General features: G+C 33.5%; 1 protein-coding gene across 1 annotated transcript; it reads left to right on the forward strand.

Annotated features, from left to right (window-relative positions):
• Positions 1 to 25,748: 25,748 nt before the first annotated feature.
• Positions 25,749 to 28,101, forward strand: LOC131046052 (protein NRT1/ PTR FAMILY 5.2-like). The gene is made up of 4 exons (XM_059208526.1): positions 25,749 to 25,857; positions 25,938 to 26,155; positions 26,233 to 26,792; positions 27,213 to 28,101. Exons 1-4 carry the CDS (start codon positions 25,749 to 25,751, stop codon positions 28,099 to 28,101), a joined length of 1,776 nt encoding a protein of 591 aa, XP_059064509.1.
• Positions 28,102 to 72,089: the final 43,988 nt, after the last annotated feature.

Consider the following 72,089-nt stretch of genomic DNA (forward strand, 5'->3'; position numbering starts at 1 on the left):
TTCTATGTGAAGATATGTTTTGGGGGTAAGAAACTATGAATGATTTTCTATGTGAAGATATGCATTCTTGATAGTTGATCTTATATCCTAATCTATTTGATAATCTATTGATAAAAGATTCATGATCTGAAAGATAGATTGTCCAAGTGTCAAGTGATAGTACTATGTTCCTATAATGTCTGGTTCTAAACTCACAACTTACATTCTAGCTATCGTACTTTAAAGGAAAATAGATGGTTTAATTTGTTCACAAAGCAACTAAATGTTACAATAACTTTGTATAAACTACATGCTCATTCCTCATATTTGCGAGCATTATCCTACAAATCAAAACAACACCCAAATATAGATCACACTTCCTAATGCATAACCCAACTCACTTATACACACATAAACATGTCATTTATGAATATAATAAGTTTATATGAATATATTTATTAATTTAGTGATTTGTTTGGTAAGTCTTCTTTGAATTATAAATGTAAACTTTTTCTATTACGAATTTAAAATATTTATTTGAAGTTATAGAGTCTTAGAAATTTATAATTGAAGGAAAATTTAGCAATACTTGTATGGGTTTTTCTAAACTTGTTGATTTTTCAATTATTGATTTGCATTCATATTTTCTCATTATATTAGGCACTCTTAACTTATCACTATGAACTATTTGTAAAAACTTTGACTAAAGTCAAAAGCCATCACTATTTTATTTCAAATATCCTCAACCTAACAAATTTAACAAATATTAAATATCAAAATCTAAGTAAAATAGTCACTAAAATCAAGACAAAATTGCACATTAATGCAACAAATCATCGTCATAAATACGTTTCATTTAGATTCTCAAATTTAATTGTTTCAATTTCTAATCAATAATTCAATTAAAATTTCAATTTAGAAATTTTTTCATAATGATACTAAAATTAAAAAATGTTAATAGATATTTAATTTTATTTTTTGTCATGTAATTTGATCTGCTATGAATGACAAAATATAGGTCTTGAAGTTTAATAAGGCAATTATAACTAAAATATTTTACCAAATTCCTTCCACAGCAAATAGTGTCTATATATCTTGCTTGTTGTAAGAAAGAAGCAACAAACAAGAAAGCTATAACACATCTAGTAGGAGTAATATTTACATGGCACAATGAATGCAAACAGGATATAATATGTACATTAAGTATACAAGAAGTACATCAATACTACATTAAGTATACAATATGTACATTGGGCATACAATGTATACAATACCAGTACAATTGAGCATTACGGTCAACATTAATCTATGTGTGACATATTATCTCAAATAGATAAAGACCAATATAAAAAAACATATGTAACATAAAGAAATGAAACATGTAAAAAACAATTAGAGATGTATGTTAAAGTTCCATTACAAATAATATAAATTACTATGGGTTTTACATGTTGCACTTTACCCAGGTGCAAGCGCTAGTTATTTTTCATAGCAATGATCTACAATTAAATAGTTTGGATTTTTCATTCTTTTTAGATCAAAATTTGATTTCTGATGAATTCATTAAAAATCTATCAATTTCACAGATGCATTGACATAATCCAATTTTCAGAAGTGAAAGGAAATTATAAGAAGCTCTCAAACCCTGAAACATAAATATACAGCTTACTTTGAAAGAATTAAGCTAAGCTGAATTATGGAAAGTGATCAACAAAATTTGACACTAGACGGCTCTGTGGATGTGAGGGGAAAACCCGCAGTTATAGCGAAGACTGGAGGGTGGAGAGCTTGTTATCTCATCATTGTAATGGGGTTCTGCGGCATCACTTTTTGTTCAGTATTCCTTGTTCTCTTACTAACTTTTCTCACTTTATTTCGGCTACAGGCTATGAAACTGTGGAAAGAATGGCGTTTGCGGCCATTTGGGCAAATTTATTTGTCTATCTCACAAAAAAATTGCACGAAGGCACCGTGTCCTCCTCGAGGAAGGTCACAAATTTGATTGGCACTTTGTGGCTTACACCTTTACTTGGAGCATACGTTGCTGATACAAACCTCGGCCGCTTCCGCACATTTGCAGTCTTTTCAATTATTTATATCGTGGTAAGTATTGTACAGTATGAAATTATTGTTATCAGATTGAGATTCCCAATGTGAAGTGACAATGAGTTTGGCCCAGGGAATGGCGATAATCATTTCAGCAGTTATGTTGAAGTCTTTGAGGCCGCCTGAATGCCCATTAGGTGAAGGCTGCTAAAGGGCCACGTCTCTGGAGATTGGGATTTTCTACTTTGCTTTGTATCTGCTCACTGTGGGCAGAGTAGGAACCAGACCAAATATCTCCACTTTCGGTGCAGATAGGTTTCATGATTTTGATCCCAAGGAAAAGTTGCAGAAGGCCTCGTCTTTCAATTGATGGATTTTAGTTTTGTTCGGTGGTAGTCTGTTTGGACAGACATTTCTTGTGTATGTGGAAGATCATATCGGTTGGGGAGTGGCTTTTGGAATTATCATCACAGGGCTTATAGTATCCTATGTGGTGTTCATGGTAGGAACTCCAATTTACAGATACAAAGCTGTCTCAGGTAGCCCGTTGCAGCGAATGGCCAAAGTAATTGTTAGGACGATTCAGAACTGAAAAATCCAGGTTCCTTTAGATGGATCGGCTCTTCATGAAGTAGATTCAAAGGATTACCTTACTCAAGGCTGATATCCTATCGCTCACACAAAATTTCATGAAGTAGATTCAAAGGAGTAACTTACTCAAGGCCGATATCCTATGGCTCACACAAAATTTCTAAGGTTAGAAACTAATCACTAATCAGAAAAACTAATCAGATTTTAACTATTCATATTCTAAATTAATGTTGTTTTTAGATTAAATTATGTGCATGTTTTTCTAAAACCATTTAGGATCTTTATTATTCTGATCAGAATGGTTTTGAGGATCTTTATTATTCTGATCAGAGAACTATGGTAATGATTAGTTGACCATTACCGTTTACCAATTGGATTAAAATATGGACAAGATTTTATTAATGTTTCAGATCACATCATCAAAATGATAAAAAACTGAAAGGAATCAAATCATCAAAATGATAAAAAAATGAAAGGAATCAAAAACTTATGATAAAAGAACACACCCACAATTTAATTCAGAAACAGCAATGATCAACTAATCATTAGCAGAATTTTCTCTCCCAGGCTAAATGCTATATAAATTCTTGACTAATATGTCTCTTAACTAGCTCACACAAAACTAACCTATCTGTGAATGGCAGTATTTTGGACAAAGCAGCGGTCCGAAGTAACCCAAGATTGAAGCCGTGCACCGTGACAGACGTGGAGGAAACAAAGCTTATAATAAGAGTCCTCCCAATTTGGGTGACGGCTATTTTTCCCAGTACACTACTAACCCAGTCTATCACACTCTTTGTGAAGCAGGCCACCACACTGGATAGGCATATGGGGTCTCGTTTTGAAATTCCAGCAGCTAGTATTGTAGCTTTTCTGAAAAATATCTATTCAGATATCCCTAGTAATCTATGATCACTTGCTAATCCGTATCTTCCATAGATTCACAGGAAATCCACGAGGCATCACTATATTACAAAGAATGGGGGTTGGTTTGATACTTTATAGTGTCACCATATTTGGTGACAGAATTTATCTGCAAATGTATCTTGATCCACAACTTGGGAATGGTTGGAATAAGACTTTATTGTCTGGAATGGAATTATGATATATGGCATTGCAATACACTATAAAAATTGATTGTAAAATAAATCATTTCGATTCATCAACTCTTCGCCATCTAGGTTGGTTTGTTTGCTTTTAATGAAACAGGATACAAAAATTATTGGTACCTAGCATTGATTTATAATACCAGTGGTTTTTAGCTGGGCATTAATTGGGAGTTGTAGAGTTAATTATTATTATTTATTATTTATATTCAATTGTAAGATATTGTTTAAATATATACATATTATGTTTTTTCTAATGAAGTTTTAATAAACGAGTTTTTTTTATTTTTGATCAATCAAAATATAGTTTTGTATTAATAATATAAGATGAAAATCACATTGACATCCAGATCTAAGATAAAAACAATTGAAACTTCAACACTCTATATCTACCCTACCAACTAGCTACCTTCCATCTCCTACCTGTAACCTAGCCACTACATTAACCTATAGCATCTATCGACTTAAAGAGAATCTAAAATAGGTCTTTGGACATTACTAGCAATATATGTGGCCCATTGCAAAAAAAAAAAAACACTTGCAACTTTGTTTTTACTTTTTCTTCTTCCAAACCTCCCCATCCCAAAAGTCTATAGCTGCAAAAATAATCTGCTTCCTAATAGGTGCTTGTTTTGTGCATACCTGCTCGACGTACTCTCTCTCAAAGTCTTTAAATACAACTTCATGAACTTTCACCTAATCTTTGCCTTGAATCACCTTTTATCAATGGAGCTCCCAATCCTCCATGGGATGAATGGTCACAGGGGAGGATTATACTCCACAAGATGCACCCATTCTCTATCTAGTTCTGCAAAATCTCTCCCAGGAACTACAAGCTCTAGAATTTCTTCCATACCCTAGCACTATTCACACTGAAAAATCGCCATCATAATGCATCTCGTTTCCTTTTTACTACCAAAATCGAAACACTAAGACATATACATTGATACAATATCCACATTTCTACAATAACGAAACTTGGATTTGATATAATCTTCTCCCAAAATCATTTTAATAATTTGAGATAACATTGGATTATCAAAAAAAAAGAAAATTAAGCATACGGAGATTAGAGATTTTACCTAGAAAGGCCAGTTCTTGTTTTTGATTAAAGGAAAATAGGTTTGTTTTTTATTAAAGGAAAATAGGTTTTGAAGGGACTTGAAACCCTTTACATCAAAGCCATCTAGTCAAAGAAAACATATGCTAAGCAATCACAAAAGCCCAGTTGTTGTTTCTTTGTACAAAAGAAGAAATTTTCCTCCATCCAATTTCATTTCTCTAGAACTTCCATAATCTTAAGTGGATATGTTTTTCTATTTTCAATACTTTGAGCTCCCACAATCTTTAGTGAAAATGTTATGCAATTTCTTATGCTCAAATATTTGATCATGCTCACACATTTTAGATGCCTGTGGATGTGGAGATGCAATCAATATCAATTACTCTTCATTACCTTCAGCTTGTAGTCCGTCCTTTTCCACCCAGATTCTAATACCTCAAAAATCATTCCACCGAAAGCCATCATTACTATCATTAAATGTGCAACCCCAATTCGATAGCATATTTAAAACCCTATTACTGTTTGACCTTACATGCGAGATTTTAAAATCTTCACAAGTAATTCAATTTACTTCTAATTAATTTGATATATTTATTAATAATTTGATATATTTATTAATTTTCCAATTTTGTGTTTCTCCTTTTGTAATGGCATGAATGATAATCTACGAGAGGCCAGAGTGATTGCTACAAGTGATGCCTTAATTTGAACTTCATTATTTGTTCCCTTTGATAGTTTTTGAGCTCCAATCGTTTGTATATTCCTATTATCATCCCTAGCTATGCAACTTACCCTTGAGGGGCCTAGATAACCCTACCAAGCTCTGTTGAAATTGACTCTCACCCACCCAAGTTCAGGTTTTGACCAGTCCACAATTTCATTTGATTTTGAAGATGGATTAGCCTTTCAAGCTCTATAGAAGTTGACCTACACCCACCCACGCCGAGGTTTTGACCAATCCACAATTTTATTTGATTATAAATATTGATTAGCTCATGAAGCCCATTAACAAGTGAGAGATATTATTTTATTTTAATTGGTTATATAATATTTGTGAATAAAATTAAAGTAAGAATAGATTTGAATATTTATGTTTAGTTTTATTAATAAATAAGAAATAGAAAAATATTCATTTATATTTGAATAAGTGGTTATTTAGTGGTTAGTAATGAGTTGAAGGGATAAAATTTAGAGATTGAATCATATGTTATTCACATCTAAACTTTGAATTAAATGTTATTGATGTACTACATGATATTACATTAATTTTAGTCAAAAAAAAATTTATTCATAAGCATGGATTTAACGGCCACAACTCTTTTCAAGGAAATGTTTGAAAATGACACTTATGTGCAAATCATCAAAATCACTCATTTGTCACTTTTTGTTAGACTTGAACAAAATCCTTCAAAATTGTATTAACTTAAAACAAAAATCATAATCTATTTTATATTCATATGTTTATTCCAATTTAAAAATATTAAATCTAAGTATTTTGTAGTTTAAATTTAAACTAAAAATTCACAAAAACACATAAGTGATGAGGATTAATTATAATAGAATAACTTATTTTGAAACTCTTAAATATGTAATGCTACTTACCCACAATTTTTAGATTTTTATGAAAAAAAAATTATCAATGAAACTCAGCCAATAAAAATTGCACCCTTGCATTGATATAACAAGAGCTGCAGAGCAGCGAAGTTCCTGCCAGAGGCTGGAAAAACAGTTATGTTATTGTTATGTGATGTGTTTGTGTATAATTGGTATTCTGTGATATGTTTGTGTACAATTGACATCTTTGTAAGTCAAAGCACTGCACCTTGACCTGCATGACTTTGTATAATAGAAATAGCATATTGTGTTATTCTGCCTGCCAATAAATAATCAACATGCATTAGTTGTAGATGTCTGGTGTAGCGGGATTGCATAAGAAATTTCAATATAAGATTATGGATGAGAACCACTTCGGAGGCATTAATAACTATGCAGATATTGAAATTTTATGCTTGGGAAACTAAATACATGTAGAGGTTACTCTATACGAGGAAATATGAAAGTAGCCGGATCTGATGTATTTATATATTAGAGCTATTGTTATATATGTTTTCTGGGTAACTCCAAAAGTCCTTTGAGAACCAACACATCTGCTTCCATTAATAATTTATGCACTAGCTCTGTCTATAGTATCGCTCGACAAAATTGCAAGCTTTTTGGAGACGGAAGAGCTTCAATGTACAGCAATAAAAAGAACAGAAAAGAGGCCAAACAAAGAAATAATTGACATTTGCGCCAATCAAATAATTTCAAAGAACAATTTTAATTGATTGCAAAAATCAAATATCATTTTTAATGCATACTAAATTGTAATTTATCTTTAGTATTATTTTTACTAATTTTTTTTCTAGCCGCTGCAAGAGCAAGAGAATCCTAAACTTTCTTTGTAGCACCTTCTCAGAAATTTTAGCAATTTTACCTTATACCATGAAACCCCACTTTCTGCTTGCCAGAGGTATTCGGCTAGGGTTTTGACCCACGAGTACACGCGAGTTTTCGAAAAACCCGCAGAGTTTTTCATCTAACTTCTATGGATGGGACCATCACCACAATTTCCATACTCCCAAGAAACTTAATTTTGAAACTGCAATTTAGAAAAAATTCCACTTCTTATTATTAACCCATTTGACGACGGTTGTGATGATTTGACTAATGAAAAGCTAAAAACTATATTTGAAGACATTGATTTATTTGAAAGTTTGCATGGTAGGGTGGCGTAAGAGATTGCAGCCACAGAAATGCTTCAGGTTTGGAATGTTGGCTCAACACCTGAAATTACAGTTCAGTCCCACACAATGTTTTTGTCCATTTTCTGAGCCTTGAGGAAACAGAGAGCACATCAAATTATTCGGCAATTATAGATGATAATATTGAAAAATGAAGAGTTATTTACAAGCTCAACGCATGGATCACAACAATGTGTGAAAATAACTACAACATAAGTATTGGATCTACATTCCAATTCTCTATCTAAAACATTTTATTGCATAACTGATAACTATAACATTGAAAACATTTTATTGCATAACTGATAACTATAACATTGAAAAATGAAGAGTTATTCACAAGCTCGACCCATGGATTACAACACTGCGTGGAAAATAACTGCAACATATATATTGGATCTACATTTCAATTCTCTATCTAAAACATTTTATTGCAGAACTGATAACAATAATATTGAAAAATGAAGAGTTATTCACAAGCTCAACCCATGGATTACAACACTGTGTGGAAAATAAGTACAACATAAGTATTGGATCTACATTCCAATTCTCTATCTAAAACATTTTAGTGCAGAACTGGTAAGGCCCTCTTCAAAATCATCATATATCCAACAGGTAAATTACTACTCAGAATTCATAGTTTTTCATGGCTCCAAGTCCTGTCCAATTGAAGATGTTTTTCTTGTTATCCAAGTCTAGTCCAATTGAAGATGTCTTTCTTGTTATTATTAACCCATTTGACAATGGCTGTGATGATTTGACCAATGAAAAAGATAAAATCTATATTTAAAGACATTGATTTATTTGAAAGTTTGCATACTAGGGTGGTGTAAGAGATTGCACCCATAGAAATGCTTCAGGTTTGAAATATTGACTCAACACCTGAAATTACAGTTTAGTCCTGCACAATGTTTTTGTCCAATTTCAGGAAGGTTCTGTTCTCGCTTCAGATGATGAACGAAGGATCGGACTTCAGAACTTATTGAAGGATGATAGTCAGTAAGGCTTCAGAACAGCGAGAACCAATCTGAACCTGCCCTGTCACAACTATGGATAGTAGGGCTCAGCACATTTTATATTCCTTCAAGCTCTCTGCTTTATAAATTAACGCTACAAACATGAAAACATGAAATAAGTTTGTATTATATCTAGATTTTCTAGTTTGTACCTACATCAAAGAGGTAAAAAATGTAGATTGGCAGGCCTCTTACAAAAAAATGAAAATTATTTGCAAACTAAACCATAAGAAAACAATAAACCTTAAGTATAGTGATGAATTGATTAGTAAGATTTAAAATCGAACAACAGTGAGAAAATGAGTATCATTATCACAAGATTTTCTAACCTATGGCTGCAAAAAAGAGGAAAAATATTTCAAATTGTTCATATCTCTAATAACATGGGGGAAAATAATATGCCAAACAGGGGCCCCAAAAAATGACAAATATTCAAAGATAAAAGAAACTATTACAAAAATAATTGGTCTGGCTTTGGAACTGCCTGCTACTATAGATTCTTTATATTCTTCACATTCTCTCGATTGAATTTTGAATCTTTTTGCTCTGCAATAATATCGTAAAGTTGGCTCTTATCAGAGTCAGACATAAATAAATGAATCCAAGATATATCTTAATAACATTTACGAAACCCTACAATTTCTATGAGCTGGCCACAATAAATTAACTGTGGGCAGTTTAATAGAAATTACTGGAGAACTGGTTAGATTTTGATTACATAGAACTGCCTGTGGCATTCGTTACGTGTAACGTGCAGATTTATTCAGGGGAGCTTGGAGTGCATGTACACCGTCCAGTATGAAAAAAGCTCAATAGCAAATATGGGTTTTAGAAGGATGAGATTTTGAATAGAGAATTGATTAATCCCAAAAAGGTAGGCTAGCGAGTTTATGTTGAAATAGGGGGAATCCACACTGGTGGTCTAGATGGAACTGGAAGGTGGAGGGTGTTCGCATAGGGGAGAATATTGGTGATAGTTGCAGAATTTGGATTTACGCCTACCAATTGCATTTTCTTGTAGATTTCTTAAGCCTTCTATACACCAGATTTTGTACATGTCGTGCAATCGTTAGGCATTTTGTCAAACAGTTCACATGCATTGTCTATGCCTACACATCTGATGGGTAAAATACAAGAGCCAGGAAAATAGCACACAGGTTTTTTTGAAGAATCATCCAACAAATTCCTATCATGAGAAAGGTTGCATTTGTCCAGGCAAGGGCAGGCAAGGAATGAAATGGGTTAAACTCACCATGGATACAGTGATAACATTCTTTTTGAAACCCAATGAACCAAACAAGCCATTCAAACAGAAGCCTGGAAGTTGCGAGTAGTAGTAAACTATCATAATGTAATTATTATTTCTGTCCTCTTATTTATGTGGTAAATACATTTTAATTTGTATATTTCTAGTTTCTACCCATATCTGCCTGAACCATTCCAATCTGAAGAATTAAAAGCACAGCCAAACAAATAGCTAAATGCTTGTTTTGTAGGAATTTGGGGACACAGTTTGGGACAACAAAAAAGCAAAGAAAAACAGGAATGAAGTAGACTATCAAGGAAGAGCAAAATGCATACCAAAGGTTCATAACCAAAATTGGATTGAAGTGCAGAGAGAGTTGTAGAGTTTGGATATTACTCATTGCAGCCTGCCAGGAACCGTGTTAACCCTCCCCCGCTTCCAACTTCTTTACGGAGCTGCTTATCTGTGGATGTGGCACAGACTACAGTTGGCAAACTCTTCAACCCCCACATCTAATCTGCATGAGAAAAATAGAACCCAATTGCCAACTGTTCGTTTATGCCATTTTTGCTCTGCAGCCTCCTGCACAAATGGTGATCACCAAAAACGAGTAACGTCAGACATCACTTTGGAAGTTGTGCATTCTCTCACGTTGGTAAGAGCAAATGAGTCTGCCAGCAATCTGCAACGCCTATCCTAGGCTGACAAAATATTTTGTATCCTAATGTCGGGTAAAAAATGTGCAGCTTGTACTAAAACATCTTAGAAAATAAATTTATGCAAACAATCTCCGTAGTTTGATTGGCTAAAAGAAAATGGATTAATCACGATTTATATGTTACTGCCTCCGCTATAGTTCCCTGACAGGAACTAAAAATATTACAGCAATTGCATTTTTCTATACCAACTTAGACTCAAAATGAGACTAGTTGTCCTTTCTTCATCCAATTACATGCTAAACATACTTATGAACCCTTAAAACATCATATATTAGTAGGTTGTATATTCTATTTATAAAAGATACATTCATATAAGCTAAATATATTGACTATACATCTAAAAAAGGTTCCCATTACTATTTCCTTAAGTAGCCATCCTATATATCCACATAAAAAATAAAATTTATCTTCAGACAAAAGTAGCTTACAGATTAACACCCCCGAGAGCCACCCTAATTGAAAACCGTTCGTTCTCCATTTGACGTTTATTTCCATGTCAAATTTGCTCCACACTCTGCAGCCACCAACTGCTCTTCCACTCTTTCACCAGCCTTCAAATTCTCTTTTACTCCATCATCACTGTTCAAATCTCTGCTGAACAATTTTCTTTGACATTTATCTTTAATGTATTTCCTTAATATAATGGATTCTTTTAAAATTCTTAAATACCCTTTACTATGAACATTTTCTAATCTTTTAATGAAATATTATATGTAGAGTTTTTCTTAATGCATTAGTCAAATATTACATGTTCATAACAAATCAAATATTTTTTTGATAAACTTGTATTATTAGTACTTGTCATTACACTAGTACTATTGCAATAGGTTGCATTGTTTTTTGTTAATTCATTATTATTCAATTGTTTCTCCATCGATTAAAACTATGAATTTTTTATGCATGATTTTTAACTTTCTAAATTATAAAAATTATTTTTCTCCAATCTAATTGCGTTGGAAAATTTACATCTTATTAGCGGATTTTTTGGGATCCACCATCTGAATGAATTTATTTAGGCAATATTTTAGGTACGTTAAAATAATATCTAACATATTTAAATTTTCTTATCAAATTTATTTTACACATTGACCAAACAATATTTAACGAATTCTAAAACTATTAAAATTTTATATAAATAAATAAACATATATATACAATAATATATAAGTAACGTTAAATATATTAAATTATTAAAATATAAGAAAATTAGAGATTAAGGTTTGAATAAATAATTTAATATTATACATATTATTGAAAAATCTTATTAACATAATTAATTTTAATCTAAATTATATTTATAACATAAATGAACTACAACATTATAAATGCTTATCATATAATATTAAATCTATATAATGCAATAATATAATATAAAAATATTGTATAAACGAGGAACCCCCAGACTAGCTTCAGCACGTTGGATACTCCTGGGGAGGACCCAATAAAATAATCAGGTGCCTTGGTATCCCTTTTTTTGTCTCTCCCTCTCTCAAGGATATGTGGATTTGGGTCAAAGAAAAGATTGACAAAAAACTTAATAAATGGGACAATAGGATTCTATCCCTGGCTGGTAGGATCCAAGTCTGCCAAAAAATCCTCTCCTCCTATAGTTTGTAATACTCCTCTGTGTGGATGTTCAGTAACTACCAAGTTTATGAGATCCAAAAATCTATCAGGTGCTTCCTTTGGTCTGATGGTAAGGGTAAAAGAAAGGCCCACGCGGTCAAATGGCTCTGGTGCCATATAGATAAGAAACTTGGTGGATTGGGACTTAAGGATCTCAGAACACAAGGAGTTTCCCTAGCTGCCAAGGGGATATTTCATGCCTTGGAAGGACAAGAACCCTGGAAGATCCTTGTAAGAAATAACATACAAAATCCATCTGGAAAGCCTGGGAGCATGTGCATAAACTTATTACCAACTCTAATATTGACTGTAATAATACTCTGCATGGGGAAAGCTCAATATGGTGGAATCTCTACCATAACTCTAAACCCCTCGCTTTAACCCAAGGTTGTTCTGCTAGGAATTGGTATAATAAAGGCATTAAATACCTCATGGACATCTTGGAACATGATAATCTCATCAGCTGGGAGGACCTTAGCAATAAGTTTAGCCTCCCTGCCTCACATAAGAGAACCTACAATATGATTAAAAACGCTTGTTCTTATCTAGATCTTCCTAGGAACATTGATGTAGACGCTCACAGATACCTCTCATTCTGATGGAAGGATGGCTCCCTCCTCTCCAAGGTCAAAGCCAAGTCTATCTACAAACTACTCACTCGTGATACCACAGTAATTGATCATATTAACTCCCTCTGTATGTTGACCTTAATACATCTGCCTGGTAGAAAACATTTGAGAAACTATGGAAGTCCCCCATCCCCCCTAAAATCAAATGCTTCAGGTGGCAACTAATGTTGGATAAACAGTCTATTAGGAATAACATTGCTGCCTTCGACCTATGCTCTGTATGTAGGAAGCCTGAGACTATGCGGCACATCTTTTTTGACTGCATTTTTGCCAGAGAGGTTTGGCTGATGTGTGGAATTTTCATTACTGAACATGTTTGTACTCTTGATATTATTGCTAGATTCATTCATGGCCTCAAGAAGGATGCTAACTTGTTTTGGCAAATTCTCTCTTCTTTCATACTTTCGTTTATTTGGAAGCTTAGAAATGAGGAAAAATTCCAAGGTACTGATAGGACTCTTACTGGGTTTTTTAAGAAACTCACACGTTATAAAATTGTTATGTAGGTATGTTTTTTGATGAATGTTGAGAGGAAGAAGTTGTTGCATTTCCTTAGGGATGGCCAGACAACCATGTTCATATATGAGATGAAGGATGGCTTTGAATGGGCTAGAATTGCAGAGAACTAGACTACATTCGATGAGGCTCTAAAGAAACTGATCAAGGAACTCAGGGACAACAGAGGTCCCTACTTTCATAAGCTCAAAATATTTACCCAAGTCCTAGAGCGGAAGAAGGTGGTGTGGATGGAAGGGCCACAAGGATGGACAACATGGATGGAAAACTAGGATGAGATTCTACAATAGGTGTCCAATAGCCTCTAGTTGATGTATATGGTTCACTGTATATACTCTCTCTCGTAACTCTTTTTTTTTGTAGGAGGTTGTCTTTGTTTAGTCGGATAATCCCATGGGTTAATGGCTAAGGCTTTGCCTCCCATCCTCGTTTTTGTATAAACTCTCCTTATTTTGGTCTCTCGATATTTAATATAAAAAAAAAAAAATCGTATAAACACTAATATATTAATTAATAATAATTTATTAATAATAATATTACACAAAATATATAATAATAAATCTATTATTAATAATGATATTAAAATAAATCATTAAATTATTAATTTTACTATTATAATTTAAATAAATGATTATAACTTAATTGATAATGCTTAATTATATTATAACATTAATCTTAATTCTTATTTATTATTATAACTCTAAAATAATTATAATAATGATTAGGATTAAAATTAGGTATCTTAATAAAAGTTAGTGTTATAATAAGGGTTAAGGTTAGGGTTAAAAATAAGGTCCAAATTATTTCTAAATTAAGATTAGATGTAGGCTTAGAGTTAAATTCAGAATTAGGGTTAAAAAAAATTTCAAAAACGATTAGGGTTGTATTTAATGTTAGATTTGGAGTTAGAATCAGGTTAAAAACTTGGACTAGTGTACAAATTATGTTAAGGTTAGAACTAAGGTTATTGTTAAGGTTTGAATTAGTTATGGATATTATTTTAATTTTATAACTATGTTATAATTATGGGCACTCTCTATTATATTATTGGAAGAATATATTATCTCAAATTATTATCCAACCTACCTCGAAACAAATTTTTTATTATTGCAATACTAAAAAGGCAAGTACTGGCCACTATGTGGCACTTGTTTTATATGATATCAATGAGTAGAGAAGTGGGGTTTTAGAATATTTCCAAATACTTGACATGCATATCTCTAGTGTCTCATATACATAGCTAGTAAATTATCATGTTGTTTGTTCAAAATGATAGTTTGCACATTTCAATCTTTAGACCCATCTTTTACAATATAATAACTTGAAGAATTGTTCTACACATATTTATGTATATGATCCTAAAATTCATTTAATATTATTTAAACTATAAACAAAATTACAAGTAGCTGGCAACTTAAACACTTCATATCTTGTGTAGATTATTAATTGCTCTAATTTTGTCATAAAATAATAATATATATTTAATTATTCTCATTTATTAATTGATCGATTAAAAGTATTCATATAAGCTAAGAATTGAGATAATTGTCTTAATTTAAAATAATTTTAAAGATTTATTAAGTACTAAAAATTTAGTATAAATCCTAACAATAGTTTTTTAAAAATAAACATTGCAATAAGGTGTTCAAAGGATCTATCAATTAAAGAGATAACAAATTTCTTAAACCATTCATAGTTAAAAATTAACCAAACATATTTCCTCAAGAAAAAATGTATAGAAGAAGAAAAACATAATATAAATTTAAGATACTTCTCAGCTTTATACTAAAGAATACTTGTTAACAGCTTGAGTACAATATTTTTATCTATAATCAATTTTCTTTGCCATCTTTTTTATTTTCTTAATTTTACTCCTGCTAAGAATAGCATTATACAACATATTTTTAATTAGTTTAAAGAGAGAACTATTTGAAGATGTTCCTTTTTTAATTTCAATTGAATAAAAATGGATAGTTTTTTGAAGAATCTATTAATATATGTAAATATTTTTTATACATTGTTCAACAAAGATAGATTTTTATTTTTCATTTTATATGTTGTATGTCCTCTCTATGTTTAAACTCCCCGTATAGATTGGAAATGATGTTTTCCATAATCACACCCTCACTAAGAACATTAATAGACATATATTTCCATCACCATTTATATAATTTGAGATTATAAATTAATTTAATTTTTTTAGTATGAAAAATGTTATATAGTGTAGATTTAACTATGTATTTATTCAATACAAGAATATGTTCAATTTTTTATTAAGTTTTACAATCACATGACCATTCATCTAAACTTTTTTTTATCATGTTCACTCCATTTTAAGCCATACAATGTTTTATTAACATAAAGGACATAGTTTTGTTCTATTTTTACATGTCTATCTCATAATAATATGTATATAGTTTACCTTTGCAATATGTCAATATGCATGATACCTTTTTCATGTTCTCCATTTACTCAAGAGACATCTATTCATCTAATGCACATAATGTTCTTTCTAAATATGTCCATCTATAGTGAAAATATTTTTCTTATAGCTAATGTTGATTAATAAGGTCCAAATATAAAAATTTTCATGTTTCACTATGAAAAGAATGTATTTTGAATAGTAGTTATGGAACATAATCTAAGAATAAAATTGATATGGGAGAGATGGAACATAATAGTAGTTATGGAGCACATAATTCTTCATTTCCTTGTTTGTTGCTTTTGGTTTGTGGTGTCTAGGATTTTTGTGACTATGCAAGGGGTGTTGATTTTCTTGGGGTTTGTGGGGTGCATTCTTGGTTCTTTGGGTGGCATTTTTGTGTTGTTATTGTGGCTGAAAGGGTTTTTCGTGTTGGTGTAGGGTGTGAGGATGAGGTTATGGGGGTTTGGTATTTTGATTGGGTTTTTTATGTGGTGAGTGGGGTTTGTGGCATGCATTTTTTTAAAGTAGAGGTTTTGTGACCCAGTGGTTTGTTTTCTCCTCAAGGACTTCACATGGCTTTGCATGTAGGCTCTTTATCAAGGCAAGACATCCCTTTCAAATATGTCATGCTAGGAGGTTTATCCTCTCCTAACATAGATGTTAATTCTTGTGTTAGAGTGATTAATACAATTATTAGAGAATATTCTTCTCAAAATAGAGGGCTTAAGCCTTCAAAGGTGAATGTTTGCATCACATGGAGTGAGCATAGGCCTATATTAATGATTCAACAAGATATTATGGAGGAGTATGTTAAATACTTGTCTAATCGTTCTTTTATTTAAAAATTTATGAGGATCTGAGTTTCACTACCATTTTGGAATGATAGGCTCAATGCACATGGAATCTAGATGACAAAATAGAGGTAATATTAAGTAGAAATAGTTCCTTTATAGTTATTTTCTTGTATATTTTAAATATAAATAAGGATTTTTAAGGAGGCCACATTTCTACAATCAATTTTGTTTATTTTTCAAGTTGTGGCATGTTTGGTTCAATTGTGTGAAGGAGCTCCCCTCAAGGGTATTATTTTTGTGGCCAAATTTTTTTGCCACATCTTTATTTTGATCAATTGAAATTTTTTTTAGAGTTCTCAAGATACCTAAGTGTTTATAGTGACCTTCATTTTTTACCAAAGTTCCCATTTTTTAAGCTACCATTGGATTTTACCTTGATTTTTTGTGCCCTCGGCGAAATTGACCCAAAACTTCAACTACTTAGATTTTGAATAGACTATAGTCAATTTTACAGTTTTGGGATGCTAAAAACATGATGGAAACCTCCATTTGAGCCTAATCTATACAAAAAAAATCAACCAAGGATGGATCCGTCAAGCGTGTGCATAGGAACTTGATAGGTCTTCTTTGATACCATGTAAGACTTGATGATACAACCATGAGAGCCAAGAATAATCTAAAATAAAAATACATCACAAATAAGAGATCAAGCAAATATAACATGCTTTATAACAAGTTGAGAATTCTACATTATTGCACATTCAATTGAATATTAGATATACAATTACAATGAATGAATGAATCCTTATAAAAGAATCAATGAAACCCTATATGCTAATGCTAATGCTAAAATTAAGAGAAAAATAGAGAAAAAGAGTGAGGAGGTAAATTAAGCTCAACTAAAGCTTGAACTAAAGCTACAAAAGAAAACTTTAGATAACAAAAGGCACCTAAGTTTGGCTTAAGTGAAAAGGTAATTAAAGGACCTAATAAAATAAATAATTAGATAAAGTTTCCTAATTAATACAACATATAAAAAATGTTAGTTTATTAGACTATCAAAACTTCTATGCAAACAACAACAAAAATATCTACACGAAGTAAAAGCCACTATCAGCAAAATTAACAAGAAACAAGTAATCACCTCCCAAATTTGAATAAATCTTTTGTAACATGAAAAAGGACATAAATATTGGCTTGATAAACATAGCTTTCCTAGACAAATAATTTCCATACCCTCAGCTTCAAGCCAAAGTGATTCAAACCCAATAGAAGGATCTTTAACCATACTCCATCCTTGAGAGACATAGTCACCAATTAGTTTCTTCGTCGGTTCCTTTTGTCCCATATCTCCCAAATGCTCATAGCCTTTTGTACTTGCATGCCCTATTACTATAAAATTGGGATCTCTTTTTAATTAAAATTTGCATCTATGCTATGAGCATCTTGTTTGACAAGTATATCCCACAACCCATAACCATATTTTTCATCTCCATATCCAATTTAGATGCGTCATATCCACTTCACTTAAAAAATAACTCTTTTTTCCTATGAAATGTGAATGAAAGCTTCACAACCAAACACCCACATGTGATTGTAACAAATTTCCTCTCTTAGCCTTTTTCGCTCTATAATTTCAAACTATAGCTAAGAATATGAAGTCCAATTTATTAAATATATAATTATCTTGACATCATTAACCCAAAACTATTTTCCCAAACCCACACATGACAGTGTGTAAACAATTATTTCCATAATTGACTTGTTCAAAATTTTTATCACATTGATTTATTATGGATAAATGCAACAATTTTAATATGATTCTCTTTAGGAAACTAGTCAAACTCTATGCAACAAAATTCACCACCATTATCCATTTTCAAAAAATCAATTTTATTTTTGCTTTAGTTTTTAACAAATCTTTTGAATTTTTTAAATTTGTCAAATACTTCCATTTTTTTGGCTTAACATATAAATCCAAACCTTTCTAGTGTAATCATCTAGAAAAATAATAAAATATTTGGACCCACCAATTTAAGTTTCTTATGTGGCATCAAAGACAAGTGAATGCACTAGCTCTAATAGTTGTGTTTTATGTTCTTTGGTAGAGAGGGTAATCCTTTTTTCCTTGTCATATATATAGTGCTCACATTTTTTCAAATCTACCAATTTTAGTGCCTAAAGATGATCCATTTGTTGCAAGGGCTCTCTTACTCATGTAATCAAGCCTCTTTTTCCAAACCTCTCTGCCACTGTTTGCAACAACCTTTTACAACTCCCACTTCAGTGTTGCTCTCTAGCATATACAAAGTACTTGATTTGCTACCCCTAACTATTACTAAGGCTCATTTTCTCACTTTCCATCTACTTGATTTAAAAGTAATTCTACATCCATGAGAGTCTAATTTCTAAATTGAAATATATTTTTCTTGAGTTAAGGAACATATATAACATCACAAAATAGCCAAATATTTCTATTTTTTAGTGTTAAAAAAATATCCCCTTTAATAATAATATCACGAGATCTATTATTACCATGATAATACTTTAAAAAATTGCCACTTTGAATTTTTTTGAAATAATCCCTACATGAAGTGGTAGGAATTTATGCTCCAGAATCTAGCATCCAAAACTCTATTGTATATTCTCCTATAGTTAAGATGACAACACTTGCATCTTCTTCATATACTACATTTGCCTCATTTTCTTTCAACTGACTTTTAGCCCTCTTGAATGGCCATAATTTATTTTTATGTTTCCTTACTTGCCACAATACTAGTAGCCACTATCTTTGCCTCTTGACTTTGTTCTCCTATGTGATTTTGATCTTCCTCTCTCTTGTGATCACCCCATATTCCAACTTCTCAAATATCTCTCAAGGAATTTCTTTGATTCTTCCTCCTCATATCCTCACTAAAAAGAGTCCCTACAACATCATAAATTTTTTATATACTTCTTTTCTTACTAGACATTGAACTATTGATATCCATCATAACTCCTTCCCAGCTATCATGTAGAGAGGACAATAAAGAAACAACCTCCATTTCATTGTCTAGGTTTATGCTAGAACATAAATTAATTGGCTAGTCAATGTGTTAAAGTCATTTCAATCATTTGACACATTACTTCCTTCATCTTGAAGTTGTAGTAAAAAAAATCCTTGATTTCATTGTCCAGGTTTCTGCTAACCTAAATTAATTGGTTAATCAATGTGTTAAATTCATTTAAATGATTTGACACATTACCCACTTCCTTCATCTTTAAGCTATACAATTTATTCATGAGAAAAATTGTGTTTGAAGTGCAAGCCATCTCATACATATTAGACAAATTTTCCCTCAATCCTTTCCTTGTGTTCCTTTGATGCAACATTGAACAACATATTTCTAGAAAGGGAAAGAATTATGATCATCATCGCTCCTTTTCCATTTCCTCCCACTCCTCATCTAGCTTGGTAGTTAGCCTCTTTGTCTTTCCTTCTAGCATTATTGCAAAATATTTTTCCACCAACAATGCTTCTAACTCTAGCTTCCACACTCTGAAGTTTTGGCCCAAGAATTTTTCAATTCTCCATTCATTTACTTCCATCGTTTTTCAATTTCTTTACAGCTCTCTTTGGCTCTAATACCAATTGTTGAGTTTAAAGAGCAGATTAAATAAATTAAATAACACGAAAACAATAGAATAAAAAATAGAAACAATAAGGAGATTGAAACAACATAGCTACATAATGCAAATGCTTTTACTTTCCATATATAAAGTCTCACAAAAGAGACAAAAAGAAATATTACCAAAACTATTGGACTTTGCATACTCAATATATAGATGCCTCTCCACATAATTAAAGACAATTATCTTTTATTAATTTTAATACTTAAACTATAATTTTTAAAATATTAATTATTATTACTTGTGTACATTTAATTTCTCTAAAACTCTATTTTCTTGTATGTGCGTGTACGCACGCATGCACACACAGACACATACATATATACATACATACATACATGACAAAAATTACCATGCTACTAAATGATAAATGAAATCACATCCAGTGGGACTGCATATGACAAACAGTGCTTGAATGTTTTTGTCTGAGCTTCAACACAAGCTCGGACAAAATACATTTCAATCACTTTAAAAAGATTGTCGACTTATTCGACATTAACAATTCATACTTTAAGCCCTGCCCCACATGACTTTCAAAGTTCGCCACGGATATACTCCAGATTTAAAATCTTATTCAACTGCAATATTACACGCGGTTTGTTTGTGCAAATATGGAGTACGTCTTGTTAAATAGAACGGACCGAAAATGTGATGTCAACAGAGGATTTGGTGACGGTGGAATATAATATACAACTGCTCAACTTGTAGTCAAATAAATTCATTCCATTGAAGTTTAAGGAGAATCAAAGATAGTTGAGTTGATTGAAGTACTTCTGAGTAATAAATGAGACCATTTCCATACATGTTGTCAAACGATGTTTGTCTAACTTATTCTCCGTGTTTTCTGGATTGTGGTGGGCTATATAACTACTGTTACTACATATTATATCTATTAAGTCTTTGCATTTAATAAATTAATTATAGGAAAGGAACAATTATAGGTAGAAAATAATTGATGCAGCGAGCGAGCTGAACATACAATATAGGTGACCTATTAGAAAGTGGTTGACACCAACTTTATAGCCACAACATTGAAAAAATCAAATTTCAATAAAATAGAGAATATGATACGATGGTTTCCAACTATTCTATTTCTCAAAGACTATTAATTTCGGTATGCACATGGCAAAATATAAAATTTATATATGTAGTGTTTTTCAGTGTAGTAGATTATATGATAATTTATTGAAATAAAATTGTAGTGTTTAAAATCAATGTTTATTCAGTACGAATGCATAATTTTAATAGTATTTTATTGAAATTTATTGTTTAAATAATATATTGATGTAATAATTATAAATAGTATTCATATTAGTGTAAGTATCATGTTTTAAAAAAAAAAAAAAATTCTTAGTTTAGTTAAAATGTAACTAAACATAAATTTTGAAATTTAAATTAATACAATTATAAAATAATAAATGTGCAAAATATTTACTGATATATTTTTATAATTAAAATCTTAGTAAAATAAATATTAAGTAAATGAAACTTCAATGTGTGATAACCTATCACATTAATGATTTGATATACATTATGTTAAGATAGAAGAAATGGAATAATTTTTCTAATGAATACACTTTTAAGGGACATAAAATTTTAATCTTACATACTCCCAAATTAAAGGATGTGAATTAAAATTTATTATAATTGATAATGTGATAGAGGTGCATGAAATTTTTATGAGAAATTATTAATATGTAAATGATTTTAAATGTCAAAACTTTGACTTTGATTAAAATAAGGATGAATAGACATATCAACTACATAAATAAATTTGTAAATATAAATACATTATTCTATGTGTATACCGACTTAAAATTAATGATAAAATAATAATTATTATATTTAAATATTTTATTAATTTTTAATAATATGATTATCTTAATTATTTTAAAAAATATAAGGAATTATTTATATTTGGAGAGTATTTAATTTTTTTAAAAAGATTTGAAGACAGATCATTGTTAATTACAAATACACCAAAAATTCTCTACTCTCCAACCATAAATCACTATTTATGTTTTTAAAAATAAGTTGATATAAATACTATTAGAAAATAATAATAGCTTTGAAGTATAGAAGATAATTATTTTAATCATTAATTTTTGTGTTATACACCAAGAATATGGATGCATTTATATCTATTCATTTGTAAGCCTATTCACTATTGTTTACATTAATATTGATGTTTTGAAGTTCAAAATTATTAAGCTATTAAATATTAAATATTTTTAAAAAAAATAAATGAATTTAAATCATATAGACATATAAAAACATTAAATGAATTTCTTCCAACCAATATTTTTTTTTAAATAAAAATAAAATTTACAAGTTGATATGGCATTTTTCACACTCTCATGTATTCTTCTTACCACATATACAATGGCACATTATATTTTCTTAAATAAATACCCAATATTTACAATGAATTTCTTCCAACCATGTATATTTTTTTTAAAACAAAAATAAAATTTAAAAGTTGATATGACATTTTTCACACTCTCATGTATTCTTATTACCACATATACAATGGTACATTATATTTGTTTAAATAAATACCCAATATTTACTTCATGTGATACATTATATTTGTCTAAATACATTCCCACATACCTAATACTTACTTCATTAAGAGTATCTAAACCTTTTTTTGGTATACAAATGGTACCTTTTTCTTATATTTGATGAATCTTATATGTGTAGGTGATTTATAGCTATTCATATAACCAAGTGTAAAAATTATATTCAAAATTTGACCAACTCTAGAATATATTATCCATATTGTGAGCTATATATATATATACAAACTAGTATTTAAATATATCCTATTACCATTGGACTTCATATAACATTCAAGGATAATTTATTAGCCGAATGTTTAAATTGATGTATTTAAAAGAATAAAATTTACTTTAGAATCAATATTAGTATATTTAAATATTTATTTATTTCTATAAATTTTTACAATGACCATAATGCTATCAATCCTTAATAATCAATAAAAACATGAGGAAATTAACATACAAAAGATTTTTCCTAGCAATATAAATTCCTTCTTATATATTTTAAAATATTATAAATCCTTATAATCAACATGAAAAGAGATTCATACAATGTTAATATGATGGAAATGAGATTGAAAAAGAAAGTGAGGGCTAAGGCAAAAAAATTCTAGTTGCATGCTCTATTATTTTTGTTGCAATTGATGGTGAAGTTGAAGATAAGGATGATGATTTTGTAGATGAGGATGATGAGCTCCACCTTGACATTCTTCTAGGTTCACATTGTTGTGCATGCCTCAAGTCTACTAATAGTTATAATGATAGCCTATATTGTTTCTCCGAGGAAGAGTTTAGTGTGGATGATGCTTTGGAGGATGCATTGGGTCTAGAGGCTCAAAGGATTAAGGGTAACATGGTGACTTCCTCCCCCTTTTTTTTGGGCTTGTGCAGGAATTTTTTGGCTGCCCCTCTGTTTGTTGTTCATGCATGTAGTAGTATTAAAGTCCCTATTGTTGGTGCCATGGCCAAATATCTCCTTACTAGTGTTATAACATGTACTTTTAGAGAGGGGGTAGATATCTTTGATTAGGTCAGTATTGTTGACCCTATTAATACACATAGGTGTGGATTCTCCAATGCAAGGGCTACTACTTCTTTAGACATTAGAAATAAGTAGTTAAAAAGTAAAAATGTAAATATGGGTTCTCTTGGGAATCTTGGTATAGAAGTTACTAGAACCCAACAAAATGGTAACAATACAAATCTTGATGTGGGTTTGGAAGTCCGTAGGTTTTTTGCCCTATCTACAATTTCTATGCAAGATGAGCCCTTTTCTTTTGTTGCTCCTATGGCTATTTCCTCTACTAGCTCTATTCCTCTCCCCATCCAAGAGATTGTTCTGGACAATCCCAATTACTTTATTGATGAGTCTTTGGGCTGGTTTGATAGTTCTCTTGTGGGAAAATTTTGTGATGATATCGAACATATTCACACTATTAGAAGATGGATCTCAAGAGTTTGGAATTTGAAAGGACTAGTCAATATAACTGCTATGATGGATTAGTATTTTTAAAATTTTATTTTTCTAGTTCTGAGGATTATATTAGGATCTTAAGTGAAGGACATTGGTTCTTGGGTTTAAATGGTCTCTATTTGTTCAATTGTTCCCCTGACTTCAACTCTCAGATTGACTATATGTTTCCCATTTGGATCTAGCTACCAAATCTTCCCTTGGTATTTCTTCTATTTATGCAGTTTTGTTCTCCCCCCTCTGAGTTGTTCCTTATTTTCTTTATGTTCTTTTGTTCTTGTGTTTAAGTTTTTGGGTCCTTTCAAAACCCTAATTTTTTTGTTTGTCCCTAGTAGCTATTGGCTTGCTCTCCAAGCCTTTCTTTCAATAGTTAGGTTTTTATCTATAATGGGTTGGGACCCTTCCTCAATTAACATATTTAGAAACATGAAAAAGGATTCTACTAAATCAAAGGGCAATTCTATGTAATTTAGTAGATCATGTACATTGGGTAGAGAACAAATATATGCATTTGAAAACAACTGACATCCTTAAACTCAACCAAAAGACATAAAAAAGTTAATATAGAAAATTAAATAGTAAGAACCAAATTCTCCCTTTTTTTACCATGATAACAATTCAAATTTGTGTATTGCAATATTAAACCCTTCGTCAAATTCCATAAAATAAAAAAAACATTATTCATTCATATTGATTTTTCTTAACTTCACAATTTCTTGATGAATAACTACATCATTTGATATTTTATTGTTGAATTATGAATTCTGTAATTATATCAAAGTAATCTAAAATAATGTTTCCAATTATTTCGTTTAATCCAAATTAATATCTAGAAAGATAATAATTCTTTAGAAAATAAACTAAATATTTAATATGTTAAGTGTAAATCACGTGGTTTCTTCCTATAGAATGCTGGTTAAGTGATGGTATTGTTGTTGTGACCACCAAAATTCGAATTTACATTTAGACCATTATTATCCAAAATTTAAACTCAACAACTTTATTTTTTTTAAATATAAATCACATGAATTAATACATATTACATATTGCTTCTCCTTGCTTCACTAATGACAAGGAAATCAAACATAATCATCAATGAAAAGATAATATAGTTCTCATTGTAACTCTTTCCCCTTGTGCATGTTGACTCATAAGCAAGTTGATCCTATTGTTTAAAGTCCTTTGCACTAATCGTTTCTATGATATTTTTTAAGCATTTTCTATGATATTTCTTAAGCATTATTCAAAACAATATATTTATTGAGGCTTAAATAAATAGAAAAAACCACTTGCTTTTTTTTTTAAAATTTGACCACGTGCAATTTCTGGGCTGTCCATAACAAACTACTTTCTTTTTCTACGGTAAGTGGCGCACAGTTACGATAGTCCGATTTTTAGAATGTAGTACAAGTGGTAAATAGATGTACAGGAAGAAAATTATAAGAAGCCCCCAAACCATGAAACATCAACATACAGCTTATTCTGAAAGAATTAAGCTCGGCTAAATTATGGCTAGTGATCAACTAGATTTGACACAAGACGGCTCTGTAGATGTGAGGGGAAAACCAGCAGTTAAAGCGAAGACTGGAGGGTGGAGAGCTTGTTATCTCATCATTGGTATGGGCTTTTGCAGCTTCACTTTGTGTCAACTATTCCTTATTCTCTTATTAACCTTTCTGACTTTATTTCGCCTACAGGCTATGAAGCTGTGGAAAGAATGGCGTTTGCGGGCATTTGGGCAAATTTAGTTGTTTATCTCACAAAAAAATTGCACGAAGGCACCGTGTCATCATCTAGGAATGTCACAAATTGGATTGGCACTTTGTGCCTTACACCTTTACTTGGAGCATATGTTGCTGATACATACTTGGGGCGTTTTCGCACATTTGCAGTCTTTTCAATTATTTATATCGTGGTAAGTATTGTACAGTATGAAATTATTGTTCAATAGATTGAGATTCTGAATGTGAAGTGACAATGAGTTTGGCACAGGGAATGGCGATAATGATTTTAGCAGTTACGTTGAAGTCTTTGAGGCCGCCAGAATGCCCATCAGGTGAAGGCTGCGAAAGGGCAACTTCTCTGCAGATTGGGATTTTCTACTTTGCTTTGTATCTGCTCGCTGTGGGCGCAGGAGGAACCAGACCCAATATCTCCACTTTTGGTGCAGATCAGTTTGATGATTTTGATCCAAAGGAAAAGTCGCAGAAGGCCTCGTTTTTCAATTGGTGGATTTTGGTTTTGTTCGGTGGTAGTCTTTTTGGACAAACATTTCTTGTGTATGTGGAAGATCATATTGGTTGGGGAGTGGCTTCTGGAATTATCATCGCAGGGCTTATAGTATCCTATGTGGTGTTTATGATAGGAACTCCAATTTACAGATACAAAGCTGTCTCAGGTAGCCCGTTGCGGCGAATGGCCAAAGTTATTTGCAGGATGATTCAGAACTGGGAAATACAGGTTCCTTCAGACGAATCGACTCTTCATGAAGTAGATTCAAAGGAGTATCTTACTCAAGGCCGATATCCTATCGCTCACACAAAACTTCTAAGGTTAGAAACTAATCATTTTACAATTCATACTGTATATTATTGTTATTTTTGGTTGAATTTATCCTCACGGGTCAGAGTTTTTTTCTCTTCCAAGTTTTTATCATTCTATAATGGATCACGGTTAATTCGTTCACTGTTTACAGAATGGATTAAATTTCAAATCATATTTCACGGTCTATCATCAAAATGATCAAAACTAGAGACACCCACAGAAAAAAAAAAAAAAAAGGAAAACATCAAAATATTCTGATAATAGATTACAGAGGGGGGACCCCAAACATTGGTAAGCTTAACTCAGAAATAGCAACGATCAACTAATCATTAGCAGAATTTTCTCTCGCTGGCTAAATGCTGTATTATTTCTTGACTAATTTGTATCCTACCTAGCTCACACTAAACTAATTTATTTGTGAATAGCAGAATTTTTGACAAAGCAGCAGTACAAAATAACCCAAGCTTGAAGCCGTGCACCGTGACAGACGTGGAGGAAACAAAGCTTATAATAAGAGTCCTCCCGATTTGGGCGACGGCCATTTTCCCCACTACACTGCTAACCCAGTCTATCACACTGTTTGTGAAGCAGGCCACCACACTGGACAGGCATATGGGTCCTCATTTTGAAATTCCAGCAGCTAGTATTGTAGCTTTTCTTCAAATATCCCTTCTTATATCCCTTGCAATCTATGATCGCTTCCTAGTCCGCATCTTCCGGAGATTCACAGGAAACCCACGAGGCATAACAATATTACAGAGAATGGGGATCGGTTTGATACTTTATACTATTTGCATGTTAGTAGCTATGTTAACAGAAATGAAAAGGCGAGATGTTATTGGAAGGCTTGGGCTTGAGGATAATAGTAGTGCTATTGTGCCTCGTACTGTATTTACTCTTGTCCCCCAGTACTTTATAATGGGAATGGCTGAAGCCTTTCTGGAAGTGGCGAGAATGGAATTCTTCTATGATCAAGCCCCGGAGAGTATGAGAAGTTTGGGAACTGCATTGTATCTGTCGTCATCAGCTTTCGGGGCATTCCTTAGCAGTGTTGTTTTAACCATTGTAAGTGACCTTACAGGGCGACATGGGCACAAAAGCTGGGTATTAAATAACGTGAATGCATCACGATTTGATTACTATTTTGCCCTCTTGGCTGGTATTAATTTTTTGAATTACTTTTTCTTCTTGTTTATCTCTTCCTTGTATACATACAAAAGAGACACAAGTGAAGCTTTCGGAAATGATTCCACCAATGTCGCCCAAATAATTGCTTTTGGTGACCAGAACAGTGATGGCATTGAAAGCCATATTTAGTGGCAGAATTTATCTGCAAATGTATCTTGACCCACAACTTGAGAATGGCTGGAATTAGGATTTACGGCCTGGTAGAAGAATTATGATGTATGAAATGGCAATATAGTATAATATGAAAATTAATAGTAAAATAAACTATTTCGATTCATCGACTCTATGGCATCTAGTTTTCTTAGTATGTTTTTAATGAAATAGGATCTAAATATTATTGGTATCTGTTATAGAATCTTAATACGCTGGCCATTAATTTTGGGGTTTTGAGTTAAATATTATTTTTATTAGTTTATAAGAATATTTTAATTAAATAAATCCAGAAAGAGTCAGAACTCTTACATAGCAGTCTATTAGCAAGAAGAATGGGTCTCACAAGCTGTATACCGTATTATGTACTACAACCAGCAAAAAAATAAAATGCAAACCGGACTGAAACCAAAAAACAAAGTGAAACCCAAAACACCAAAATACAACCTTCAAGAGACACAAAGAGATGGTCTTATAGATTGGGGGCTGTTACAACTAGACACTCCTGATTAAGAACATTAATATTTTCGCTGAAATTAGAGCCTTTGAATTTTAGTAACCTCCTTCGTAGGAGTAACATCTCGGGAGTTAACATAGTCGTTACCTTTTTTACTGGACAGCTCCAGAGGACCAACAACAAGCTCTAGGGACCTCTTCCGCTCGGCATGTCTTCTATCCAACTCCTATTGCAAAACCTGCATTAATGATATCGTCTTGTTCACCATCTACTTATTGAAAGCAACAATCTTGACCGATTTTCCCTTTAGCTCATTTTGCTTAACCTGAAGAATAAAGATGGACCACTACATTTTCTTCCTTTCCTCCTCTAGGGCCACATTCACTATTAACTCATTCACACAAGCTTCTAAGGAGTCCCATTTGTTGAGTTTATCAAGAAGATTATTAGCATCAACCCACATCCTCTCATTTTTGTCCTTGAAGGACTAGTCTATAGCTCTCACCTCTGCATCAACCAAAGCCTCCAGTCTATTGATTTTCTTTTTGGCAATGTTAATTTGAGCCAACAACCAATGAATTATTTAATTTTGTTAGTTATATCCAATTCAATGCTCATTAACTCTATCAACAATCTCTTTCAAACTGAGCTCTCCATGAGAAGAAATAGGGGAATGAAGAGGGGAGACTTGGGCTAACAAACAGGGCTTAGGAGTAGACCAAATCACATTTGGGTGGGAATCATCAAGGGTTCATTCAAAGGATGTGGACCAAGAGGAAGAAAAGTCATCTAAAATGACCTCCTAGTGCATATTAGCAGCAACTTCCCTCACCTTCTAGGACTAAGAAGTCATATCAAGAAATTTAATTTTAGTAGTGCATTGTGGGTTGAAATAGGAGAGAAAACCTTTAGGAGGGAGAGTGACCAAATCCAAATAGGAAACATGCTAACAATTAGGCTCACACCCTAACAATTAGGATTAGGGGAATTCAAAGGGTCCAAAACCAGAGATGGGTTAGGCTTGGGGATATGAGCATGGGAGAGGCTCATTTAAAAATCATAAAGCCTCCACATCAACCCTTGATAAAGGGGTAACACATTCTTAGTTTGGGCCACCATAATTGACTAAGAAAGAGAGGAGAAAATCCAAAATGGCTAATTCATCTTATAGCCTTGCATGAAATGGTTGAGTATAGGAAAAAATTTAGAATGAAACCTTTTTTCTTGTAGTTAAGAGTCACATACTTCATCAAGATCATAGCAACATCCTTCCATTCTCCACGAAGGTCCTCCCTATTAACTTGATTTTAAAGCCGAGAGTTTTTTTTTCCATGCTCCAAAAAGAGAATGTTTGAAATATATAGATATTATATTTTTCTCATGAAATATGAACAAAAAATATTTTATTATATTTTAATGAGTTATAATATTTGTGAATGAATTTTGAGGTAAGAGATTTGAATATTTATATTTGTTATTTTTAATACACAAATAATAACAAAATAATTATGCATATTGATCTGTATATGTGGTTAGCAATTGATTCGCAAGTCGACAAGTCATATGATTTAGGGATAATTCTTGGAGATAAAATTATGTGTTATTCACACACAAAAAATAATAAAATGTTATGAATGTAGTACATGACATCACATTAGTTGTAATAGTAAACATTATTCATAGGCATGCATTTAATGGATACAATCCTTTCCATGAAAAAGTTCACAAATGGCACCTATTTGTAGATAATCAAAATCATCAATGTACCACCCATGCATCATTTGATATGAAACTTGAACAAAATCAACCTTCAAAATTACTTTGAATTATTTTTAATTAAATATTATTTTCTTTATATTGATATATTTATTCCAATTGCAAGCTACTTAACCTATGTATTTTGCATTTTACAATAATATAGGAAACATTAAGAACAACAAATGTTACTCACCCATAATTTTTAATTTTTTTATGACATATTATCTTTAATGTCTTTTCTCTTTTCTTACTATAATGACTTTAAAAAAACTTATATCTTCACTATTGTGAACCACAATTTCTAATTTTCTATGGTTTGTTATTTGTAGTGTATTTCTGTTGAACCCACAATATGACTACGGGGTGGGGGTGTAAATCAATCTAGATCTTCAAAATAGATTAACTATAAACATAATTTAACCATTCTATACTACAATAATGAAAACACATCAACCATAAATACATGAACGCTACATTTACGTGGAAAACCCAAACATGGAAAAACCTCGATGAGAATCAAACTCACAATATGAATAAAATAATTACAATGTTTTAGGCTTACTACCATAGAGCAACATGCACCTAATGAACTTGCAATACTAAGACACACTACCTTATGCCAAGATACATGAACTTGCTCAACTGACGCACACTTCTTTAGGGCAATATATAAGATGTCATTGAAGGACTCATTACCAATTAGCAACAAGGGAAATAACATAACTAATATGAGAAGGATCTTCTAATCATGAAATTATCCTTGTACATCTGTATCAAGTGACCAACATCATGAAAAACATCTCTAAAAAATACCACTATCTCAACACACTGTCTCACACAAAATATTACCTTTAAAGCTCTTCACAAACCAATTTCTGCACATCTATAGAAATATCTACTTACACATCATTCAAATTTTCTTCTCATAAATGGACACTCTATCCCACATATATAATACTTACTCACACACTCAACTCATACATCTACACTCCTTAAATATAAGATAGATCATCAAAAACTTAATTGACAGTTGCCCACAACTTAAATAACAATTATTGCACAAAATAACCCACCTAGACCAAAAATACTTAAGGCGGTCCACTCTAGGAGAAAAAGGGGACCCAAATACATCACAACACACCCTTCCAAAATGAATCTAATTTGCACAAACTTAAACATCTTCCAAAATTTCCACCAAACATAACATGTAGATATGCAATAAAGCTTGTCAATCAATCGGTCAAAATAAATCTTCCACCACAAATTATTCCACACAAATCTACACACACCATAATGAGACCCATAATAATATTCTAACTCATCCTCCAATTCATATTTGTACCAAAAAGTATGATCCAAACAAGATAACCCAACCAAATACACAAAACCATAACACAAGTGAACATGCCAAACAAAGGCAACAAACGACCAACCCACAACCAACTCAAACAAATAAGGAAATAAAGATCAAATTGTTAAGAATAGAGTGTCGAATGCGTCACACCAACCTACTCAAACACTCATGAGAAAAGGGATTTTCCACGTTCCCTTACCCTTTACAATGGGTTTTAACAAGGCCTCCATAACATTCATTTCTAGTAACATAAAGATATTGCATATTATACTAACTAGCAAAACCTGAATCTCCAAAACCACCACGAGAATGAAGAGGAAAATAATTTTTTTACTGGATCCCCAAACCTTCACATTAGGTTTTAAATTAGATCCCAAAACCATCCTGCAATAATCAAAAAAGGCCTCCAACCAACAAGTCCAAACCTCTCGTACAAAGCCCCTCCACATTAATAGAATAGGATCCCACCTCAATAGGAGAAATAGAGGAAGAATCCACTAGGAAGAACATCCACACACATTCTAACCTCACTTCCAAGGAACTAAGGACAATAGAATCCCTCATAGAACCACTTCCAACCTCTCCCACAAGGAAAGTCACAACCTCCATGAGGGATGCTAGCACCTCAATAAGAACCACAAAAGAGGAAGAAGAGTGAAACAAGAGCTCAACCCAATCCATAAATACAAGAAATATCTCCACCTTAATAGGAGAAGACTTTTTCTCCATAGGGACCACAAGGAGTTGGACCAAAATAATAGCATTACGATCCCATTTAAGAAAAAAGAAAACCTAAAAGTATTGGGCTCCAATGAGGATGAGAATAACCTCAAAAGAAGAAACTTCACTTAACCAAAAAAGGGGAAAAAAAGAAGCCAAAATGTGCCCTCAAAAATTAGTAGCAACCATTGGAAACTTGTGTTATGTTGTCAGTGATGTTAAAACTATTGTTGTTGTAATTGATGTTGTTTAGTTGTGTGGATGTTGTAGCTGGTCAAAAAATGAATGTTGAAATGTTCCTATGTAGCCTTGTGGTGATGTTAAGTATGAGTTGTTTCTTGAAGGGTAGTGTAGTGGAAAGTTCAATATGCAAGAAATAGTATTTTAATGTCTTTCTAGAAGAATTCTTTGCATTTCTCTAGTTCTTGATGGTCATGGATTATGGTTTTACATATAATTACTATGTTCTATAGGTGTTGCACTATCATATTTTTTAGGTTCACAATTGCTCAGATGATGTAGTTGGTTATGGTAGTTTGTGAACATTGAGGTTGTTTGTCAGGAATAATCTAGAGAATGCATTACATTTCTCCACTATGTTGACTCATGTGTTGCTACTCAATGGAGATAGTTATATCGTTCATGCAGTATTCTAGTTCAGTCTTTTGATATAGATTTGATGTAAGTAATTGTGTTCTATGTTTGATGCTATCAGCTATGTTGGTCTCTAGCTAACATAGGAGGTCTATCTTATTTGGATCATACCTTTTAGTTAGGATAAGATTTGGAGGTTGAATTAGAATGTTGATATGGGTCTCACAGTGGCATGTGTAGACCCATATTGAATATTTTACATTGGGTGATGTGTCTAGCTAGACTAGTTAAAATGTTTCATTCATGTCCTACACATTACCGTTGATGTCACCTTTGGTAGATTTTCTAGCATGTGTAGTTTTTTTAATGAAATTGAAGAGATGTGTTTCAATGTGTTTGGGTCCCCTTCATCATTTGGAGTAGACCACATCATGTAGTTTTGGTTCAGATGGCCAACTTATATAATTCATGTTTATTTTATCTGTGTCCAGCCTAGTCAATGGTTTATATGTATAAACCTATATAAATAGACTTGCAAATGTATGCGGCGATGTATGAAATGAGTGTGGATTGTTGTGAATTGGATGTGAATGATATGCAAACATAAGAAGTGGAACTTTCAGTTTGTGACGAGCTTTGAAGATCATACCTTTAGTGTGACAATATGTTGAAAAAGTGAGTGAAGTTTGGGTTATTTTCCATGATATTGTTCACTTGACATGGTAGTTCAAGGATAGTTTCATGATCAAGAGATCTTGTTCATTAAAATTCATTATTCCTTGTACCTTCTTGAAGACAATGTGTCCATTGGCATTCCTATGCAACACTTTATATCTTACCCTGAGATTGTGTGTCTCAGTACTAGAATTCCTTTGGAGATCTTGCCCTAAGACTTTGCACCTTTTTTTTGAAAGTCAATTTAGGAGAAATGATCTCCTTGGCCTTGAGCCTAAAATAGTGTAATCAATTATTTATATTTTGAGTTTGATTCTCTTTTATGTTTTCCCTCCTTGGGTTTTCCACATAAATCTGGTGTTCTTGTTGTGTTGTGCTTTGTGCATTCATGTTTCATAACTGTAGAGATGACAATTGTGGTTTGAAGTTTAAAAGAGTATAAGTAAGTCTGTTAAGGTTGAGACTAATTCACCCCTCCATTTAGTCATGTAGTGTGTCCAACAATTGGTATAAAAATGAGGTCCCTTTGTGATAATATTAATCACTTGAAGAGAGTCGAGGATGGTGCAAGAAGTCTATTTGAAGGCATTGATGTTTGATGACACAAATTACTCTACTTGGAAGTCATAGATGGAATATCATTTGAGTTATCTACCACTTGGATTATGGGTAATTATCAAGACTAGTTAACTTCTCCACCAGATGGTGCTACTATTGTAGATGAGGTCAAGAATCATGAAAATAATAATAAGAGAAGTAATGTAGTTGTTAGTAGTTTGAATAAATTGGAGTTTTTTAGGATCAATGGATGCAAAAGTGCAAAGAAAATTTGGGATAAATTGAGCTACATTTATGAAGAAAATGAGAAGACTAGGAAAGTCAAAAAAAAAAATGTAAAGCATAGATTTGAGACACTATGGACAATTGAAGATGAGAACATTTAAAGGTAAATGCAATGAGTAGATGGATTGTCAATATAATTAGAGGTATTGGTGGAACAATGAAAGAAAGTGAAGTTGTAGGGAAAGTAATCAGAACACTATCTAGAAGTTATAAGCCTATGAAGTTTTCTATTGAAGAAAGTCATGATATGAATAAGTATACCTTGGATCAACTTTATGGTGCACTCTCTACCTTTGAGATTGTAAAACCTAATGAGAAACACAATAAGAAGAAGGAAGAATCATTCAAAATTATGAAGAAAAATTAAGATGAACATGAGTCAAGAAATTTTATTTAGATGGATGAAATGGAAGAAAACATTGTGAGAAGACTAAAGAAAGGACCAGGGAAATACAAAGGTAAGTTGCCCTTTAAATGATTTAATTACTAAATAATTGGTCATTATTATTTTAGATGTACTTTCAAGAGGATAACTATAAGAGGTCAGATAGTGATAACAAGAGAAAATATAATTTTAGGAGAGATGGCAAAAACAAAAAAAATGGATGATAGAAATAAGTCTGAAAGGAGTTATTATTCAATGGAGACCTATTACTTTAAGGATGAAGATGGTACTGATTCAAATGAATAATCATTATTTCTAGTCATAGAAGAAAATGATAGTGAAAGGTCTTGTACTCTGCATCGTGAGAATACTGGTGAAAATTCAGTGAGTCAGAAGACTGCACTACATGCAAAATTGGAACCTAAAGCTTGCCTAATTAATTCTGGATGATCAAATAATATGATAGGTGATGAAGTTTATAGACTTTGAAAAGTATGATAGTGAGTAGGAAACACCTATATTTGGTAAAGGAACCATAACTATTGATGGTAAGCATAAGATTGATGATGTTTATTATGTTAAAGGTTTGAGACATAATATTTTGAGTGTGAGTTAGATGTGTAATAAAGACTTAAAATTCACATTTCATGGGTCTAGATGTGAGATTAAAAAAAGTGGGTTCTAGAAGATTGGTTGAAGAAGGTATAAGAACAAATGGGAATGTCTACTATGTGAAGGAGAATAGAGGAAGTAGTTATTTTTTGACAAAGATAAATGAATGTTTTTTATGGCACAAAAGGTTGGGACATGCTAACTTTGACAACATGGTTAAGATCAGTTCAACTCATTCTATAAGAGCTTTACCAACAATTATCAAACCAATAGATACAGACATTTGGAGCTAACACATATTGACTTATGCAAACCTACAAGGACAAGAGGACTCAATGGTGAAAGGTATTTTTTGTTTCTTATTGATGTTTATTATATAGTGAGCTGAGTTATTTTTTTAAGGGAAAATTCTAAGGAACTTGATAAACTTAAGATATTAAAATATATGGTTGAGAATCAAGTAGATACTAAAAGAAAGTGTTTAAAGTCCGAAAGAGGAGAAAAATTTACTTCAAATGAATTTAATATATTTTGTGAAGAATGTGGTATTAGAAGACAATTATTTTCACCTAGGCATCCACAACAAAAAGAAGTTGTTGGGAGAAAGAATAGGACTAGGGTTGAGATGCCTATAAATATGTTGAAATATGATAACCTACCTAATGTGTATTAGAAAAAAGTTGTGCATACTACTATGTATATTCTTAATAGGGTACAAGTAAGAGTGAATCATATAAGGAAACTTTATGAGACATGGTATGGATGATCACCTACTGTCATGTATTTTAGAATCTTTGGAGGCAAGTGCTACATAAGAAGACATGAGGAAGACTTGGGGAAGTTTGATTGAAGATTCGATGAAGGAATAATCTTGGGATACTCTAGAAGAAGAAAGGGTTACCAATGTTGCAATAAGAAGCTAAAGAAGATTCTGGAATGTATGAATTTGAAATTCAGTGAAGAATGGAATTATGTTGCACCTAAACTTAAGGTTGAGATAGAGGATGTTGTAACTATTGTGGAAGAGAAGGAAGTTTCAAAAGACAAAGAAGAGACAAATGCAAAAGAGAAGGGACCTAGACAAGTAGCTAAGATACTTGCAAAGTTTATGTGGAAGAACAATTCAACACAAACAACATCGATTGTAAGTATGTTTATAAACTATAGTTTTATTATTATTCCAGTGCAATTCCAAGCACCTACAAAGACATTCACACAAATCCTGGAACAAATTTAATAAGATAGGATTTATGATATCAGTCTAGTCCTTACATTCTTACACTTGAAATATAGCATTGTAATTACATCCTTGAGAATAATCAAGAAAGAAAAAATATCACTTAACGAACAATGTACCACATAGTTCTTCAACATGCTATCATTCTCTAACAAGATAACAACTACTATAGGTCCCAATGTACAACTATATCAGATAGTCAAAATAACTGCATTTTTTTTTATAGATCCCAAAATAGAACTATATCAAATAAGAATTCTTTGTCTAAATCTAGTTAAATAACTACATATTTGTCGAGAGGGAGATGGATGAGAGCGAGCGAGTGAAGGATAATGGTAGGGTTTCTAGATTGTCTATTGCAAAGGCTAGGAATGATGTAAATTCAGAGTTAGATGTTGATGAGGATGTTTATGTTGTGGAGAGAGGAGGGGTTATCTTAGTGGTTGCTAGCATTCTTCTCTCTTTTTTCCTAGTTGTCTAGAGCTTCATCAATGCCTAGCTTTGTAGTGATAGGTTCTATTAGGGTTTTTACACCTTTGTAGTCATCGAAGGTTCTTTCCTATACCATTCCTTATGGCTCTATTATTCCTCTATTTTTTGAAGTGGAGGAGAAAGATCATGTGGGCACATAGGGAGGTGGGATTTATTATGTTCCTATGGTCTATTTTGAGGATGATGGTGACTGCTCTATGAAATTCAAGGGTAGAGTAGTTTTGTGTTATGGTTGCAGAGTTTTTGTCTATTCCACAATGGTTTTACTTATCTATATAATTTCCTATCATTGAGTGGTGTGTCTGATTACTCTTGAGTTAGAAGATTCTTTTTTGGTAGTGTCATGTGGTTGCTTGAGATCCCATTTTGGTGGATTTTTTTCTCTATTTTCCTTTACCATGGTGATGCTTAGGGACTCCATTCCTCATGGGATGGCCTCTCTGATGGTTCTTCTATTCGATGCTACATCTATTTCTCTATTATTCTTTTGGTGGTATATTTTCTAGGCTTTTGTCCTTGTTTGGTGTGGTTAAGGTTTTTTTCTTCTTCTTTGGGGCTTGCCTCCTATTCTTTTTTTGGGGTATGTTCTTTTACTATACTCATATTCACATGCCCTTTTATATTGCCCTTAATGGGGTTTTTGCTTTCTTTTGCATGCTTGAGTTGTTGTGTTCCATGATTTATGGAACCATTTTGTCCCTATGTGGATAGTTGGAGCTTTGTGGTTGCCTGGTTATACTTGTCTTTTGTAGGCTTATGATGCTATTTCTTCGGTTCTTCTCCACAATACTCCTATTGAGGTGGAAATTGTTATTGTGGGGTTGGATAGATCTTGGTTTTCTTCCCTTTCTTCTTCCATTCTTGTCATTCCTATTCAAGTGGAAGAATCTCCTATTGATGTAGAGTTTGTCTTGGTGGGTGAAGAAGGAAGCTACTTCAAGGGGGCTATTTTTGCTTAGGTTTTGGTGCTTGTTTGCATGGGTGTTGTTGACATCATTTTTCATTCTCTCTATCTTTTTTCTCTGATGAAGGTGGAGACCTTGGTGGAGCTTGAGATTTTGGTGTTAGTTGGATTCAAATGTTTCCACACGAAAGGAAGGCTTTAGGAGCCTTTATAAACCTACTATTCCATTAAGCATTTTATTTTTATCTATATGTCACTAGAGGTGAAGGTTATGGGAGCATTGTTAAAACCTATGGTTAAGGTTAAGGAAGCCTAGAAAAGCCCTTTACTCATGATTGTTTGAGTAGCCTAGTTTGATGGCTTCAAGTTTCTACTATTACAGCCAACTCTCTAATGCTTTGTTTGTTTTGTTTGGCTGTAGGTTGGTTGTTGGTTGCCTATATTGATTATTTTTGTAGTGTTCTATAAGTGGGTTCCAAATCCCCAGAGAATCTAAAGCTTTTTGAATCCCTTCAAACTTGTTGTATAGACTTTAGATCCTCCCAAAACTTGTTTTTCCTTTAATAAAAAACCATATCAAATACTCCAAATAACCAATTTTAAACTTAGTGCAATAAATATACCAATACAACAAAATGTAAAAGAAACCAAACAAACAAAATCTTTCACAAATAATTCACATAATCTATACATATGCGCCTTTTCAACAACATGATATAACATTTTAAATTTCCAAGACCCAAACAACTTGACCTAATGTAAGCCACAATAAATAAACCCAATCTTTAACTAAAAATCACATCAATCAAAAACTTGTATAATAACACTACTATCATAAATGTAAGTTTAATTATTTAAAGATTACAAGATTCCCTGTGAACTAAACAATACAACTAGGAATTAGCATCTTTAAAATGACAAACACCAAAACAGTTTTTAATATGCGGACCTCTGCGGTGTCTTCCTACAAAATTCAGGACGGTATTGTGCATATCGATGAGGTGGGAAGCTTAGATCATGAGTAAAACAACATTGTGGGTTAATATATTGATCTTTCAATAAAATAATTGCTACTGTTTTGTCTTTTTAAGTTTGAGCCTGCGCAATTTCTGTCAGTAGCATATATTTCGTCAACGCCATGTGCTGCACAGTAGCAAAACTCGGAGTTCTTAATTAGCATTTGGTAAGCCGTCGTAATGGACGTCCCTACAATTGACAGGTAGAAAATTATATAATGCTCCCTGACATTTGCAAGTTGAAAACATCAATTTCTTGGAATTAAGATCAGGTGAGTTAGGGCTAGTGACAAAACAGAATTGACATTAGATGACTCTCTAGATTTGAACGAAAGTATGATAATCCTCAAAGGGACCCGTCTTGAGTTGGTTGTACTGGCGATTTAATTGTATTTTGGCTACTTGCGATTAAAATAAGGATTTGTTGAATTATGCATTATTGTGGTTTATTTTAATGTGACGTCTTAGTATTTTTGTTTATGATTAATATATTATAATTATTTATGTTGCGATTATTAATCAATTGTAATTGTTAATATATTCAAGTATGTTTTATAATATTATAGATTAGGTAGATGTGGATGTTGATTAAATTAAGATTATTTCGATTGAAATGTCATTTTAATTTAACAATTATCTTGAGTGTATATGTCACAATTTCATAGATTTCAAAAGAAATTCAATGGTTGTCAATACATCTTAATTATCTTCTTTTGTTAATTTGTTCACAATAATCAATTCGACAAATGTTACATAACACACTAAAACTTTAATATAACTTATATTATTAACAAAATTATCATAAAAGATTAAAATGTAAAAAATTATAATCTAATTAAGAATAAGATTTGAATTAGAAAGAAAATATTAATAATCTATACAACCATATATTGATGTGACCATCTATATATAGTCATAAATTCAATTTCAAATAAAATTACCTATAATATTCTAGCATCTATATGAATAATTATCTCCCAATAATATCATTCACAGAGGCAAGCATACCAAGGCATGTAAGACTACAAAATGGCAATAGATGTCTGGTGAAGAATTTAACTATAAAATTTAATTATCATAAAAAAAAATCAATTTAAAGAGGCATGTGGGAAAATATTTATCCAATAAAGGAAGCATTGCAAACATAAACATTAATGATCTAATAAAACATTAGTAGGTAGCTTTTTAATTTTTTAATGATATAATGTATGTCTAATATAGAGTGCTAACTTAACAAAAAATAGTAAGGCTTAATTAATGAATACATATATCGTAATGGACTTTCAAATAATAATTAATGGGATATTCAGTATTAAGTCATTTGGACCCATCATTCTAGTTGGAACTAGATAATTTTCTTAAGATGTGCCTTGATTCTCAAACTCCCATGATTTTATTCTAATTGAAGTTTCATTTTAAATCATAGGTTAATATAAAAAAATATCTTCTTTTGGTGGGTGGCTACTCACAATAAGATTTCTCACTAAAAACTACTAAAAGAAAGTTCTAGTTTCCTAATTGATGCCATTTTGTGTCTTTGTCAAGAAGAAATTGTTAATATTTTATTTTCAATTATAGTTTCTCTAGGGAGGTTTGGTAGGTGACATTTACTAATTTAAGACCTAGTGGGTTATGTCTAAGGAACTTAGTGATTTTTTGGATGGCTATAATTGTAACAAAATAATTTTATAAAGAGAATTATAGAAGAATATTCTTCAAATATGGCCTATGGTGTAGAAGAGAATGAAATAAAAAAAACTTTAAAAGTACTAGAATAAATATGATGTATATCTTCCATGAAATTTGATCTTCAATATTTGAAAATGTAAATGTAGCTAATACCAAAAAAGAAGTTATCCTTCTATTCAATAATTTTGAATAAGTCATACTAGAGCATAAATAAAGACTTGTTCAATGTCGATCTTAACAAAGATTTGGTTTATAAATATATAAATTGGAAATATCCTAGAGCTAGATAGATGAAAATAAATTTACATGCTTCTTCAATAAGAAAACTTTATTTGGATGGGGCAAGAGAAGTTATTAGGATTGATAAAGGTGAAATGGTAATGTTAGTTGTAGTGGAATTAAAAATAATTAAGTAAAGACTATAATAGCCTAGTGGTGTGTTAAAAGAGGCATATCTAAATGCTACAAATAGAAGGGGAATATAAATTATTATTGACCTTATAAAGAATGGTTAAATTCTAGTATGAGCAAATAGTGATTGTAGCAGGGAGGTTACACACCTATTGAAATGTTTAAATGATATAAGGCTAAGAATTTTTATATAAGGGTAACATTTTTGTTAATCACCTAGCCAATGTGTGGCTTGGCATTAAAACATAGGCTTGTTTGGATAGCTATTACTAAGCTTCCAAGCTTAGTTATCATCCATATAATAAGAGAAAATGTGGCTCACAACAAGTACTAATCCTTTTCTTATGCCTGAGATGAGGTTGAGTAAATTATTGAATGGTGTGATCTATCATATTATTATTTTAATATAGGTTAGAATAATATTCTACAATGGAGAATAAAAATAAATTATTTAGGGATAATTTCAAATGGATTCTTAATGCAATATATGAAGGATAAAATTATAAATCATTTAAAGTGATATTTGTAATCTCCTCCCTAACTCATACGAGATGTTTTATCAAACCTCCATGTATTATTATATCCTTCAAGTTGGAGATAAATGTCTTAATTTAATGCTTATTTCCACCATCACTTTAAAAAAAAAATTTAGATGCATCTTTTTCAATGTTCATATTTTGTAGTGCTATATTAATGTGATATCCATATAGGGGTAGATGGTATCTATTGACACATCCTCTTATATTAAATTATATATAAATAAATCCATATGGGATAATTTTCTTTAGGGCAGGACTACACCATACTTATAGGCATGATACTCACATGGATTAGTCTGCAGAACATTAGAATGAGAAAATATGGTTCCTGAAAGCATAATATTTATAGTCATAGAAGCCACTATTAGTTAAGCCACAAGATAATTTAACAAGGTCAAAAAGTTCCTAGGGTAAGTAGAAGAATTTGGAAAAAGAGTTCACAAGCTCCATACTTGAAATGGTCAAGCTTTGATTAAGAACTAATGGTTACAAAAAGGATACTCTACCATCTAGAAAAAATTATGTACATTACCATCTTACCAAATATTTAAGTTTTTTTTCTTTTCATGACTATTATTTCTCTCTTATTGAATCTTTATCATTGAAGGAGTAAAATAAGTGTAATCTTCCTTATAAATATTTTATCATCCTTAGAACATTGTTTTAGTGATGAGGCCCAACCCCCTCTATATTGAGGCTTGACTAATTCATTTGTAACTACAACCAAACCCTAATCCATGCTTTAATTTTTACTAGGGTCATCAATTTTACCCCAACCATGACTACTAACCCTTATTTTATAAAACCTTAGAGGAAAAGTAAGGGAAATGAAAAGTTTTATCCCTTTCCTTAATTAAGAATTTATATTAATTTAATAAATTTAACTTAACCCCAAAATATTGGCAACTAAATTAATTGATCTATTATACTTAGTATCCATTTCCTTTCCCTCCAATATTTAAATCCATTTAATCTTCAATCCTTGTCCATTTGATCCTATCCATTAAATAACTTTACTTAGCTCACAATAAAAAATTTCCATCGGGTGAGAAATGTATGTCCCACCTTTATCCTTCTTGTCACACATTTCACAAGGCTTAAACCTTAGTCCAAACCATATTTATCAATCAATCATAGCCATCTATTTTCTAATGTATCTTGGACCTTCGTTTTCCTCATAATTTTTTTATAAATTAGAGGCCTCTCATCCCATTTGAGAAATCTTCTTTCTTAGCCTTGCACTATTGCACTTTGTATTCAATCCATATAAGTCATATCTTTATGCTATCTATTTGATATCTGATCACATCAATCTTACTATGGTGTATATGTTTTTTAGCTACCACATTCCATGCATAAATTAAGAAAATCAAGAGAAATTGGGCAGAAGTAATCTTCTATCTCAATCTAGAGGAGAGTATGAAAGCCTAAGGTAAAAGGTTCCACATTTCACTAAACCTTTGTGTTGCTTACCTTCATTTATTTTTCCATCTTCAAATATTTCTTAGAACATTTTAAACAAAATTGAACAATCTATGAAAACAATGGTCAATATTAATGAATCCATGAAGTGCTCTACTCCTAGTTTAGTGATCTTATAGGAAATAATTAAGAAGATAAATAAACTACAAGAATGTATAGAAGATAAAAACAAAGAAAAAAATTAGGCTGATATGCAGGTGGAGAGTGGTGAAGCTATTCCTTGGTAGTATAAATTTTAAAAAAATGTGCAAGGATTGGCAATACTTGATTTCTCATCAAGGGATTTAATTATATTTTCCTTCATTGTTAGTGATGTTATTTTTTTGTTACCTCTATGTTATTTTTTTCTTTGACTATGTATGCTAGCTAGTTTATCATTTCATATTATTAGATCTTTCTCTATATATATTTTGTAGTTGTAATTAGATTTGTATTGTTGATTCTTAATTTTTAACTTCAAAAAAAATTGATAATTTGAAAGAAATTTTATCTTTAAATCTTAATTAGCAATAAAAGTATTATTTTTAAAAATGAAAAAAAAATTAAGATGTTGTATAAGATACAAAATATATAGTAACATGAATATATGCTATATTTTTTTAATATTAAAAGTAGAAAAAAAGGGGTTTTGACCCTATAAAAAAATAACCTTATGGAAACTTGAGAATAACAGTAGGACATTAACAACATATTAGAAATATTAACTACTCTTAATATTAGAAATAGCCTATAGAGAAAATACCAACAAGTAATAGAGTTTTTAAAGGTAAATACCAAAAGGACCCAAAAAAATAGTCATAATGGGTCTAAGAAAAGAGGCTACCCTAGTGTTCAATGATGAACTTGAATAGTTCCTTGTAATTTATGTCCTTGTCACCATATTAATAGAGTTCCTTCTCCTATAGAAAGCAAAGCATTGTGGTAGAACTATGCATGACCTTAGAGTTAAATCTTCATATGCTCAGTAGCTTCTTTTCTAGGTTCATCATCTTAATCTTTAGTGCTATGAGTTTAAAATTAATAGAATTGCATTTTGTGCATCCTATGAATCACTATCTAACTACTTACAATATTCTCTATCAGGGTTGCCTTGGTGCTATCTGAGTTATGAATATTCTTTGGCTAACTACTTACAATATTCTCTAAGCTTTCCCTATGCTCCTTAGTTTCTTCATCCTCCTCATCCCTCTCAAGCTTCTCCTTATCATCATCAACATTCATCATCTCCTTCTCCTTAGCCATGGGCTAACCTGCAAGTCTATTTGATCTCCTTGGTTTAGAACCACTGTCATTCTAATTCTCCTCATCCTTGATTTCCTTCTCAATATAAATATGCATCAATCTTCAATTGGGCTGAATCTTTCTTCACTTTTTGAGCAAGGGCCATTTTTTGTTTCATTTTTCTCCTTTTACTCAAATTATTGGAAGAAGATCTATTTTTAAGGTTGTTGAGACCTTGGGAAACAAAGTTGTGCACCATAAGAGAGATTTTGGAATGGAATTTTCATGATTATAGGTTTGGGGGTGGTAAGCAAAGGAGTCTTGGTGGTCATGATGAGATATGTTATTAATAAAATGAGAAATAATGATAAAGTGACACAAATAATATTACTAATTACAATTTAATTTTGTTCTATGTCTAGTTTAGTGAGTAATGAAAAAATGTTAAGTTTATGAGTGTGATAATGAGAATAATGTGAAGAAGATAGAAACTCAAAGTGATTGGGCCTATTTCCATTCACATTCCTATATCAATAGTGAAATATATATATATATATATATATATATATATATATAGAGAGAGAGAGAGAGAGAGAGAGAGAGAGAGAGAGAGAGAGAGAGAGAGAGAGAGAGAGAGAGAGAGAGAGAGAGAGGAAATATCAATGAAAGAAAGGTGGCCAATTAGTTTCTATAGAAAGATTGATCCAAACTCTCAAATGTTGCTACAATTTTTGTTATTTTATTGGGGCATGATTTTTAGTAGACCATTATACTTTACCTATATATTTTATAACTTTAGTTTGACCATGATTTTTTATTTCTGTAACATACATATGCATATATTTATGGGTAGCCATTGCTACATGTTAAGGAATCCTTTTAGTGCCACATAAGGGAATTGAAGAGGGGAAAAGATTGATGAGGTAGAATAGTTAGCAAATCATGCAAATCAATCATAGAAACATATGAAATCAAAAGACATAATTTGAACCACACAAAACAAGAATGAGATGCATATACCTCACAAACCTTATACCTTCTCCTTCGGATTAAGCTTGATGAAGTGAAGGGGCCCCTTGATGATGCTCCACTTGATGTGCTCCTTTTGCTTGCTTGATGTGGATGGATCTCCAATTTTGTGCACAAATGAGATGGATCTTGAGGGATGATGGGGATGAGATGATCAAGTATGGATGGGAGATGATTTTGGCATGGTAAGGATGCTAAGATAACTTTTCTAGGCACAAAATAGCAACATAAGATTACTAAACTTGGAGATGGTGAATGACGGGATGGAGTCCTCAATTTATAGGAAGAGGAGAGGAAGAATGGATGGCTAGGATGGATTCAAGATTAAGGGCTAGGATTTCTTGTGAGATCACACAAGGCCCAAGAGAGGATGTGGAGACCAAGAGATATGCCTTAAAGGCATTTCTTGTCTCCACACTCCTAAAGGTGCATTGGGAAGAATTCCCAATGTGCCTTGAGAAGAGCAAGGGATGGGACATTCCTTGAAGAATGGGGAGGAGGAGTTTAAAATTCTCTAAAAAGGGATGATCATGGGGATTGGAGGAATAAGAAGGAATTAAAAATTCCTTGGGAGAGGAGAAGCTTAGAGGAATGTGAGATTTTGAAAATCTCACATTCACCTAGGAAAAGAGCATTTAAAGCTAGTGGTTGGATGGAAGGGACAAGGAGTTGACTTTGTGGCTAATCATGATGATTAGCCACTAGCAGCTCATTAGGATGGGGGTTAGAGGAAAGATTAGGTGGGATAAGATTTGTAGGAGGATTTGACTAGGAGAGAGAATGAGTGGAGGAAAGAAATTAGGAGAATAAGGTTAAGTGAGTTTAGGGAATATCTAGAAGAATTTATTAGGTTAATGATGGATTAGGAACATGATTTGTAGGAATCATGTAGGTTAACTAATTAATTGAAATTAATTAGCTAAGAGGAAGATTTGTGAGGATTTAATTTTTAGAAGAATAAAGAAAGGGATTGATTTATTAAATAAATAAGTCACATACTATAGTGACAATATTAATTATAATTAATTAATATTGAGGAGAATTAGAATTAACATAATTAATTAATAAATTATGTGAGGAATTAAAAATAATGAAAATAATTATTTTTAAGTGTCTACATTTTGCCCCTCTTTTACGCAGTGACAATTTTGGCGATGTGTAGAAGATAGAAGAAGAAAAGGATGCCCCAGCGTAAAGCATGGGAGGTGTATGCCCCCTCGAGAATTTTTTCGGAAAAGGGACGAAAAATTATCAAAAAATAAAGGAAGAAGAATTTTGCATGGAAGAGACAATATGAAGTAGTCGTGAAGAATTTTTGGAAAGAAGAATAGGAGATGCAAGACTACCAAGGAAAATGGGCCCTCATGGGGACCCATATAAGCCACAACGGGCCCAATGAGGGGTCATTGTTACGCACAAGCCTTGGAGCCACTCAGAGCGAAGAAGAGGAGAAGAAGAGATGGACCGCATTCCAGTTCGTGATCATCGCGCCGAGAGGATCCGACAATTTGACTGATCGACGAGCTATGGACCACCGATGAGTAGAAATATCCCTCTTTTGGAGTTTTTGATTATGAGTAAGTTTTAGGGCTAGAAATAGGGGTCTAGGTAAGGTGAGGCTTACACACTAATCGTTGTTTCAGTGCGCGCACTCCTAGATCAGCGTGAGCGCTAGCGACCAGTGCGGGCGCTCGCTGGGGGTCGGGTAGAATAGAGGTTTTGGGGAGGGGAATAGGGAGATCAGCATGGCTGCTCGTGCTTCACCACGAGCGATCACGGTTTGATGCAGGAACTCGCACTTTAGCATGGGCACGCAAGGGATTACGCAGGCGCTTGTGGTAAAGCGTGAGCGCTCGCGTTGATGGGCTTGAAAGTGGGGTCAAAAGAGGGTAGGGTTTTTCTGTTGGCACGAGCGCCTGCAAAATGGCGCAAGCATCATGGTTTTGGTGCGAGCGCATGATAAATCAGCATGTGCACTTGGGATGAGGGGAATGCAATTTCGGCTTAGAATTTTAGAATAGGGGGAAGGGTATGGTTGGTTCGAGAGTTCAGGAAGGGGTTTTGAGATGTGAAAGTAATGATTTGGTGTAATGGATGCAGGTGGAGAGTGGACCACTAGCCTCAAGAGAGCATTGGCCTATGACGATGAGCCTGTATCATGAGCTAGGCCGCAATGAGCTAGAGGTTCTAGATGCACTAGGATTGCATTATGTAGGCAGGTGGCCAAGGATACGGGCGCATACTGCTATGATGACTGCACTAGTGGAGAGGTGGGATAGTCAGTATAACACTTTTCATTTGCCGATTGGAGAGGCCACGGTCACCTTGTTAGATGTTTGGAGGATCTTGAAGATCCTAGTTCATGGCATGATCCCTAAGTATTAATTGGATGCAGTTTATTTTTATCTATGGGAGGTGTGCAAGTATGAGACATCGTCGATATTAGAGAGGAGTAAGATGCACCTGGGCTGGGCGATGGGTGTTCGTCAGATTCCTTAATTGGTGTTGGTGATTTGCGGCTTCCTGAGTGGGTGGATCATTCCGGATTTGGGTGGACATGGATTCCCTCTGGAGTGGAGCAGATGAGTTTACTTCATGGTTCATGATGGCATTCAGTATGTGTGGGGGTCAGCGATGCTAGCCCAACTATATCATGATATGTATCTAGTGGTTTACAGGGAGTATGCCAGTTTATATGTTGGGGCCACACTCTTACACATCTGGGCGTGTGAGCATATTGCAGTGACTCAGCTAGTGGGGGTATAGGACAAGCGGCCATGACAGCCATTTGTGGATAGATACAGGGGATTGCTACACTATACATAAACAACATCTGTGTGGTTCTGGAGGAGGATTTTGGATGAGCTGGCACAGTTCACCTAGAGACCATTTTTGGGATGTGAGCGATGGAGGCATGACTAGCAGCTTCATTGGGCGGGAGTGGAGATGTGGATATTTGGGAGATTAGTCTACATCATGGAGTACTATGCTCCATTCAGGGTGGCCGGACAGCTTGGGTAGGTATAGGATATAGTGGGGGATATTCGAGTGTATCCCCAGATTACACGGGAGCTTAGCTATTGGAAGCCTATAGAAAGTCCCTTGGAGGGCTGAACGAGCTTCTAGACAACATTTCACATAGTCTGGGATGAGCGGATGGGGGCAGGGGAGGATCCAAGAATGATAGGTGGTTACAAGAGCTGGTGGGAGGGGCACTCACCAGTGCGGCTTACCATTCTTAGAGTTTTGGATGATGGGGAGCTGCAGCAAGGGGTTGATCAGGTGGTGGGTGGGGAGGATGATGGCATAGGAGAGAGAGTTATGGTTCACGCAAGGCATGGTGTGGGCAGAAAGTAGAGGAGAGTCTGGGTTGTGTGGGGGAGGGATCCAGAGGAGGGGGAGGGAGATGGAGAGGATGCCCCAATGGGAGAGGCTGCAGAGGTTGCAATTGGCGAGGGAGGGGAGGTTGTACCTATGGATGTCCCTAAGGCACAGGTAGAGGAGAGGTGAGGGGTGTTGCAGGCTGACCTTGACCATGTTTAGTAGGAGCAGGATACCTATAAAGTGAGGCTTCATTTAGTGGAGGACGAGCTACAGGTAGAGAGGGCTCAGAGGGAGAGCATGGGGCAGAGGTGGAGCGGTTGACATGGGAGATAGCCGATCTGACAGAGAGTCTCCATACTGTCAGGATAGAGGTGGATGCCTTGAGGGCGGAGGGGGAGGAGGTAGAGAAGATACTAGAGAAGGCCCGGATAGGGATAGCCATAGCAGGACTACAGGATGCCCTTCGTCAGTAGGATGCAGAGTTATAGGGGTTACAGGCCAGAGTGCAGAGGGTGGAGGCGAATGTGACACGGCTGTGGGTGGAGAGGGATGCAACATGCCAGGCATTGGTTCATGCAGGATTGGTGAAGATATTTTCTGATAGTATGCAGTAGTGGGAGAGGGCAGAGAGGTCAGCTCAAGAGGCACAATATTATAGGGGTCTATATCACGAAGCAGTGCCTACAACACAATGAGCAACCTCGTACACTGAGAGTGTGCGGTCTCATAGGACCCAGAGTCAGCAGTCGAGTCAGAGTCAGCAGACAGGGGGATCAGTGGGTTTTCGGCCACCAGCAAGGGGGGTACAGGAGGATCAGGTGGGGGAGGTATAGCAGAGGGGGGTGGAGAGACAGGAGGGGAGAGCTAGCTCCTTGTTTTGCTTGTGTATTATATTTTGACCCTTCAGGGCGATCATTGTATTATGACAGACACATTTTCCTCTTTATATATATATATATACATGATTTGATTAGTGATAGATGATGTGTAGCGTTTATTGTGATGGATTTTTTTGTTTTTCTTCTAATGTCATATATGGATGCAATTATGGATGTGTTATGCTGAGTTATTTGTGACGCAGAGTGGATGCTTATACATGTATGTTTATGATGTGTTGCTAACATGTTTTTGGATGTAGGATGAGTGATTTTTATGCTTTATGTATATATGCAAATGTGTGATGGATTCCTAGATGTGAAATGATTTATGATGCAATCTAAATGTTTTGTGAAAAAAATGACTATCTAAATGAAATAAGTAATGCAATCTATATGATGTGAATGAAAAATACAAAGAGGGAATATGCCAATAATAACACAATGATCTTAGATAGAATAATATGGGATAAATGGGAAATGGGGGAAATTGAGGACTCCATGGTATTATTGAGTTTAGGATTTTATGGAATGATGTTGAGACTTTGTGCACAACAAATGTGGAGAGTCAACCTAGTTTGATATTGCCCTAGATGACTTGCACCACTGATTATAGAAATCGGGATGCCATGAGAAAACCAAGGCGTGGACTGACTCTCAGATAAACGAGAATTCCATACACACAGCTATGCAAGTGTTAAGAAACACTAATACAAAGTTGTGGGTACATGCAAGGAGACCCTCAAACACACTGATAACTCTTGTACATGAGAAGGTAAGTGTTGACAAACACTAATACGAGATCAAAAACATGTCATTCTATGAAACATATGCCCTAGTATGCGCCTATTGTAACATACCTGGATGTGGAAAATCCAGACAGTCGTAGATAGTTGCAGTCGTAGGGCAAGAGATGCAAGTCTAAATGAAAAGATCCACCAAAATCTAACAAGTCACTTCTTTGTGACCAAATGATACCTCTTGCCAATAGTAGGACTAGGATGGAGGATTAGGTTGCCAGGCGAGGGAAGGAATCATCCCTAGGGAAAAGTGGACTTGTGGATTTAGGCAAGTGATCTTATGGTTTTTTAAGAGTGACTTGCGAACTTGGGATTTTTTCTCAAGACTTCTTGAAGCTCACACAAAGGCACATAACCTCAGTTTAATGGGACATTCCCTGTTCATGACTCAGGTAAAGACCCATCATCATATGCGTGCTTTATTGGGAGACGAAAGGGAAAGAATGTTGGGAATGGGCGGACTAGATGACGGGTGATTTACAGAGTCGACCTGATAGATAATGGATCTGGTTATTTACCTTGGTGCTTGCATGGAGTTTTTCACCAAGGTACTTGTCCATAGCGCCACAAAGTGGTTTTCACTGACAAACGAACTTGTTTTTTTAATTTCCTTTTCTGATTTTTTTTATTTTTTTGTGTCACCAGGCGCCTGTTTGCCAGGTTTTCACCAAAGTGACGCTTTTCTCAGGATCTTTTTTTTTATTTTTGATTTTTTGATTTTTTAAGACTTTCTGAGAACTGGGCATAAAATCTTTTAAGGTGCATGATATTCATTGGATCATCCAAAGGATCACCTTCAGGACTAGCCAACTGATAATCTCCTGATCCATATTTTACTGTGATTACATATGGTCGAAGCCAGTTAGGCTCGAACTTACCTTTCTTTTCTCTTACTTGTAGATTTTTCTGATTTTCCATGAGGACAAGATCACCAATTTGGAATTCTTGGGTTTTGACTTTTTTGTGATAACTCATGCGCAGATAGTTTTGATATACCTAGAGATGATTCAAGGCCTTGAGGCTCCTTTCATCTAGCAAATTGAGCTCTTGTAAGTGGGCAATTCTATATTCTTTGTCTGGTAAGATATTTTGCAGTGATACCCTTAGAGAGGGGATCTTGATCTCAAGGGGAAGGATGGCTTCGAAGCCAAAGACCAAGAAATAAGGGGTGGTGCCTATGGGAGTACGAATGGAGGTGTGGTAGGCCCACAAGGCAGGATGGAGTTGGAGGTGCCAATCACGGCCACCTTCATTGACTATCTTTTTGAGGATTTTGATTAGGGTTTTATTAGAAGCCTCAACTTGGCCATTGCCTTGGGGGTAATATGGGGTGGAAAAGCGATGTTTGATGTTGAAGTTTTGGCAGAGTTCTTTAACATCCTAGTTTTCAAATTGTCTACCATTATTTGTAATGATAACTTTTGGGATGCCATATCGGTAGATTAGGTAGTTCAGGATGAATTTGGATATTTTCTTATCAGTGGTAAAAGTAAGAGGGATAGTGTCTACCAACTTGGTGAAATACTCAGTGGCGGTGATAATGAATTTATGTCTATTGGAAGATGGATGGTGAATTTTCCCAATGAGATCAAGCCCCCACTACAAGAAGGGCCATGGTGTAATGAATGGCTATAATTCTTGTGATGGTGCATGAATCTTGTCGCCATGTTGCTGGCAAGGGATGCATTTATTGACATAGTTATATGCATCTACTTCCATTTTAGGCCAATAGCATCCTTTTCTCAAAAGTTTTTTAGCCAATGTGAGCCCACTTGAGTGTGCCCCATAGATACCCTCGTGTACTTCATGTAATGCCCATTCCACTTCTTGTTTATCTAAACACCTTAGGAGGGAACCATCAAAATGCCTTCTGAATAGGTGTCTCCAAGGATGGTGTAACAAGCACATCGGCGAATGAATGTTTGTTGTTGGGTTTTGGTGAGATGTGGGGGAATGGTGTTGTCTTTAAGGAAAGAAAAGGTTTCTTTGTACCAAGGGGACTTGGGACTAATGAGAACACACACCATTTAAGACTCTGGGAGGTCATATGGCGGTATAAATAATTTCTCAACCAAGAACTCGCACTTTTGACTGTGTGTTGGCATCTGTAGGACAGAGCCAATGGTGGACATTGCATCTGCAACCCTGTTGTTTGTTCATGGGACCTGGTCAAACTTGATTGTTGTGAAATGTTCCTTAAGATCTTAAACCATGGTACAGTAGGGAAGGAGTTTATCATCTTTTTTCTGGTACTCATAATTGACTTATTTTATGATGAGTTGGGAATCGCCATAGACTTGTAATTCTCTTATTTTCTAGTGGATAGCCAACCACAAACCTATGATGAGTGCCTTGCATTCTACTATGTTGTTGGTACATGCAAAGGCTATCTTGTATGATTTTGGGATGCAATCTCCTTGAGGTGTGATCAATAATATTCCTGCCTCCTATCCATTTTGGGTGCAAGAGCCATCAAAGTACAATCGCCATGTGGAGGATGTGGTAACAGTCATAATGAACTCATCTGGTAATTCTATGAGAAGAGGATGGTTACCTAGAAGTGGAGCTTCAGCCAACTGATCTACAATGACTTGTCCCTTGATTTCCTTTCTATCCACATATTTAATGTCAAACTCGCTTAAGAGCATGACCCATTTAGCGGTTCTATCAATGAGAGCAGCTTTTGACAAGAGATATTTTAGCGGATCAATCTTAGCAATCAATTTTGTTTTGTTGTTCAGCATATAGTGTCAGAGTTTTTGCGTGCTAAACACTAATGCCAAACATGCTCTTTCAATGGGGGTATAATTGAGTTCATACCCTACCAGTGTCTAACTGATGTAGTAAATGGCGTGTTCCTTCCCTTGATCATCTATTTGCACTAGTAATGCCCCCAGTGTCATTGCAGTAGCACATATATACAAAATAAGGGGTTTTCCAGGGGTAGGAGGCATCAACACTGGAGGTGATGCTAAATATTCTTTTAGTTTCTCAAAGGCCTTTTGGCATAAGAAGTCCCATTTGAATTTTGTGTCCTTGTGCAAGAGGTGCGCAAATGGATGGCACTTATCTGCTAATTGTGAAATAAAGCATCTAACAGATTGTAGTTTCCCCTAGAGACTGTGCAGTTGTCAGAGAGTTTTTGGTGGAGGCATTTCCATGATAGCTTTTACTTTTGAGGATCGACCTCGATGCCTCTGTGGGAAACAATGAATCCTAATAGTTTTCCCGATGTGACTCCAAACACACACTTTTTGGGATTCAGACATAGTTTGTATTTTTATAATCTTTCAAAGATCTTCTTTAGGATGGGGATGTGTTCTTACCTTGTCTTAGATTTTCATAGCAGATCATCCACATAGTCCTCCATAATTTTGTGCAACAGGTCATGAAAAATTGTTGTCATGGCACGTTGATATGTAGCTCCCGCATTTTTTAGGCCAAAAGGCATGACTTAATAACAAAAGGTACCCCATGTTGTTGTGAATGCAGTTTTATGTTGATCCTCATCTGCAATCCTAATTTGGTTGTATATGAAAAATCAATCCATAAGCAACAACATCTCATGTCCTACTATAAGGTCCACAATCATATCTATATTGGGGAGCGGGAAATCATCTTTAGGACAAGCTTTATTTAGATCTTGAAAATCTGTGTAGATGCGGATGGCCCTGGCAGGTTTGCCAACGGGTACAATGTTGAATACCCATTCAACGTAGTCTTTGGGTTTGATGAATTTTGCATCTAACATCTTTTGGAGTTCCGCTTGACTAGGAGTGCAATATGCGAGTGCATTTTGCACAATTTTTGTTTTACAGGTTTTGCATCTGGGCGAACAATAAGATTGTGAACCACCAAGGTAGGATCTAACCTTGGCATATCGGCATGGGACCATGCAAAATTGATTTTTACCTCTATAAGGAAGTTGATTAAATCTTGTTTCTCTTTTTCCGTGAGGAACTTGGCAATGAGCACATTTTGTGGGATGGCTTCAATGACCATGTTGATGCTATCTGTTTCTTCTATCAACAAATTTGATCTATCCTATGGAAGGTAACTAATGGTAGGGAGGTCAAGTCCCTCATCGTCAAGTGCCTTTTCCAGGTTTTCACTTTCAGATACGCCCTTTGTTTATATTTTTTGCTCATCCAAAGGTTCCTCTGAGAGGTTTTCACCTTGGAAATCATATTTTTTGCGGCTAAGGGCATTGACCTGGCCACCAAAGTATCCCTTTTCATGAAGTTGAATACCCTCTACTCTGTTACAATCTTCTAGATTTCGCACCGTCGGGAGAGTAATGAGAGCATTATCATCGGTGTAGATGTCTAAAGTGGGTTTTTCTCATTGGCCCCAGTCTATGAGTTTAGGATGGACAAGATGTAGCTCGTGTGAAGTGGAAGGGGTAATGGGGGTAATGGTATTGACGTGAGTGTCAAAGAAGATATTGTTTTTGTATTCATAAGGCATTTCGTGGAACTCCTCTTCGTTAGCGCTTTCAATATCCAAAGAAGGACTAGAAGGGGCACCAGCGATAGTAATCTTAGGCACCGGGGTGTACCCCAAGCCTTTGTTATATTTGTAGGAGATAAGATTTATGGGTTTTTTTCTTCCTTTCTCCTCTGGTCCCAGGTCGTGTCATTTGTAACCCATTTTTTCAACTATGGCTGATGCTTTTGGGTACATCTTTTTGGATATTTTTGCTGGATCATCATCTTCTTCCTGATACAACCATGGAGAGACATCTACTTCAAGGCTCTCCTCATCAAGTGGGCCCCATTACTAGAAGGTACTATTTTGGCATTGCATGACTGGTTACGGGTCTTTTTTGAGCTCTTTCAGTTTGCCAAATGACTTAGGAGAGAGGGAAAGGTTTCCTATTAATAAGACGTCCTCCAATTTGTACTCTCCACAGCCATTGTCCAAGATTTTGATTTGGGTATCTGATTGGGATGAAGTGAAGGCAACATTTGATGTGTCAGATGGAGGCATTGGCGAGGGTCTATTTAGTGGGCAATGATATGGATGCTTCTCCTCTAAGAGTTTGCAATATTGAAAAGGTTTGGGATCACCTTTGATAGTGATCTCTCTTCCATTAAAGGGGAATTTGATGCATTAATGAGAGGTAGAGGGCATGGCCTGCAAGGAGTGAATCCATGGTCGTCCGAGGAGAATGTTATAGGGGAGATCAAGATATAGTACTTGGCAAGGGGTTTCAATTGTAATAGGGCCCACTTGAAGAGATAAGGTGATCATGCCATTCAAAAATCTCTTTGCATCATCATATGCTTTTGTGGTGATCCTTCTTGATATGTCTACCAAGTCCTCAGAAAGTCCCAATTGTTTTATTAACTTGTATGTACATAGATTAAGTCTGTATCCACCGTCTATCAAAATACATTTGACCTTGTATTTTTGGATAAGGGCTTCAATTTGCATAGGTTTGTTGTGATCTTCATCTACAGGAGCATCTTTGGAGGTAAAACAAGGTGTTGCTGGGCAGCAAGGTTTCCAATGAGAGCTTGGAATTGAGTAGCGTTGATGTTATTAGGAATGCAAGACTCAAGGAGGGCTTGCTCCAAAATTTCCTTATGTATAGGGGAAGTCTTGAGAAGTTCTAGGATGGAAATTTGTGCGGGGGTTTTTCCAAATTGGTCCAGGAGGTCATATCGGCGGGTGGAAGACATGGGTGGGGGAGGAACTCCTTAGACAGTGACTTTACCTTAGCACGTGGTTACATTACAGTCATTTTGGGGATGGGAGGTGGAACGCATGGCACCTTGAATGACTACCCTAGCCGGATTTGGTCTGCTTTGGGGAGGGGGAGGGTTAACTCCTTGGATAGTTATGACATTAACATGGTTGTTTGCGGGCTCGATGCAACCTACTAAAGAGTCAAAGTTGGTTATGTGATTGGTGTAGTCATAACCAACTATATTAGATGATGATCCTTTTCCTTTATCATGCTTCGAGAAGGGTTCCTAGTACATTTTAAGTTTGTCATTGGTATTACCAAGTTTTGCATTTGCTACTTCAATCTCACCACTATCAATGAGATCTTGTATCTAGATTTTGAGCTTCATGCACTTTCGTGTGTCATGTCCCTTGATACGATGATACTTGCAATACTCATTCTCATTATACCATCTAGGTTTGGGTTGATTGGGGTCAAATGGGAGAGTGATTGGAAAAACCACTGCACCTACTTGGACAAGTTTTTGAAACACCATTTCAATAGGCTCAGCAAGATGAGTGAAATCTCTTGGAGTCTTGTTATTTGATTGGGGTGGTCATCCCTAGACTGAGACATTCTTGTGAGGTTTTTGGGATTGATTTTGATTGTTTTGATTATTGAATTGATGATTATTGGTGGTGGATTTTAGGGGAGTAGCCATGATTTGGACCTCTTTACATCAGTTACACCATCAATGACCACATTTTTGCTTTTAGACCAGAATTTTGGCTTGTCATTATGATAAGAGGAAGAGCTTTGTGTCGATTTTTGATAATGTTTCAAGGTTCCTTCCTCCAACAAGACACGTTCGAGAGTGAGGCCCTTATCAGTCAATTTTTGGAAGGATTTGATACATTGGGATGTCAAAGGTCTCAAAAGTTTGGGTACCAAGTTCTTTTGAAATAATTCAATTTGATGTTTCTCTGGCATGTCCCACTGAAATTTCTTGATAAGATGTCACCATCTTTGTAAGAAGTTGGCGAAATTCTCTTTGGGCCTTTGTTTGTGTTACATAGGTCCATCATGGAAACGTCATTAGCCATGTTGTAGGCATAGTGAGCTACAAATTTCTTTGCCAAGTCTGGAAAGGAGACAATGGAGCCTCATGATAGAGATGAGAACCATGCCAAGGCATCTCCTATGAGACTCTTGGGAAAGAGTCTACAAAGATATAGGTCACTATAGGAGACTTCTTGACATAAGATGTGAAATTCTCGGGCATGGTCGTGGGGGTCTCCTTTGCCTTCATACTTGGTGAATTTATGGATCTCGAATCCTGGAGGGTAAGGTGCAACCGATATAGACAGGTCATAAGGACAAGGACAAAATTTTTCAAACGAGTAAGGTTTCCTCTTCTTAGTCCTTTCTTTCATGTCCTTGATGATATTTTTCATGTCTTGAATTTCCTTGATGAGGTCTTGTTGTGGATTTTGATAATGATGAATTGTATTTGCCCTAAGAATTGGATGGGTCAAGGAAGGTGCACCACCACCAATGTATTGATATGATGAGGGGGCGGAAACATGAGATGTGATGACCGATGTCACAGAGATCTGGGTGATAGTTGGTTGCGGTCCGCAAACTATTTTGACAGGATTGAGTACGGCTTGGATAACATTTGAGACATTATTGAAAGGAAGGGAAGTTTATGGAATAGAAACATGTGGTTGAATGGAAGGAGGTGGTATAGGACCGTGTTGAAGAATAGATGAGATCGGATTTGATAGTGGTATAGATGGTAAGGAGGAAGAAGGTGGGATGGAGACCATGGTGGGAGGTGCCACTGGTGGTATTGATTGAGTTTGCATGATTGATGGGGCTGCAATTGATTGAATTTGAGTAGTGGGTGCAGCATTTTTTGTGGGAGTGAGGTCTCCTTGTGGTTGTTGGCCGAGAGCGGATTTGTCAAATTCAGGTGGAAGTTGAGCTCCGTTTTCAAGGAGAGTTTTTAGAAGTGCAGTAGGATTGTGTTGGATGAACTTTTCAATCATCTCTTGGTTATAAGAGTCTACTAGGAAAGTTTGTACTTCTGAGGAGAGTTCATCTTGGCTAACCATGTTAAGATTTTGGCTTTGATCTTGATTGCTAGGTTGCCCACTTTGTGTAGGATCTTGCATGGGATCTTCATATAGGACACTAATGTCTGACATGCCATATTTTTGTTCAGCCATCTTTTTCTTTTGGGATCGAGTTGTGACCATACACGAATAACCTTAGAAAAGCTTGGAGGAAGAAATCTTTGATGAAAGGACTTAGCAAGATGTTTGTGGAATTTTGGATTTTGTCTTTGATGACAAAGGATTTTGCTGATTGGTGGGGTTCTTGGATTAGAACCTGGATTTGATTAGGATTTACACCTTAGTCCTTGGATGAGGATTTTAGGTAGTGGATGAAACCACAAGCAAGGTATTGACCAAGTTGGGTAGAATTTAGACCTTGGAAAGATGATTAAAAAGCCTCTCTTCCACCAGAGGTTGACTAATGACCCTAAGCAAAGGAAAGGCATGAGTTAAGAGTCTTGATCGACTCAAAAAGTATTAGCCAAAAGATACATGGAGAGGATTCTTCTTCAAGAACAAGAGCCAATTGATTAATGATGAGGTCTAAATGGAACTTCACAAGGTATGCAACCTTAATGTGAGGTTAAATTGGATTAAAGGATGATTGGATTCGGATTTTGATAATTGATTTGATAGTGGAGGGAGATTGATTTGATGTGCTAAGTCCTTAGGATATTTGAGGATGATTGATTGAGGAGGTGTGATAGTGATGACTTAGAAGAAACTTGATGACTAGGTTATTTTTGGCATGAACATGACTCAATAGAGGATCGATTTGAATGGTAAGTTGTATGAAGGGACATGGCCACCCTAATTTTAATGATAATTGGTATTTTAAAGGATGAATCTAAAACTTGATGGAGAGCACGAACTCTTAGTTTCTCACTTGGGCTTATGAGACATGGGATGGACGATGTTTTGACGCAATTTTGGACTTTGTGGGTAAGGACTTGGATAATTGTTTGTGTCTTGACAAGTGCTTTTTCAAAGTGTTTAGGAATAGTGAGGTGTTTTTAGCCTACTCTTCGAAAGTACTTATCAAACAAAGCAAACACAATGATCAAATGCATATTATCTCAAAGACACTCATGCTCATGTACAACACTCTTAAGGCTGGCAAGGACAATAGTCATTGGATCCCAATTGGTTTCCCAGCTATGCTTACCCAGAGTGGACACATAGATTATTTACCCCACTAGCTCCCCTCCATGACACTCACTTCTCCGGGGCACCCAAGCATCAATTACCATGAAAACTCCTCATGGTGAACTTTGTGTCTTTACTAAGGGTCGTAAAAATATGGGCAGCTTCGGAGGTCCGACCTCTTACATCAGTGACTAGAAGGTTTTTGGCCACGATGAACAAGGTGTTTAGTAAGTCTTCTAGTTAGGAACTACCCTTGGCAGTTGCGCAAGCGCAATTGAGGCCTATAGCCTAATGAAGCACCAAGAACTTAGTAGTCACGCAAGCGTGATTGAGATCTCTAGGATCCTACTAAGCACCCAATATGAGAGTGAACTCTCATATAGCCCCAACCATTGACCCTTTCATAGTCAATGGCCTATTTATTATAGTGAGTTGGGAACCCCAAGTCTGGGTGTACTCACTTGGGTCGTTCCCCTCTTACCTTCTCAAAGAGCAAGCTGGGATGGTAGGCCCGCTATGGGTAAACATGCAATCAAACAAGAAAAGGTTGGAAGGTCTGGATTTATGATCATCTAGCTAGACGAGAGCATACTCTCCTACCTTTACACTTTTCTTAAAACACGTAAAACAATGATTCATTCCCTTTTTAATTAACATCTAGGTGCCTAACTAAAAAAAATGCACAATGTTTGGTTGAGCCTGCTAGGCAACCTGCAAAAAAATGGATTAGTAGTCTTTTCTACTTGTTTAGGTCTTGGACGGTCGATCTAAACTGCAAAACTAAAAAAAAGGGAATTAGTACTTACTATACTGCACACACAGCGCATGCGCTGAAGTGCAATTAGTCATGCTGAAGCGCCTGTGCAGGCACCGAAATGCCTACGTACGCATTGAACTAAATAGAACTAGTAAAAAAAAATGATAGCCAACATAGAACAGATAAGGGTTTAATACCTGTCTGTCTCACTAATAAAAAATGCTCGCGCTAAACTTGGAAAATAGAAACCTGGGGGATTAGCAGGTAAAATTTTCAAAATTTAAATTCAAACAATTGAGCGGGAATGTTATAAAAGCGATGGCACTGATTTAAATCAGTCACACTGAAACGCTTGCGCTCCGGCTGAAAAGCCTACGCACGCGACAAAGAAATAGACAGCGAGTGAAAATTTTTAAATTTTCAAGCAAGCGGAAAAAAATTTAAATGTTAGGATGTGGTCATGTTGATGCATGTTCGCTCGCGTTGATGCACTTGCGTTCATGCCAAAATAAGTTTTCTATCGCACTAAACCCAAGTCGCTCATGCTGATTTGCAGTCTCCCACGCTGTTTCGGAATTTGCATCTCACAACTCACAAAAAATCACAAAAAACATTAGTTTTTAGGGACGTGGGTCCCATCGGACGTGCCAAGATGAAGAGGGGAAAAGATTGATGAGGTAGAATAGTTAGCAAATCATGCAAATCAATCATAGAAACATATGAAATCAAAAGATACAATTTGAATCACACAAAAACAAGAATAAGATGCATATACCTCACAAACCTTATACCTTCTCCTTTAGATTGAGCTTGATGAAGTGAATGTGCCCCTTGATGATGCTCCACTTGATGTGCTCCTTTTGCTTGCTTGATGTGGATGGCTCTCCAATGTTGTGCACAAATGCGATGGATCTTGAGGGATGATGGGGATGAGATGATCAAGTATGGATAGGAGATGATGTTGGCATGGTAAGGATGCTAAGATAACTTTCCTAGGCACAAACTAGCAGCATAAGATTACTAAACTTGGAGATGGTGAATGAAGGGATGGAGTCCTCAATTTATAGGAATAGGAGAGGAAGAATGGATGGCTAGGATTTCTTGTGAGCTCACACAAGGCCCAAGAGAGGGTGTGGAGACCAACAAATATGCCTTAAAGACATTTCTTGTCTCCACAATCCTTAAGGTGCCTTGAGAAGAGCAAGGTGCATTGGGAAGACTTCCCAATGTGCCTTGAGAAGAGCAAGGGATGGGACATTTCTTGAAGAATGGGGAGGAGGAATTAAAATTCTCCAAAAAGGGATGATCATGGGGATTGGAAGAATAAGAAGGAATTAAAAATTCCTTGGGAGAGGAGATGCCTAGAAGAATGTGAGATTTTGAAAATCTCACATTCACCTAGGAAAGGAGCATTTAAAGCTACTGGTTGAATGGAAGGGACAAGGAGTTGACTTTATGGCTAATCATGATGATTAGCCACTAGAAACTCATTAGGAGGGGGATTAGAAGAAAGATTAGGCGGGATAGCATTTGTAGGAGGATTTGACTAGGAGAGAGAATGAGTAGAGGGAAAAAAATTAGAAGAATAAGGTTAAGTGAGTTTAGGGAATTTCTAGAAGAATTTATTAGGTTAATGATGGATTAGGAAGATGATTTGTAGGAATCATGTAGGTTAACTAATTGATTGAAATTAATTAGCTAAGAGGAAGATTTGTGAGGATTTAATTTTTAGAAGAATAAAGAAAGGGATTGATTTATTAAATAAATCAATCACATACTATAGTGACAATATTAATTATAATTAATTAATATTGAGGAGAAGTAGAATTAACATAATTAATTAATTAATTAATTATGTGAGGAATTAAAAATAATTAAAATAATTATTTATAAGTGTCTACAAGAATGACTAGGGCATTGATAGATAATGATGAATGGAGGGTGAAACACAAGGGCTATTTTTGGTCCATTGTGTTTGTGCTTACTTTGGTCATCATATTTTAAATTCACATACTAACTTAAAGGTATTCTTATATTTACCTTATGTATATTTTTTTTTATATAATAATATTTGTTTATTTATTTATTATATTTTATTTATATTACCTTTAAATGAGGATCCCACAAGAGTAATTAGTTTGACATGAATGAAGTGTGAAAAAATTCTAACATTACTTTGAAAATTTCATTTGAAAAAATTATTTTTAAATTTTCTTGGAATTTGATATATTATGTATTTGAAGATGGGTGGTCCGTGCCTGACTCGACTCCTGACCCCGCTGATGTATGGGGCAAGAAAGATGAATAGCTTTGTTTTTTGACTCTGACTTTTGGCCCTGTGACTCTCGCGGGGTGATCTTGTATCCCTCGACCTTTTTTGTGAATATGTAATTTAATATTTTTAATCAATACAAAAGGCCTATTCATAAAAAAAAAAATACCAAGATAAGTATAAGATTGTCCCATGGAAATATCAAAGAGTATAAATGCATAAGATTCTTGTTAAATTAATTAAAAGAAAAAATTAGAAATTTAATAGGTATTTAAGTCATGTCTTCTAGTATAATGTTTATATTATAGTGAATGTTAATAAACTACTTCATATTGTTGATTAACTTTACTCAATCTTTGACGTTTTCTTAAAACATCAGCTGCATGTTGACGTTTTCTGCTTGCAGATTGTGGGGACATTATAAAATTTCCTACATGTCCATTTTCGCAATAACATGTACATCTATTACTATGACGTACCAAATAAAAGTCTTATTTCCATTGCTGTGAAACATATGCCGTTGACAAATAAAAATATGGTGGACAGAAATTGGGCATGGACAAACCAGTAGTGATCATTTTATTTAAAGATCAACATATAACTCACTATGACGTTTTATTTATTACATAAGCTTCCCACATATCTCTCATTGTTCTGTAGAATATTATACTTTGAATGGTAGTAATACTATCAAATTCGAACGTACTGAACTTTGTAAGAAGATACGGCAGAGCTACGCATATAAAAAAGGTATCTGTATGTGGTTTCAAAATGTTATATTATTTAGTTGTCCGGGAATCCTGCCAGCGTATTGAGTGAAACGTATAATTATATTTGATTTGTTACAGTTCTCCTGTACTTGTAATAAAGTAATAAATGTAATAATTATATAAGATTTTAATTTTATATAATTATATTTGGTTGTTTGAATTAACTGATTTGATTTATATAAGCTAAAAATAGAAATAATCAATCTCATTTGAATTATAATTGAAACTTAAATATATATGTATTGTAGGTTAAAATTATATGTATTGTAATTTGATTTTAGAAAATGAGATTGTATTAGAAATAATAAGATATATTATAATATTGCCAATTTTTTCTTTTATAACCATTAAGATTCTTATATTATTGTATTTCTAATTATTATAATATTAATATGAAAATTATATATTAATAAATACATGATATAATAAATACAATTCAAAAAATTGGTTTGGATTATAGTTAATTTAGACTTATGTTTAAAGTTGGTGTTAGGTTAGGCTTAGTTTAAATATGTTAAAGTTCATTTACATATATTATATTAAGTTAGGGTTGGAGTCATATAGATAAATATTAAGATTCTTATAATATGGTATTTTAATTATTATAAATATATTATAATATTTAATTATTATAAATATATTATAATATTTAATTATTATAAATATATTATAATATTATTGTATAAATTTTTTTATATTAATTATTATGTTGTTGTTGTTTATTAATTTATTATTATAAATATTAGTGCTATATTATTAAAAAAAATCATTCTATATATGTATTTACTTATATAAAGTTCTAAAAGATTTAGAATTTGTTAAATATTTGTTTGGTGGATGTGTAAAATAAATTTAATAAGAAACTTAAAAATCATGCATCTTAACTTTATAAAAATAAAAAAACATATATCAAAACAAAAATATCATATTTTTAATTGGTTGAGAAGGGTAAGTGCACAAAGATGACTCCCACTTAGGGGTAAGTGCGTGTGTTGGGAAACGCACTACTAGTAACACGACCCCATTTTATAGAAAATGAGAACCTATTATGCTTCAAGCTCTCGAGCCAAAAAAAATCATAAAATAGTTTATTAAACAGGCTTCATTATGTACAAAATGGGGCCCCCTTTTGTAAAAGTTTTTTTTTTCAAATTCCTACAAAAAGTCATTTTTGCACTTTATATAATGGGAACCCAGTATATTTAAATAACGGGCCCCAGTATTTGACATTTCAAAACCAAACCTGCCATGTGCCTTGGGATCTAGATTGGGTAAGGCTTGGAATGCCAAAACCTAAGTCTTGGACCTACAAGTACAAGGTTGGATTATGTGAGTAACAAAATCTTGACTTTTGGCATATATTTGATGCCCATTTTTGTAAAATTATAGACAAAAAAAACTCATTAGATATTATGTTGTGTAGATTCCAAATATATAATATTTTTTGAGATTTGAATATTTTTTATATTTTTCAATTAATTTGTACTAAAATTAGTCCATAAACTTGGAATATTCAATTTATTTATTTATTTAATAATTTATAAATTTTAAAATATTTTGAAAAAAAATTATATGACATCAATCTACAGAGAATTCTTTTCAATATTAAAAAAAGAAACTTCAAAAAATGATAAGTTTTGGTCAAACTATGGTGCCCGTACACGAGGGGTTTATAAAACAACAAATATGACCAATAAAAAATTAATAAAAAAATAAATATTGAGAAAAAAATAAAAAAATGCCCTCATCAATGTTCAATGTGTTACAAATCTTTCTTTAAAAGGGTTTGAAAAAAAACTTTTATTTGTGTCAAAAAGTGGTGACCGTACATGTGCATGTGCATGGTATGGTCTTGAAACATGCATTTTTAAAAAGTGGTTTTCAGAAATCCTTTTTGAAAGTCAATTCGATTATATGGGTATTAAAATAAATTAGATATTTGAAAAGTAGAATCCAACGGCTACATTTAATACTACTTAATTTTTTCAATATTCAATCCCTAAGTGCTTCAAATGTTTAGGTCAAATGTGGCAAAATCTGAAAATCAGGAAAAAACGCTTCCACTTTTTCACCAAAAAAGTGGACTCAACTTCTTGCACTGACCCAAAAATATATGAACAATAACGAGTTAACAAAAAACAATGCCAACCAATTGCAATAGTACTAGCCTAACAAAAAGTACTAATAATAGGATGGTCAAGTACTAATAATAGGATAGTCAGCACCAAACACGTTTTTGCAGTCATGTTGTGGTGCTCTCTATAGTAATTTTGTAAAACTATGGCTTTTCTAATTATGAGGTTAATGATGTTTTTAATTCTAACACAGTTCTTAGAAAAAATAAATCAAATAAATAAATCTTGAGTAAATTAAAATTATTATTTATTCAAAAAAAATATTCTTAAATAAATAAATATTACCTTTCTTAATAAATTGAATGATTTTATGAGTTTGCTGAATTTTTATTCTATTCTTCTTGGTTTACTCTTCTATTATTTGTGGTATCACCTAAAATGCTATCAAATGGGGTGGTGGGGTAGGTAGTAGCAACCACTCTCTTGATCATGTCAATTTAGTTCATCAATGTCTAAAAAAATGGCGTGATCACTATAGTTGGTGAGAAGAAGGATCTTCTAGATGGATAATCTGCAACATGCAAGCCTACTTTGGAAAAATCTCAATAATGTCAATATACAATAGCTCAAGAAATATGTCTATACTTTCTAATGGCATAGTTTTACTTCCAGATTCATGGGCTTTCAAAAGTCTTTTAATGAATTGGTTCTATGCTAGAAAAACAATTAGAAGTCTTGTAGGAGATATCAATCTTATATCAAAGATTATTTCAAAGATATATTTTCTAAGAATTTAATAAAAGTAAAGTTTTTGAAGAAAGCCCTTATTTCTTTTAAAATATTGTAATTTTTTTAATAAATCATTAGCATTTGGTATTTATTTCTATAGTTAGAATTCTATCAATGGTCCCTATTTACATTTGAATGTATGATCCTCCTCAAGATTTTTTCTCAACTTACATCTTTCAGATAATTGTTGGTTAATTACACAAATAAATTGATATCTAAAGATCATTTTATAGTGATGGGCTATTTTATTTTGTTAGAACCAATGTGAAACTAAATTTTTAGTCTTTATTTGAGATATTTTGAATATCTCATGATATTGATTATTATAGTCTCTTCATAGGATGCAAATTATGTCATGAATATAAATATTTTATTAGAGAATAACCTATTATTTTTTTCTGATTGTACCCCATGGTTTCTAGAGATCATCCATAAGTACAACACCTCATCATAAATGAGAGAAGAAAAAATTTATTTTCTTTAAAGCTCAAGAATATTTTTGATGAAATAACTAGTAATTAATACAATATGTAATAATAAATTATTTATAAAGGACAAATCAACCCTAGTAGAAACCATAGGTGAGGATATAATAAGATCATAACATATATTTATTAACTATATTACTTGAAACATGTAAACATGCACATACAAACTAAGTAAAGTTGAGCATCATAGTAGGTAATTAATTAGGTCATTTAAATTATTTTTATAACACCCCCTTTAAGTCAAACATAGGGATTATGATGAAATACAAAGATGCACTAATGATAAATGTATAGATGAGTCCTAGATACAAGATATGGTGAGGTACCCCATATATACAAATAAATAATTCTATCACAACAAAAGAAATAGAGAAAAATTCATAGATAGAAAGTTCAACTGAAAAAAGAGAAAATGAAGTAAATGCATATAAGTGAAAGAAAAAAGGATGTAGAGTAAGGCTCAATATGACAGCCCAAGGATTTCTTCAATTGGATAGATAATTATAATATCCCACTAATCATAGAGGAAATATGAGAATATGGATCTTCACCATAGAGAAGTAGCTCTTAGAACAAATAATGAGATCCGAAAGAGAGAAAGTAATTTACTACCTACAAATATTATTTCGCCTCTAAGAAATATATAGATACATTGGTGATCTTAGAAGTAATTCTCATAATCTAGATGAAAAGGGTAATACAAGTATAAATATGTCTCTAAAATTTCAAAAAGGGTCCACATGTTAGAAGTAGGAGATAATAATCTAGAATAATATAAATATTAATGAAGAATGATCTCCAAAGATAATGATGGAAAGAGAATGGTCAGAGAGTTTTTAGGAAAGAGTAGATGGATGTACTGAAATGAATCCTTTAAATCTATAAGATGAGAAACATCAATTAAGGAAGAAATATATGACATGGATATAAATCTCAAGTAGCTATATATAGGAAAAATATAATCCTTTATACCATTAAAACACTTGAAAGGCTTATAAGATACTCAAACACCTTTAAAGTATTAGCATGAAAGGGTGTATTATCTAGAAAATAAAAAAGAATGAGGCAACATATATAAGACGATCATCTAGTAATATAGAGATAAAAGTGTCTCTAATGATGTTCTAAATTTTAGTTCTAATTGTGCATGGACAATAAAGGTATGAAATAGTAAACAAAGTGTCATGATCAAGAAAGGTTAAAATTGAACCCAAAGTGACTACACATGAATTGGCTGAGAAATTTACCCTAGAAGATGATTATGCTTCCTCTAATAAGGATACATAAGATGAGGAGTTTCATGTGGAAGAGGAAGAATAGGAGGAGCATTAAAAGGAGGAATTGGAAGAGGAGAGTGAGTCTTCAAAGGATAGGAAGGATTTTGAACCAGTTTCCCTACCCCATAACTCTCTAGATGACGTAGAAATGGTGCCCTATTCTCAAGATTCACCCTATGGTGTGGAGAACCGCAGTACTAGGAAGTTGCATAACCATATAATTGAATTGTAGGTTAGAGTTATGAACCTTGAAGCCAAACTTGAAGATTATAGATAGAGATACTAACAAATGGGAAATTCCTAAAGCTCTTTGTGTGCCATTACAAGTGGCATAAAGAGGAAAGCTGCCATGGGATTTGTCTTTAGGTAGAGAAGAAAGAAGAATAAAGTTAGAGAGCTATCAAAGCAAGGAAAATTGGATGAGGAAGAAAAAAAGAGGATATAAATCTGTTGGAGATCTATAATGAGTAGGTACAGAGATTGGAGCAGAATTGGAACCTTTTCAAGGAAGACTAAGTGGAAGATGTCTTTCTTTCTTTACTCCAAGGTGATTTTAAGTATAGTTAGGCATAGTTTATATTATGAATTTCCTTTGAATAGGCTTGCATGTCGTATGCCTCTAACTTTTATTAAAATTATCTTCTTTGTTAAGTTTATGGAGACTTTATATTTAGTTGCCCATAGTTATCTAATGGAAAGATGGTGGATGGATCAGATCAGTATGTTTAGGTATTTTGACATGATGGATTTTTATTACTTCTAAGAGAGACTGTTGTGGCTTCTGCCACTCTAGCTATTTGATGCGAGAATCTATAATGCTACTCTCTAATTTTGTTGTTATGTAAGGGTTCAAGGCTCTCTCCTTGCTAATGTAATAAAAACCACTATAATTAATCAATTCATAAACATGGTCAATACAATTATTCTATTCTAACTTAATTTTAGTCGTGTTTGGTTCAAGTATGAGTCCATAAATATAGGGGAAAATTTTAAGCCGCCTAATATTTTTTACCTGATGTTATTTTGACAAGACTATTAATTAATCTTATCTATGATTTATGCATAATGATGAATAAAGAACCTATGATACACTCCTCAAATAATATAATTTGAGACCAATAACCTTAGCACATATGAATTGCTAAAATGGATTTCATCTTAAGGAATGAAAGAACTAGGTGCTGAGATGTCCAAGTAACTAACTAGAGAAAACATATGTGATGAATTAAATAAAATATACCTAAGGTAGATTATAAAAAAAAATATAGACTATGATGATGATCTCGTTAATACCATTCCAACCTCACTTCAACTATTAAAATTCAAGATATACAAATAATGCTATAATCTCAAAAATAAAAATAGTGATATAAAGTGAATGGGTAATAAATTAGACAAATAAAAATTTGAAACAAACACTAGCATTGTTAGATAGCACTAATAACTAGTGTTTTATAATTATTTATTTTTAAAAGTCTATGTATATACATATTATGCTAAAATGAAAAAAAATCTTTGAATTATGTTGGAGGACAAAAGGGCCTAGTATATGGTGAAAAGGTGATATAGTAGTGACATGTAGGTTGCAAAGAATGATGATGATAAGTATAGATGGGTGGTTAGTGGGTGGCAGCTCAATTGTACTAATATAGGCTAATAGGAGTATATAAGTGATGGGTACTAGGAAAATTTATGGTCACATGAAAGGGTGGTGCACCATAATCACTATAAATAAAAGGTATAAGGAATTAAAGCTCTAATAGTTCTATAAATAAGCCTACGTCACCAAATTTAGAGTTTGATTATTTTGTCCAACTTTCCATCCCCCAAATTATAATGACATCACTGTCCCATCTTAAAACCCCTAAAAGAAGAGGTAGAAAAATATTAGCAGCTAAAACTCTAGAGGAAATTGTTGTTAGGCTTTAAGCTACTTAGAAAAGTAGCATAAAAGTAGCATCATCCAAAAAGTCTAGACCAAGAAGTGTATCTTGGTGTTCTTAAGAGTAATGAAGTCACCTCTTAGAATGTTAGGGTAATTAATACCAATAACAAGAATACCATGGTCAAGAATCAAATTGATACTTCTAGGGAAAATATCATTATTTTACAAGAGACTAAACTTTCTAAAGATAAGATCTCATCTTCCTTTAAAAAATGGAATTAGTAGATATTATTCTTCGCTCCAGTCAGAGGAGCCTTAGATGGTCTAGCTATCTTGTGGAATGCAAAAATAGTAAGAGTAGAAGAAATTCTTCAAATGTCAACTAGATTCTAGTCAAATTTACACACTTTAACCTTAACTTTTGGATTTTAAAATTTACGGCTCATCCTTCTTGATAGATAAGCAAAAACTATTGATCATTTTTCTAAACCTGATTAAGTAATTAGAAACTGAGCTATCCATTGAATTTGGGCATTTTAATGAAATTTCTTCTCTAGATGAAAAGAAGGCATACATTTCCCCTCCAACTAAAACTATAATTGAGTTTTCCATGTTTATCCATGACAATACTTTGGTGGATATAATTCCCAAAAATGGTAAATACACATGGACAAATAAAAGAAAAGGATTCCTTCAGATTGCAAAGAGACTTGATGGATACTTGTTATCCTCCAACTAGCTATCATAAGAGGTATAAATCCAATGAGACATCCTCCTGCTCATTATATCTGATCAATTTGGAATAAACTAAATATTGTTAGACAAGAATAAAAAGAAGAAAGGTCAAATATTCTTTAAAATTTGAATCGATTTGGTTTATATCTCCATAATTATTTCCCCTCCTACAAGAGTGGTGGTCAAATTCACCTTTCACCCTAGTCTCTAGGAGGTTCTAACTTTATAATAAACTCCAACATATCAGAGCCCAAATCAAAATCTGAAATATTCAATCATTCAAAAATATTTTTCATCAAAAAAAATTATGCAAAATAAGATGCTTGACATAAATAACTACAATATCCATCACATCATGGACTTAGAAACTTGTGAACAACAAGAAATCCTACAAGAGGAATATAAGGAGATATTATAGATGGAATAAATATACAAGCACCAAAAGTCAAAAGATATCTATCTAAAAGTTGGGGATCACAACACCATTTTTTTTCATATGTCTACCCAAATAAAAAAGAAATCAAACTCAATCATTTCTATCAAACATCCTGATTTGGAGAATATTTTCATTTCAAAGAAAGATATTTAGGACTAGGTAGTTAAGTTTACTTTCCTAGTCCTCATTCAGTGCAACAGAGAGTAGATCTCCTTAGGTTCACACCAATCTTATCACTTCTGAGGATAATAGCCTTTTGTTGAAGGTTTTTTTACTAGAAGATCTTATTAAATCTATTGTATTTTCCTTACCTCTAGACAAATTCCCAATGTTAGAATGCTTCATAGCTAGTTTCTTCCACAAGTGCTAGGATTTAATTGACATAGATATTATTCTTGGTCTTGTGAGTATGAAAAATTAGGTAGAATGCTTAAATTATTTAATGTTACTCAAATTGGAATTCTTCCTAATGTTCAAAATCCAAGTTCCTTCTTTGATTTCAAACCAATATCACTATGCAATACGGTCTACAAAATTTTCTTGAAAGAAATATACATGAGAGTGTGCCCTCTTATACCAAAAATCATCCTAGAGGAGCTAGGTGGTTTTGTTTTAGGGTGTGAAAGCCTTGAGGGAACATTGCTTGGACATGGAATATTGCATATAGTTTAGAAAAACAAAATCTTCACACTCACCATAAAAATAAACATGTTGAAAGTATATGATAAAGTTTATTGGGATTTCCTAATACAATTCCAGTTTAAATTTGTTTTTTCTTCAAAGTGTTGTAGGTTGATATATTCTTTTATATTTGGTGATATGATTTTGATAGTTGTCAATGGATGTCTAGTTGTCTTTTTGAACTCCTCCCAAGGCATGAGACAATGCAATCCATTGTCATCCTTCCCTTTTATTATCTTTTTAGAGGCATTGAGAAGATCTATTAGTTCTCACCATGAGGAAAATAAGTGGAAAGGTATCAATATTCTAGGCACAGTCTATCCCCTTCACATTTATTGTTTGTGTATGACACTATCTCATTTAGTAGTTCTTTACTTTGACGCAAAAACTATTAAGTTCCTGCTAGCAACATACTCATTAGCATCTTGTCAAAATATTAATTCATTAA

The sequence above is a fragment of the Cryptomeria japonica genome, chromosome 7 (genome assembly GCF_030272615.1).
Source record: "Cryptomeria japonica chromosome 7, Sugi_1.0, whole genome shotgun sequence".
NCBI lineage: Eukaryota > Viridiplantae > Streptophyta > Pinopsida > Cupressales > Cupressaceae > Cryptomeria > Cryptomeria japonica.

What these genes read in the sequence shown, in the direction of transcription:
- LOC131046052 (XM_059208526.1), top strand. Translation starts at nt 25,749, where the DNA reads ATGGCTAGTGATCAACTAGATTTGACACAAGACGGCTCTGTAGATGTG. An exon ending in AGCTTGTTATCTCATCATTG is followed by an intron (nt 25,858 to 25,937) that starts GTATGGGCTTTT and finishes TTTCGCCTACAG; the next exon opens with GCTATGAAGCTGTGGAAAGA. An exon ending in GCTCACACAAAACTTCTAAG is followed by an intron (nt 26,793 to 27,212) that starts GTTAGAAACTAA and finishes TGTGAATAGCAG; the next exon opens with AATTTTTGACAAAGCAGCAG.